Source organism: Rattus norvegicus, chromosome 13 (assembly GCF_036323735.1).
Source record: "Rattus norvegicus strain BN/NHsdMcwi chromosome 13, GRCr8, whole genome shotgun sequence".
NCBI lineage: Eukaryota > Metazoa > Chordata > Mammalia > Rodentia > Muridae > Rattus > Rattus norvegicus.
In genome coordinates, this window is record NC_086031.1 from 105,916,727 (window position 1) to 105,988,324 (window position 71,598).

Genomic DNA, 71,598 nt, shown 5'->3' on the forward strand with positions numbered 1-71,598 from the left:
GGAAGGGTCAGAGTCTGTCTAGGCAAGTGCCCTGGGGATGCACATAATCCCAGGCCCTAGGGAAGATCTCTAGGTCCCTTCCTGCCCAGGGCCTCATCCTAGAATGCAAGGTCTCCATAACTATCCTCTGTTCCTCCCTTGTGGGAGAGCTTGGGTCTGACACTGGCCAGTGACTCAGCCATCTTTGCCCCAGGGAATTCTTGGAAGGAGGTGAGGAAACTCTGCTTTCTGTGAAGGTTGTGCCTGGGCCTGCTGTAGGAGACTGGAGGCTGCAGAATGATGGTGCAGTCACCCCCTAGAGACCTTAATGGCAAGGGAGGTTCCTGCAGTATCATCCCTTAGAAGTTACTGGCAGGGGAGTTGGTTAGGAAAGACACCCAAGTTCTGGAAGTGAGTTCAGTGGTTTGCAAATCTCCCTTGGCCTGTCTAACCTGCTAGGGCAGCTGTCCCCAGCAATGGCAGAAGCTTCATTCAGGTCTCGGGCTTCATCGTGGTTGAAAACAATCTTTTAACTGGATGACAAATTGAAGTGCTTAAAGGGACATTCCGTGAGGTAACAGGAAGTACTCAGGTTACATTCATGATATTCCACCAAGGAAGGCCTTGGTGGGTATGGAGCAAACTCTGCTTTGGAAAACCATGGGTCCTCTCTGCCACAGACACCTTTTTATCATTTCACCCTCAGAGTCCCTCCTCTCCGACCTTGCCTACCCACACCCTTCCTGTTCAGATCACTCCAGAACAAAGTACTTCCTGGTGCCTGATGACTGATAGCCCCTGCAACTTGACTTACAGGCTGCTGCTCCTAGACTAAATTGAAGTCCAGATTCCTGACAACCTTTGTCCCATAAACCCTCACATCCAATAGGCCAAGAGTCAGGTAGCAATATGACCTCGCCATTTATCCAAAAGATTGATCTCTAAGTGTCCGATGCTGTAGATGGGGAAGGTCACTGTTGTAATAAAACTGTAACTGGCCGGTGTTTGTGGTTCTTGTCCAGGGCCCCAGCACTTGACGTGCACTACCAAATGTCATCTCCACAATTCTTAGAAGTCAGTGCTGAGATTGGGGTTATTTTTACTCCTTTAGTAAAGAAAACCAAGCCTCTGTAAGCTAATTCTCAAATATGTCTGCTTGTCCCCAACCTGTGCTTCTGTCTGATAGTGTTATCAGTCTGCAGGGTCATCCTCATCCCCAGGAGGGCATATAGAAACTGACCACTCTGCCAGGCAAAAGAGTCCCTGGTTCAGTAGGTCTGGATGCAGTCAGAGCCCGAAATTCTTGAAAGTTCCCTAACATGGCTGCTGCTCCAGGACTCTGCTCCTGAGGATGCTACCCTATAGTACAGGGGGCTCCAGACCTCAGGCAGACAGCCTGGGTCCCTCATACTCCTCTGCTATGTTGGTTTCTCCGTCCTAATCTGGGAAATCAAGCCCCTGCAGCTCTCCAGAGGAACAGACATCAGCACCAACAGTCACACTCAATAAACAGCTTCCAGGACAACACATGCTTAATAGCACATAAGGTCACTCTAGGCCTAACGTAAGCCAAGCTGGCCCCATTGGGACACAGCCTTCAAGCACACTGGGGTCAGGGCTAAGCAGGAAATAAGATCCACAGACAGCTCAGATCACCTCATGGTTCTTACTCTGGTTTCAGCTGTGTTCAGTGGCCGGCTTTTCTTCTCACCCCAGAAGACAAGACTCTCTTATTTCAGTCCCCAACATCTAGAACATTGACAGACACCTGCGACGAGAACAGGGAAGCAAATGGGTATAGAGGAGACGATGCTGTGCATGATAACAGGCAGCTTTTATCCCAGCATTCAAAAGGCCGAGGCAGTGGCATCTGTGAGTTAACAGCCTGGTCTACAGAGTGAGTTCTAGGACAGCCAGGGCTACACAGAGAAGTAAAATAGGAGGAGGAGCAAGAGGAGGAGGACCAGGAGAGATAGAGGAGAGTTGAGTGAGACAAGATGAAGGAGGTTGGTTGACTGTAGCTTGGTGGTGGCTCCTGGGAAGCCCTGCCTCCCTTCCCTGCATTCTAAAACCCAGCTCCCCCGAGCAGGTGAAAGGCGTGGCCTGTGGGTCCCAACCTCAGTTTATCTGGACTGAGGAGCCTTCCACCGTTTGCTAGGTTTACTGTAACAGCTGCAGATGTGGGTGGGTGGCTATGTGACAGAAGTGTGTGGCTTTGAAGGCTCAGGGCCAGCAGAGCTGACAAGGGCAGTGAGGGAGAATCCTAGACCTCTCCCGAGACTGTGGACATGTCTGGCGTGATGATAAATATTGACTGTCCACTAGGCAGAATCTTGAATTACCCAGAAGACAGACTTCCAGGCATGCCCGAGAGTGTTTCTAGACCTGGTTAATTGGGAAGACTCAGCCTGAATGTGGGCGGCAGCATTTCATGGTCAGAGGTCCTGGGCTGAGCAAACAGGAGAAGGAAGGCAAGCCAAGTACCAGCAAGCTTGTCTCTGTGGTTCCTGACTGCAGACGCACTGTCACAGCTGCTCACCCCTACTGTCCTGCCCCACCCCCACCGTGATGGACTGTACTCTCAATCGTGAGCCAGATAAACCCCGCCATACGTAACGTCACTTTTGTTGGGTACCTTCTGACAGTACAGAAATAACTACCACCACGCCTGGCCTGTGGCTGCACCATGGTCTGTCTTCCTGTGTGTTCTTCCTTCTCCCTGTGTGTGGCCATTTCTGAAAGGCAGCAGCATCGGATGAGAGCCCACCAATGGCCTTATCTGACTAAATACGCTAAATGTGGGCATCCTGCTCTGAGTCAGGCTACACACTGAGGTCCTGGGGTCAGGGCTCCAATGCATCTTTTTCTGTTGATAAGACTTACATCTAGGAGGAAGACATGTTGGAAGCCAGAAATGGGGGAGGATCTGGGGAGATCTTCCAAGGAGGTGGTCCCTCAGGCTGGGGAAGAAAGAGGTCAGGTGCTGGGGGCAGTAGGCTTCCACACCCTGGAATCCCTGAGTCTAGAAGAGGAAAGCTGAGGGCCCAGAGGGCTAAACTGAAGCCCCCACACCCCCTAGGCAGATGGAGGGCTGCATAGATGGGCCCTGAATACTGCACCCTGACAAGAGCAAGAGCTTAAGCTTCCCTTTCTGGAAGTTTCCATCATGGGTAAGAATACAACACTCTTCACCTCCTTTCTGAAACACAGGAAGAAAAGAAGGTCACTCCGGGGGCACAGGTCTCACTGGGCCAAACGCCATCACTCAAGCACCAGGTCAGCTCCCCTCTTTTCATTTTTTCTTTCATCTTTATTTCTTTTCCCTTAACAAAATGATTTACTTTTAATGGATGGATGAGTTGTCCAACCTAAGTAAGTGTATGTGCACCATGTGCCTGCAGTACCCGCGGAGGCCAGAAGAGGGCGGTGGAACTGGAGTTGCGGATGGCAGGTGCAGTCTGTGTCTGGACCAGAGCCTGGGTCATCTACAGGCTCAGCAGTGTTGATGACTGCTGGGCTGTTTCTCCAGCGCTCTTTCTGCTTTTTAAGAATGTTTGTGGGTTTTTATTTGCCTGTTTGTTCTGAGACAAGGTTGAATAGCCCAGCTGACCTCCTACTGACTCCATAACTTTGAATTCCTCATCCTCCCGCCCCCTAAGTGCTGGAGTTACAGGTCTGATTCACCACGCCTAGTTAGTGCGATACTGAGGATTAGACGCTGAGCTCCCTCCTGCGTGCTAGGCACGTACTCTGTCAACTGGGCCAGGTACTTTCATTTGAAGTTCTTTCTTTTTTTTTTTTTTTTTTTTTTGGTTCTTTTTTTCGGAGCTGGGGACCGAACCCAGGGCCTTGCGCTTGCTAGGCAAGCGCTCTACCACTGAGCTAAATCTCCAACCCTTGAAGTTCTTTCTTGACCCATTCTTCCTTCCCAGGCTGTCTCTGAAAGTGGGCTGCCTCTGATCTCCACAGGGGGAGGAAAAGGGGCCTTTCCCAGTTTTGGTCTGGCTCGGGTCCTTGGTAAGAGCGGCCGGTGGAGTTCTCTGTCAGGGCATGTGTGTGCAGTGACCTCAGGCACACACCCCTCAGAAAACTGGCTTTGTGAAACCAGGGAGCATCACAGAGGCCAACTCACAGCACAGGGAAAAAACTACAGTTGGAGAGGGGCAGAGGTTCCAGTCTGCTGGGAAGCCTGGGCTGGGAGAGGGCCTCCTGACTTGTCCCCACTCTCTCAGCTTGTGACCTCCCTGAACTGTCTGTCCTCTTTGGGTCACCTCTTCAGTCTGATTGCTGCTAGCCCCTCTTTAAGCTCTGGAAATCCCTCAGGGCAGATTAAGGAGAGCTCTGTTTGGAATGTGTCTGTGAAGAACCTTCGAGCACTAGCACCCCACACCCGGGACTCCGTCTTCATCTTTAGGGGCTCACTTCAAAGTCATGGTGGGTGAGGGGGAAGAAAAGACACAAATAACCCCCCAGGTTATCCAGCCCATGGGTTCCACAGCCCCTTCTGGAACATCTGCACCACGAAGAACACTGTTCACCGACGTCCCAGAAACGGGGTCAGCCTTTCTATATTCAGACACCAAGCAATCTCAGAGCCTCCTGAGGGCTTTTCCTTCTGCAGACTTTCATAATGTGCATGTCCCTACACACACACACACACACACACACACACACACACACCTCGACAGCCCACCGTTTCTTTTTTTTTTTTTTTTCTTTTTTTCGGAGCTGGGGACCAAACCCAGGGCCTTGTGCTTGCTAGGCAAGCACTCTACCACTGAGCTAAATCCCCAACCCCCAGCCCACCATTTCTAATCTCCTCCTTCAGTGCCTGGAAGGTGCAAGTGTCCCACGTGACCACAAAGCCAGTTGGGCTGAGGAGGGGCTTAAGGTCCTCTAATGGTCTTGTCCCTGGATGCTCATCAGACCCATCCAAGGGACCCTCCCCCCAAATTACAGAATCCCAGACATCATCATTGCCCACCAGTGAGGAGGTGGCTGCCATAGCCCAGGCTTTCTCTTTCCTTTTCTTTCTTTCTTTTCTTTCTTTCTTTTTTTTTTTTTTAAGATTTATTATATATAAGTACACTGTAGCTATCTTCAACTGCACCAGGAGAGGGGATCTGATCTCACTTCAGATGGTTGTGAGCCACCATGTGGTTGCTGGGATTTGAACTCGAAACCTATGGAAGAGCAGTCAGTGCTCTTAACTGCTGAGCCATCTCTCCAGCCCTCTCTTTTCTTTCCTTTCATTTTCCCTAAACTTTAGGCTTTAGGGTATCACTGGAGTGAAGGTGAGTTGTTGAAAATAACTTCTCCTCTCTCTCTCTCTCTCTCTCTCTCTCTCTCTCTCTCTCTCTCTCTCTCTCTCATTTGTTTTTTTATGTTTTGTTTTGATTCTAGACGGGGTTTCTCTGTGTAGCCCCGGCAGTCCTGGATCTCACTCTGTAGAGAGTTCAGGATGACCTTGAATGCAAAGATTTGCCTGACTCTGCCTCCCGGTCTGCGCTGTGCTGGTGTCAAAGGTGTGTGTCACCACCCTTGGGCTGAAAAGACTTCTTGGTAATAGTGCTCCAGCTGCCAACTCTGTCTCTGTAACGTGCAGGTTGGAGCAGGCTTATCCAACACCGGTTCCTGGTGCTCTCAGAGAGGAAGGGCTATGTGGCAGCTTCGCCTGGTGCTCTTCAAATCTGCTGCCCAGAACCAAGGCTGGCATCTGCTCACACCGGGACAGCTTCCAACTGGCCTCCCCAAACAACAAATGTTAAAGTGGGGTGAGCTTTAAAGAAAAGAGATTTGTTTTGGCTCCCAGTCTTGAGCCATGCTGAAGGCGTTGCATCTGATGACAGCCTTCTTGCTGGCGGAGCCCCAAGGCAGGCAGGGCGTCAAGAGGCCAAGCTGAAAGGGGGACTCCCTCAGAAGTGTGTCTCAAGAGAAGATGGAGTCCACATTGGGTACCTTGGCAGGAAGCCACCTCCCCTGAGTGAGGCAGGGGAATCCTCAGCACCACACTGAGGACCAGACTTTGATGGAGGAGAGCCAGAGCAGGCCCGGGCTGCTTTTCTGACAGGAGCCCAGTAACACGCGCACTGCTGACAGAAACACCAACTGCCTGCAGACCTGCCAGCATGGGGTGTTGGCCCAGTATGGGGTGTTGGCCATCTCTTGCTGACCCACTTGGGCAAGTGTACGCACAGAAAGCAGGGCTGGTTTTTTTTTTCTTCCCTACATAGTAGCAAGTCATGGCTGCCCCCTGCGGGGAGCGCACTGCCAGAGCCACAGAGCATAGCTCCCCTTCCGCCCATTCATACTGTCACAGCTCACAGGACTCCGCTGGAAGTGCTGTCCCTAGCTCGGACTCATGTCCTGTCATTTCTTCTTCTCCTTAAGATTTATTTTTATTTCTACGTATGTGCATGTATGAATGCACACCACATGTGTATCTGCAGAGGCTAGAAGACAATGCCAGATCCCTTGGAACTGGAGTTACAGGCAGTTGTGAACTGCCTGAGGTGGATGCTGGAAAGAGAGCATTGTGTGCTCGTGTTCACTGAGCCATTTCTCCAGCGCTCGGTGTCACTTAACGCAATTCCCTACCTCTGGCAGAACCAACCAAAGCCTTCTGTTTGGCCATTCCTTCTGGTTTGCACTCACTTTCAAGGTTCTCCATGCATTTAAAATCATTTTATGTATATAAACATTTTGTATGCATCCAAACTGGAGTTATGGATGGTTGTAAGACACCATGCAGGTTCTGGGAGCCAAATCCAGGTCCTCTGCAAGAGCAGCTAGTGCTCTTAACTACTGAGCCATCTCTCCAGCCCCCTCCCATGTACTAATACATACATTTTTCCTGCTAATCTTTCTTGTATCAATTTGGCTCTTTGGTCTAGCCCAAGATCCTAAGAACAACAGTGCTACCAGTTCCTAGAGGTTGAGGCAGAGGAGTCTGAGTTCAAGGCCAACCTGGACAGTATAGCAAGACTCTATGTGGAAACGAAGACCTGTGCCATCTGTTTTCTGTGGAGAATAGTGCGTTGCTACCTGAGGTGGAAACTTACATTGCTTCGGAAAGTCGCTTGGATGGTGGTTTGCTGGGGCAAACACGTAAAAGAACATTTAGTGGAAGTGGACACAGGTGAAAGACTAAGGCAGACTCCTGAAGGAATGTTTTGCAGAAGCGGACACAGGAGATGGTCTGCTAAAGCAAGCACGTGAAAGGACACATGATGAAGGATTCTTCACTAACAACACACATGTATTGGTCTGTCTTACATTGCTTAGTTGTGCTCTATTTGTCAGGACTCCATAGAGTGAAACACACCAAAAAACTTCTGGCGGTGTGCTGCAGTTTCTTGCTGCTTCCTTGGGCTTGGGCTGATTGGCAGAGTGATGTCAGCTGAGAGACTCGTGTGCTGAGGCAAGGCTGTGGAGGATGTGTGGTGTTTGGAGGGTATAAATAGGACTTGGAGGACAATGACAGGGGCTGAGCTAGGCTTGCTTATAGAGCTAGCTGCGCAAGCTTGTGGGTCTTGTGTCTTTGCTGATCTTTGCTTCGCTGAGAGAGGCAAAGCCAAGAACTTCTCCTGGCATTCCTCCAGGTTCCTCCTGCTGACTTGTGCTGAGGCTGAGGCCTGGCCGTCTCTGCAAGGCTGTGTCACTGCTGCTGCTAACCTGACTCTTCTGAATGGACTGCTGGTATGTATATCCATGAAGTGTTTCTGAGTGGATCGAGCTCCTTCTGCCTGCTGACCTGTGAACTGAACAGCCAATTCCAGGCAACACAGATGGGAGTCGCTCCAAAGAACCTTTCTAGACAGGTCCACCTCCCCCATATCCTTTCTTTTCCACCACCTCTGGTGGGAGGTAGGGTAAAAGAAAGTAGGCTTAAAGCGTCTAAGAACCATCATTAAAAATAAGGTTTAAAGGAATTAAAGTTACAGCTACCACTGGGTGAATTTTAAAGAAAAGTTTTATTTTGACTCACAGTTCTAAGGTTAAAGATCATCAGCCAATGAATGGCTGCCTTACTTCTAGAGACCTAAGGCAAGGAAGGGTATCATGGTGGGCGGGGAGAGATTGTTTGTATGCATTCACATGAACATGTGTCCTCTGGTCTGTCTCTTCTCCTTGGTGTCCTCTTGGTCATCACCTAATCCGTCTCTGTGCCATCAAACACTGGATTAAATTCCCACCCTCTGAATATACTTTGTACCTCAGAGGGGACAAAATATATTCGAGTCCCAGAAAGGGCAGAGGCAGGCAGGTGTGATTGTAAGTCTCTGCCCACCCAGGACTACATGGGAGGGCTGACCAAGTCACTGACCAGCACTGCTTCCCTATGACAGGGTCAGGAGTTGATACAGCAGAGCATCTCTTTTGTCTGGACCTCAGGGCTTTCCCGGAATGCAAACTTCTAGTGTGTCGATGTGGGACAGTCCCAGGGGAAGCATGCTGCTTGGTCACTGTGAGTAGCCATGTCCCGGTGAGGTGAAATCTTGAAATAGATGGCTGGAAACGTGTCAAGGGTGCTTGTGAAGGGATGAGCGTTAGGCTCTCTAGAGTCTGGAGAGGCACTCGGGGCGGATACACTAAGATTGTGGACACATGCTCATGGTGCCAGGGCTCTCAGAGTGAGTCCATGGGGATGTGCTTTCAAAGCATTGAGGACCCTGTGGACTAAATTTATGGTTGACTCAAGTAGGGTTTTAAATATTTATTTATTATGTATATATCACACAGCCTTCTGCCTGCATGTACGCCTACAGGCCAGAGGAGGGCATCAGACCTCACTACAGATGGTTGTGAGCCACCATGTGGTTGCTGGGAATTGAACTCAGGTCCTCTGGAAGAGCAGTCAGTGCTCTTAACCACTGAGCCATCTCTCCAGCCCTCAAGTGGGGTTTTAATTGGTGAGCTGTGAATTGGATGGGAAGGAAGGGAATCAGAGAATGGTTTGAAGATTGCGTGTGGGGAAGGGTTTCCCACTCGAGCAGGCTTCGGTAGTCAGACCATTACAGTCAGACTCTGTGTGCACCGTGTGCTTAGATGTCTACATTACAGACGTACATCTGTCGGCTGTAGGCTCCTTCTCCCTTCTGCTCCTCTTCACTTTCCTTCCTCTCAAGCCTGGTAATGGAAGCCAGACCTCACCCAAGCCAGGCAGGTGCTCTGTCACTGAGAGCCACTGTATTTCCTTGGCAATTGTTCAGAGCCAGCACTTAGGTTTCCATGGCCTTCCTGCCCAGGTGGCCTGCAGGGGATGTTACTTGGTGCTGTGACCCAAGTACCTCACCAGGGATCGTTGTCCTGTCTCCACCCTGCATGCGCTATGAGCATGAGCCCAGCCGCGCCGCAAGGACACATCACATCAGAAATGTCACATGTTCCCTGGAGTGCAGCCACACTCTGGCCAGCTATGGTTTGATTCTGAGAACTTGAAGTGCATGGGTTTCCCAGGTACATAGAATCCCAAGGTGCTGTAATGAATCGTATCCCTGTGGGTGGAGTCCAGGGGCGCTTCTGACCCATAAACCAGATGGAAATACAGGTGACTTTGGTTTTTGGTTTTTGTTGTTTTGTTTTTTTCCGTAGAGATTTGATTACTGTGGCCTGGGCAGGCTGGGTGCTGCCCCAGCTCTTCCGTTTCTGAGCAGTCTGGTCTCACCTGCTTGGTATCCTCATTGGAGATGCAGAATCTGGGCCAGGGAGCAGAACAGCATTCTGTTCTAGCTCAGCCAGAGGAGGAAAGTGGCCTGTCAGGAGCCCCGCAGGCCTTCCTGTGTGGGAACTAGCTGTCACAAACATGCTGTCAGCCATCGGAGGCTCCCAGGATGACAACACCTACTTTAAAAGATACTCACAAAGTTCGCATGGAGGTGGTGGATAGATTCCCTCCACTGCCCCGCTCCATTCACAGGTTTGTCTGTTGTTTAACTTGGGTACTCAGCATTGAAGTCAGGGCCCCATGCGTGCCAGTGTCCACGTGGAGCTTAGAGGATAATTCTGTGGAGTTCTGTTCTCTTTCTCTACCTTTGCATCTGTCCCAGGCTTTGGGCGAGCACCCTGCATGCTTCGTGTTTGAAGAGTTTTACATTTATAGGAAAGTTGTGAGGAGGGCACAGAGTTTCCATTTCTCAAGGTGTGTCCTGAGGGGCTTCTCCTGATGGGCGGGACCCACTACGCTCCATCAGTTTGGGTCTTGTCTGACTTCCCTTTTCAGTGGTAAACAGTCATGCTGAAAGCAGGCTGAGGTTATAGCTTCTCCAAACGCCCCTGGTCCTCACCTGTATCCCTTCCCCAGTGCACACACAGGCCCATCTGCAGCCTCTGTGAGGAACACACCCAGTGAGCCAGGTTCAGGCCCTTGCTTTGTCTCCTTGCAGACCTCATGGCTTGGATGTAGGGGTGGGGACAGGTCTTCCTCAGAGATGAAGAAGCCAAACCTGGGAAATCCTGGCATTTGTGTCACATCTGTGCTTCCTCAGCGCTTCATATGAGAGCTAATATGGGGCCTGGTGGGTGAGAGCTAACCACTTCTAGCCTTGTTTTTCTTTCCTAGAAAATGGGAATATGCAGTATTCCAACCATGGCCATGGTAAGTTGTGGGGCATGTGAGCTACTGATGTGAGCTGCTCTTACAGCCAGCTCCGCAGACCACCAGGTCGCAAGTGCTTGTGGGCTCAGCTCTCTGGGTTCCTCTGCCCTCTGGCTGCCCAGGGTGGTGAGAAGAATCTCCTTGGTTCCACAGTCTAGAGAGGCCTGAATAGTTGTGTCTGACAGTCATCTTCTCAAACTTCTGGATACACTAAAATACCCATCAAAACCAGAGTATTTTTTAACTAAAAACATGGTTTTTATATATTTATTACTTTGTAGAATTTATTTTATGTTTGTATGCATTTGTGTCTATGTGTGCATCTGTGTGTGTTTGTGTGTGCATCTCTCTCTCATTTGTGTGTGCGTGCTTGCACATGTGCCTGTGCCATGTGCACGTGGGTGCCACAGAGTTCAGAAGAGGTTAACAGATCCCTTGGAGCTGGAATTACAGGGCATTTTGAGCCTCCTGATATAGGTTCTTGGAACCAAACTTGGATCCTCTTGAAGAACAGCAAGCTCTTCTAACTGCTGACGACCTCTCCTGCCTCTAACTATGTGTTTCTAGCCTGCTGTGCTTTTACACATTTGTAGTCCCACACTTGGAAGACTGAAGCAGGAGGAACGAGAAGCCAGCTTGGACTACATCATGGGTTCGAGGCCAGCCTGGGCTCCATAAGAAGACTGTATGGAAGTTCTGCCAGTTACTCAGTGTCATCACCTCTGCCGTCTTTGTGCTTTGGGTTTGCGCTCTGAGTTCAAGAGAGAGAGAGATCCGGCCACTTTTCTTTTTTTTTCTTTTTTTTTTTGGTTCTTTTTTTCGGAGCTGGGGACCGAACCCAGGGCCTTGCGCTTCCTTGGTAAGTGCTCTACCACTGAGCTAAATCCCCAGCCCCCCGGCCACTTTTCTTACAAACAAGCAAGCAGAGGCAGGAGTCCACGTTCACTGGAGGTTTTTAGGCAGATCTCCTCCAAGGACTTTCTACATCTTTCCTGGCAGCGAGGAAAGGGCCTACTCTTTTTGCTTGAGGCCAGTGAGTCCTGTTGACAGTAAAGGTGACAGGCTGATAGAGAAGTCTCCTTGCTCTCTAGCGCCCAACAGCCTCTGACCTACACAGACAGCTGAGAGTGGCAGGTGGGAGATAAGAGAGCAGTGGAGAGAGAAGAGGAAGTGAAAGGGTAGAGAGGAGAGAATGCCCGCATGACACTGGCAGTGGGGAGGTACTGACACCTGTCTCAGTGGGTAAATAGAGCTGTGCCTGTTCTCCCTCTTCAGGTTTTGTTGAGCTGAGCCTGATAGTCCAGGCTCAAGAGTCCACCAAGCTCAAGCCAAGCAGAAGCCAGAGGAAACGCCAGAGCATCTGGGGATGCTTTCCCTAAGAGATGCTTGCAGGGCAACCAAGCCTCACAGAGCCTCCGAGTGAGAGGGACACCCAGGTGGTGTTTTCTGTCTCTCCCAGCTGTGGAGCAGAGGTAGGCTGCAGCCTGAGGGTTGGAGGAGGAGCTCGGAACCCCAGGGCCCCACTCTGCCTAGCAGGGACAGTGAATCCCTCTCAGAGCACACATCAGTCCTCTGGCATCACTGATAACAGGGACATTGGTCAGTTTGGTGCTGGATTTGGTTCAGATTCCCTCAAAAGCTCACACACAGAAAGCAGCTTTCTTCCTTCTGGCCCTCACTCAGGGTAGCTTGCCTCTGCTGTTTGTCACCAGGTCAGTGGAACACCCATCTGGTACCTGGCCTCAGAGCTGGGGAATCAGCCTGGGACTTAGCACCACAGGCAGCAGCTTCAGGCTCTCTCTGGTCTTTGCCCTGGGATGCTCTGTCTAAAGGCAACTGAGGTTGTCCTGTGAGGCTGCATCAAAAGTGTCACCCTGTCCAGCCCAGCTGGTTAAGAATGCTTCCAGAGGACCCAGGTTATGCTAACAGCCCCGCATGGCGGTTCACAGCCATCCTTGACTCCAGGTCCAGAGGATCTGATGTGAACACATGCATATATGCAGACAAAATATTCATACATATTCAATAAAGATACATCTTTAAAAAAGCTCCACCCTGAGAAGGAACACAGGAGCGTGCCACTCCAGAAGGACTCTAAGTGCAACTCACCTACACTGGGAGCTTGGTTCCACTCACTGATGTCTAAACAAGTTCCCTGTTCAACTCTCTTGGCCCCTCTTTGCTCTCAGCTGTGTTTTCTACACCACCATCACCACCACCCCACTCCTGCTTTCTCAGTCACTTGGACCCTGTTCAGGTCAGCAGTCAGCAGAGATATGGAGGTGTGTGCAGCCTCATGGTGTGCATATACAAGTGTGTGACATGAAATTATTTGAGGGTTAATGTCATGGGAGGGTGGCAGTGAGGGGAGGAGGTCTCTGGAGCAGGATGGAGGGCCAACAGGTGACCAGGTGGATCCTGGTGACCTAGGGTGTATACACACACACACACACACACACACACACACACACACACACACACACTCCATCAGCTCTCCCTCGCTATCTGACCTTGCTGTGACTCCTGCTTCTAGCTGCTGCCACTTCCCACTTGCTCTGGGAAAGGTCTATGTGCTCTCAGAATGAGACCCAGTGTTTTGTGTCAGCTCTGATTTGCTCTGGCTTCCACATTGGCCACTCCCATGCACGCGCGCGCACACACACACACACACACACACACACACACACACCTTCCTTTAGTCTCACTCACTGACTTTTCTTCTTCCCCCTGTCCACAGCAGCCTCTGGCTGGCCTTCCTCCCTCCCCCCCTCTGCTCCTCTGTCACTGGCCAGCTTCCCACATGCCCTTAAGCTCAGGCTTGCTCTTCACCTCTCCCTGTGCCACCAGTCTGGTCCCCTAAGCCAGTACTTGTCTTCCTTGCTTACCCATCTCACAGATGGTTACCACGTCATATCTGACCCCCACTTCGAGGCTGCTGTGTGGTGTTGCTGCACTGCTAACTCCTCTCCGAGGGTGGTCTAGGCTCCTGTACCTTCCACACATGGTTCCTTCTCTTCCCCAGTCTTTAAGAGTTAAGTCTCGGGCTGGAGAGATGGCTCAGTGGTTAAGAGTGTTGACTGCTCTTCCAGGGGTCCTGCGTTCAGTTCCCAGCAACCGCATGGTGGCTCACAACCATCTGTAATAGGATCCAATGCCCTCTTCTGGTGTGTCTGAAGACAGCTATAGTGTACTCATATACATGAAATAAATAAATCTTTAAAAAAAGAGTTAAGTGTCACCTTCCAGAGACATCTGCCATTCTCAGAGTCTGTTTCTGCTCTGGGTCTGGGCAGAGCGGCTGCCACACTGCATAGAGGAAATGGCTTAGTGGCATGTTCTCCTCCCACTGGAGCCCCTTCTAGGTCAACACTGCCTTCTCCCTTTCCTTCTGCAGCACCTGTAGCACTTAGGGGCTACAGGCCTCTGTCCTGAAGGTTACAGTCAAGCATGAAGAAGATAGGGGCTGTTTTCCCAGAGTGCCCAGGTTCAATTCCCAGCATCCACTTGGTATCTCACAGCTTGTTTCAAAGGAGCCAAGCACAGACACACATGCAGACAAAACACCTTCACACAAAACAACAAAGACAATTTTTGTTTGTTTTTGGGACAGGGTCTCTTGAAACTCAATATGTAGACCAGGCTGGCTTCAAACCCACAGATCCAATTGCCTCTGCTAGGATCAAAGGTGTGTGCCACCATGCCAGCTAAACAACACACACACACACACACACACACACACACACACACACACACAGACACACACACAGACACACACACAGACACACAGACACACAGACACGCACACACACATACACACACACACACACACACACACACACACACACACACACACGGGGTGGCGGGGGTGGGGGATGGCTGTGGAGGGAGCTAGTACAGACCCAGGGGCATGGCTGCCCTGTGCTCTGACCCTGTAGCAGCTGTGGACATGTTTGCATAGAAGCACATAGCATTTAAAGCTGGAAGGGTCATTTAAGGTCTTCCAGATTAAAGCCTTTATTTTTGCAGAGCCCAGAGATGGGTTGGGCCACACAGCTCCTAATTCCTAGAATTGCAGTTCCCGTGCCTGCGATTTCACAGTGCCTCCTCCTGAAAGCTCTGGACATTCCGGCAAACACATTAGTCGCTACCTGCGGTCTGGGCTGCTATAAGAACACGCTTGGTACTGGGTGATTCATACATTTATTCCTCAGTTACAGGGCTGAGAAATCTGATGCTGGCAGAACCACTCGAGGATTGCCCTCCTTGATGACCTTAACGTGACCTCACAGGGTGCAAGAAGCCAAGCTCTTCATGCCCTAGGGGAACCAACCCAACCACAGGGTACAGCCCTTGAGACCTAATTCTCCTAAGGGCCCAGCCCTGCACATTGGGGACCAGGTTACAGCATGTGAACTTGGGGTGTTGAGACCCATACTCAGACCATAGCAGCCCTTACCCTCTGTGATTAGCCTTATGTTCTTATCCAATTGATAGGATTAATACTTAGGGACAGGGACTGGAGAAGTGGCTTAGTAGCTAAGAGTGCTGCTCTTGCAGAGAGCATCAGGGTGTGGTTCCTAGCACCCAAGATGAGTGGTCACAGATGCCTGTAACTCTAGCTCCAGGGGATGTGTCACCCTCTTCTGGCCTCAAAGGGCACCCCCCATACATGAGCATGCACACACAAGTTGTGAAACCATTTTTAAAGTTATAGTATTACAAATAACATAAAATCATGTATGATTAATGAAGTCTAAGTTTATCCATGTGTTAAACAGAAATTTGACTTTCCTTGACTTGTATTCTTGTGTACAAGTCTGAAATTCTGCCTGTTTAAAACACTGCGGTGCTCTGACCACACATAGGGTTCCCAGCCCAGATCTCAGCACGTTTTTTCCATAGCTGCCTGTCATCTACCCCAGGCTGTGATCTGTCCTGTTGGCAGCGTCTGCAGGGTCCCTGCTGCTATCCACGTCCCCTCCAGCACTCCTCCCCTCGAGTTATTACTGAGCTTACACAGCTTTACAGTTCTAATGTTTTCAATTGAAACAAAATCTCATTGCTTCCCCCTTACCTGTACCCCTCCCATCCTCCCCACCCCCCTTCAATCGGTGGACCTTTTTCTTTATTACTGTTACACACATACATGTGTATGTGCATGCAGACACATATAAACACACGTGCTGAGTCTGTTCCTGTTGTCTGTGTGTGTAAGCAGCTATGTGTCTGTGTGTGCCAAGGATGACAAACATTCCTGGGAGAGGCTACCTCTCCTCCCCACACTTGTTAGCTGCTTTCCTTCTTTGTCTAGAGGAAGGACAGAGACCTTTCCCGATTCCATGTGAGCGTGTCCACAGATACTGGCATTGTTCTGGCCTTTTCCTCCTTCTGCAGCCATTTCTGGAGAGGCTGTTCACAGCAGGTGTCTTGGTCCTCTGGCTCCTCAGATCTCTCTGCTCTCTGCTCGCTCTGCGTTTGTTTTTCCTTAACCATAAACGAAGGTGCTGTGTACACATGTGCACTGGGGCTGGACTCCCCCTGACCTGTTGATGTCTGCATTGTGTCCAGTTGTGGGTTTCTGTGACCGGCTCCATTTGCTGTGAAGAGAGGAGGCCTCTTTGATGAGCGGTGGGGGCTGCGCTGATGCGGGAAAGGTAGGCTGAGTACCTACTTTCAGTTTTTGAGACAGTCATGATGTTGTCCGATTGTTACAAAGAACCCCCCCCCTTTATTTTTCTTTGTAGAAATCCTTAGTAATAACTTTTAAACACTGCTATAAGCCCAGATTTCAAACTGCCCCAAGTAATCCCCAAGATGAGACTCACTCACAAAATGTCTGACCTGACATCCTCCAAGGCCGGCTTGGAGTCTGCTGGTGGGGCAGAGCTGCTCCTTATCACGCAGTGGTGTACAGCCCCCTAGCGGGCATTCTGCGTCAGCACACAGAGGCTCCCAGAGGAGGACAGCCTGCGGTGTCTTAGGGACGGGGATCCTTCAGGGTACAAAACTAATGGATGCTACCTTTAGCTAAGAGAAGGAAGACAAGAAAGTAGCAAATTCAGGACAAAAATCAGGAGCTTGACTCAGATGTGATACAGGTAAGCAGCCCAGAGCCTGCCTAGGAAGTGCACTGTGGGCCCAGGGCACAGTGTGAAAGATCCTTCACTTGCAATGACACCATGAGAACTGACAGCAGAAGCAGATTGGGCAGGAATAGTGTGAGCCAAGCCCTGACGGAGCAGGAGGGCTGACCAGAACAGGGTAGACTCTTCTGTCTGTTCTCTGGTGATTCCTGTCTCCCACCCCCATCCCCTGACCCCATACTGAGGACTCAACTCAGGGTCTGTGTTTGTTGGATAAACTCTATACCGCTGAGAGGAATCCCCAAACCCTACCCTTTCCCATGTCAGTAGTTACGATTTGTCCTACGAATCCACCCTGCCCTTTTTTATTATGGTTATCACTGTGGCTGGACATTCTCACCTAGGGCCTCTCTCCATACTCCCAGGACAGCTCCCCCAAGATGTGTAGGCTCAGCCTCAGAGCTGAGATGTCTGATGGCTGAATACCTCAATGTTCACGACAACTCTCTGCATAAGTCCTAAAACAGGCCTTACTGCGTCTTCATTTAACACAGCTGTTTTTTGTATGTCCCCTCTATTCCAGGACTTATACTGGCCGCAAGTCATTTGAGGTTCAGCTAGGACACAATCACAGATATCATGAGAGAATTGATTTACACTGGTCTCCAAACATCTTGGATGAGGCTTCTCAAAGCAGAGGTGACAAGGTTGGAATTCCACCTTGCAGGACAAGTTGTGCCCTCTGGATAAACGTAATGGAGGGAGCATCCTGTTGCCTTGAGTAAACCCCCTGGGCAGAAACGGCTCAGGGAAAGGTGGGTATAACTGGTTCACAGTTCAAGTCTGCTTGAAAAGCAGAAACTTTACAGCCAGGCATGGTGCTGCCTGCCATAGGCAGGCAAATCTTTTGTTCAAGGTCAACCTGGTCTACAGAGAGAGTTCCAGGGCAGCCAGGGCTACACAAGAGAAACCCTGTCACGAAAACAAACAAACAAAAAACAAAAAAGGAAGGAGGAAGAGATAAACAAATGTGGCGCTTAGCTGGGTTTTTCTTTTTTCTGCAGTCCAAGACTGTGGTGGTTTGAATGAGAATGGTCCCCAGAGGCTCATATACTTGAATGCTTGGTCCCTACTTGGTAGAACCATTTGGGAAGTATTGGGAAGTGTAGCCTTGTTGGAGGTGTGCCACTAACTAAGGGTGGGCTTTGAGGTTTTAAAAGTCCATGCTAGACGCAGTCTCCCTCTCCCCCTCTCTCTCTCTCTCTGTGTGTCCTATGGTTGACATCTCAACCTGTAAGCTCTCAGCTACTGCCCCAGTGCTAAGCATGCCTGCTGGCCACCATGTTCCCTGACATGATGACAATGGACTCCATCTCTGACACTGTAAGGCCCCAATTTCAATGCTTTCTTTTGTAAGTTGGCTTGGTCATAGCGTTTCTTCACAGCAACAGAAAAGAAACCAAGCAAGGACCTAAGAATGTTGTTGCCCACATTTAGAATATGTCTTCTCCATTCAATTAATTTAACATAAACCCTCACATACATGCTCAGAGGCTAACCTAACCTACACCGTCTCTACAGGTGTGTCCAAAGGCTTGACCCCTAGGTGATGCTACAGCCTGTCAAGTTGACAATCAACAGTAACCGTGATGGGGTAAGGCGTGAAGTAGGGATCCAAGTGGAATTTCTGACAAATGGAATAGCAGTTATCAAGTTAGTTTTGAGAAGCTCAGAAAGTGTGTTGGGTTTGGAGCAAAGAGTTCTTTGTCCAGAAAGGAAATGAAGGGTTGGGTATGAAGCAGGCTAGCCAACGACCTCAACAGGAGTGTCAGTGCACACGTACACACACGTACACCACACATCACAGACAACACGCAACACACACACACACAACATACCACAACATATCTCACTCTACACAGCATAAACATCACATACCACATACACATATATACATACAACATACCACATATATTACATATAACACATACCACATATAAACACATCACATACATCATATACAACACACACCACATACAACATACCACACATACAAACATAACACACATATCACATACAGCACTCTACATATCATAAACACCATCACACCACATACCACACATAATGTATACCGCACGCACCATATAAATGACCTCAGCCATTTGTAGCTCCTTATATAATTTCTGAGATCTAAATTAATCCTACTCCTTTGAGGTGAGACAATGTCCTTGAATGTTAATTTAAAAGTTCTCCTGGCTGGCAATCCAATTAGCTTATACTAAATTCAGTACACGAAATAAATTCTTTATTTTTAACATAAGGAAGTTTCTAATTCTTATTAATAGGACATTGGGTTCTTTTTCAATCACACCATGAACAGATATTTTAAGAACAATGACCCAATTATGCAACAGATTATTAGCTTTCTGGTAATGCACGCTATCCTCTAGCTGCCCCGGATGGAGACCTTTAGCTCCCCTTTCCCAAGTCAAAGCAGGGCTGGCTGTGTGAGCTGAAGTCAGTAAACTGCATTCAGCTCCCCTGATAGGCTATTTGGGAACACTTCTTTTCCTAACACACTTTTTTTGGTAGATGTCTTAGAAGTAAAATTTGACAGTGTGGTGACCACTGTGTTCTGGATGCTTCCATACTTGATCCCTGAGCTTTGGATACGTTTCTATGTGACAGGTCTCTCAGTTCAATGTTCAGAGATATAGACTGTGCTAACTGTGCCCAGAAAACACATGCCAACTCTCTGTCTCTGTGGGTCTCTGTCTCTCTGTCTGTCTCTCTGTCTCTGTCTCTGTCTCTGTCTCTCTCTCTCTCTCGGCCGGGGGTGTCTTTCTCGCGGGTGGGGGTAAGGCAGGGCCCATCTACAAAGCTCTAGCTTCCTTCAAGTTACTAAGTAGACCAGGCTGGCCTCCAGCTCACAGAAATCTGCCTGCCCGCACCACCATGCCGGGCTGGAACAAGGATTCCTGCTCTCTAAGTGTGAGGAATGTAAAGTGCTCGGTGCACTCACTGTGTCCCTCACAGTACCACAACACGTACCGGTTTACGTTCAGGGGCTGCGGGCACATGAGTCGGAAAAGGCTGGGGGGTCAAAGTGGAAAGGTCAAAAGGCCAGCGTCTCCAGTCTGAGATCTTTGGACCTCCGTTACCACAGCGACCTCAGCGGAGGAATGGAATTACCGAAGCCCCAACAGGCTTTGCGCGGTCCCAGGTCCCTGGGGTTTTCGACGCCGCGCGAACTCCGTAGAGCAGCTCACTAACGCAGACACCAACGCCGACGCGGTTGCCTAGCGACACGCATTTTCCCAAGATGCCTAGCAGTGTTGTGTTTTCTCAGCCAATCAGAGCTGAGATGCACCTTCACTGTGGACCAATAGGAGGCGAGGCCGCAGCCCGCGACGGTTGACCGGGCGGCCGGTTGCTCCGCTCCGACAAGCAGACTAGGGTCCCCGGGGTCGGCGCTGTTGGCGTGCGGCGGGCGAGCCTGGACTCCGAGCGGCGCGGTAGTGTGGTTGCCGGGGTGGCCGCTCGTCATGCCGTCCCGGGTGGAGGACTACGAGGTGCTGCACAGCATCGGCACCGGCTCCTACGGCCGCTGTCAGAAGATTCGGAGGAAGAGCGACGGCAAGGTGAGGCGCCGGGCAGCCCTTCCATGGCGGGCTTAGGGAGGGACAAGCGTCGCCTACGCTGGGAAGGGGCAGGGCGGCCACCTGAACTCTTCGTGGAGGATCGGATTGTAGCCTCCAGGGAAGGGAAGGGTAGGGTTCGTGGGCTGGCCGCCACGGCTGGGAACCCCTGGAGGCGCGAATCCGCGGCGGGCCGAGAGCCGAGCTCACGTGCTCTGCATTCCCGCTGCGCCCTAGGCCTTCCAGGACTCTAGCGTAGGGGATGGTGCCGCCCACATTTAGGGTGGGTCTTCCCAGTAAATTAACCCGGTCTGGACTCCCTCGCTGACACACCTGCATGGAGTTTCCGGAGACCCGGGAACGTGCCACATAGTGTTAAGTTTTTCAGCTTGGAAATTTCATCCTTTGTCTCCGAGGACAATAGAGCCTCACACCTTGAGAATGTTGTGTTTCAGATCCTGGTGTGGAAAGAACTTGACTATGGCTCCATGACAGAGGTGGAGAAACAAATGCTTGTGTCTGAAGTGAACTTGCTTCGTGAGCTGAAACATCCAAACATCGTCCGTTACTACGATCGTATTATCGACAGAACCAACACAACCCTATACATTGTCATGGAGTACTGTGAGGGCGGGGACCTGGCTAGTGTCATTACAAAGGGGACCAAGGATAGGTAAGCTGAACGGGTCTAGTTTGGTGGTCGTTAAGTACAGTCTGTCGAGAACAGGGGCAGAATCCTTAATAATGTGGTAGAATGTTTCTGTGCTTGTTTGGTGGCTGCATGATAGGTTGGAAAGTCCTTAGCAAATCAGTTCCCACAGTTCATGCCAAAGATAATTTACTTCTGTGTTTGTACACTTTAAATGATTTGTCCGGTATTGAAGATGATTTCATTCAGGATTGTGAACTGTGTGATTGCTTTTGCTCCAGACAATACTTAGAGGAAGAGTTTGTCCTTCGAGTGATGACTCAGTTGACACTGGCCCTGAAAGAGTGTCACAGAAGGAGCGATGGTGGCCACACTGTACTTCACCGGGACCTAAAGCCAGCCAATGTCTTCCTGGACAGCAAGCACAATGTCAAGCTTGGGGACTTTGGGCTAGCTAGAATATTGAATCACGACACAAGTTTTGCAAAGACGTTTGTTGGCACACCCTATTACATGTCTCCTGTGAGTATTTTAGAATTTAACTTTTTTTTTTCCCCTTGAGACAGGGTTTCTTTCTCTGTGTAGCCCTGGCTATCCTGGAACTCACTTTGTAGATCAGACTGGCCTTGAACTCAAAGTGATCCTCCTGCCTCTGCCACCCAAGTGCTGGAATTAAAGGTGTGAACTACCACATCTGAATTTAACTTTTTAGTATCTTAAGTGGAGCATTTAGATGTAAAGAAACGAGGCTTGGGTTGCTAAATAGCCCAGGATTCACAGTACAGTTTAAGTTTTGAGTTTTTACTTTATTCCCCTGATATTGGGGACTGAACCTAGGCCTTCAGACATTTGAGGCGAGCGCTATGCCATTGAGTTATAGTCCAAGTTCTTTTTATATATAATACATATTTGTTAAATGTTATTATTTATGTATACATAATATGTGTGTCTTGTGAGTGAATGGTGTGTGTGTGTGTGTGTGTGTGTGTGTGTGTGTGTGTGTGTGTACGATGGAGGCCGGAGGAGGGACTGGACTCACCCATTCCACACATTCAGACCAGAGTTTCAGGCAACTGTGCTGACCAGATACTAGAAATTGAACTCCAGTCTTATGGAAGAGCATCAAGTGCTTAACCACTGAGCTCTCTAACCCCACTTAGATTTTTCTCCAAAGAGACTTCCTGCCAAACAGTTCCTCTGTATTCAACTAGAGCTTTAAAAAGGAAAAGAAAACTAAAGACTTATCTATGTGTATGGGTGTTATGTCTACATGTATGTAAGTGTACCTGTCTGTGCCAAATGCCCAAGAGGGTCAGAAGACATTGGATTCTTTGGAACAAGAGTTGTGGATGGATTGAGCTGTCATGTCAGGGCTGCAAACTAAACCCAGGCCTCTGTAAGAGTAGCAGGTGCTTTAAACCACCGAGCGGTCTTGCAGTGTCCCTCATGACCCAGGTTAGCTAGACAGTTCTGCTAGCCTAGAACTCGGAGATCTGCCTATACCACATTGCTTAGCTTTTGTTTTTAAATGCCAGGGTTACAAATAGTGTTTAACACAAAGATGTTTCCCAAGGAGTCAGTGAAACAGTGTTTAAAGGCAACAGTGTTTCCCAAGATGTCAGTCCTGAAGTGGTGACCTCAGACTCCCTGGGAGTACTTTTTCTTAACATACAGAATCCTGGACCCCAGGTAAAATGCCGCTGGTCACACTTCCTGTATCAGCAGAAAGCTGAGATGAACTTAGATGCTCAGGTGCTTACTGCTTATGAGTTTAGAACCCAGGCCCAGGGAATGATGTCTTCCCATTTAGGGTGCGTCTTCCCAGCTGAGCTAAGCCAGTGTAGACTCCCCTGATCTATACATAGAGACTTGTGTCCTAGGCGGTGTTAGATGCTGTTAGGTGGGCAGTATTTACTGTTACAGTAACCTTGTTTGGTGAGGCTCAGGCCTTCTCACATAGGCATCTAGTTTATATTGGATTCTGCCTGTCCTGTTCTCGTTACCACTCTGCGTTTACAGAGCGTTTCCAAATGTCTCGTCATCACGAGGCACCTTTTGGTGCCTATTCTTGTATGAAGTATTCCTGATTATTAGATTGTAGAACAGTTGTTGGGGCAAGGGCATGGCAGTCTTATCTGTCATTAGATGTCAAGGTCAGGGCATGCCTTTAATCCTAGCCTGGTCTATACAGTGAAACCCTGTCTCAAAACAAAAGCAAAGCAAACAAAATACCAACCAACCTCAAGTCTATAAGGGACAACATTGCTGTGTTAATGTATAAAATTGTAGCAGATAGAGTATTCTTCAGTAGTTCACAGAGAATTCCAGAATTTTCCCGAGAAAAAAACACACTAGTAGAACTAGTGACAGTCTAAAACTTTGTGAGTTTGTGATTATCTTCAGAGCAGGGCTGTTTTCCCATGGAGTCGTGTTTCATACTGAAAGCTTGATTACGATGGGAAATCACCCAGAGGTTAACACCTGCACGGTCTTTGTGCCTCCTTTTCCTACCTGCCTTTGTGACCAAACGAGCTCAGTTTCCCTGAGACATAAGCCAGGAGAAGTAAGGAGAGGCTTAGTTACGGCTGCTGCGCTTTATGACAGCGGAATGAGGGCGTGCGTGCGTGCGTGCGTGCGTGCGTGCGTCTGTCTGTCTACACCAGAAGAGGCCATCGGTTCCCCCTGGAGCTGGTAAGCTAATAGGCTCTCAGCCTAAACCATCTCTCTAGCCCCTTTCTTTGATTTTGTGTGCATTGGTGTTTTGCCTGTGTGTATGTCTGAGGCTGTCGGATCCCCTGGAATTGGAGTTACAGACAGTTGTGAACAGTTATGTGAGTACTGGGTCACCTGTAAGCCAGTGCTTTTAATTGCTGAGCCGCCTCTCTAGCCCTAGCCCTTATTTATTTATTTATTTATTTATTTATTTATTTATTTATTTATTTTTGAGATGAGTCTCAAGTAGCCCAGGCTGGCTGTGATGAAGGATGACCACGAACTCCTGAACCCCCCTCTCAGGAGCAGGGTTAAAGATGTGTTCTAACAGCCAGTCCTCTGATTTTTAAAATGGAGTTTCTAGTCAGTGCCTACTACTGTGTGTAGTCCCAGCTTTTGGAGGCTGAGGCAGGTGTCTGAGACCCTTGTCTCTAAACAGAACAAAATGGTGTTTGCTTCCCTTGAGGATAGCAAGGAGAGCTCTCTCATGGTTGCCTTTGAATTGTAAATATCAAACATTTTATTTGTGAGAGTGAGTGAATGAATTGTGCGTTAAGTTGCCAGGACAAGACCTTTGCCCTCTCTCAGTGTAAATGTGAGGATAAAGTGGATACCACCATCTTGGCTGCTGTAGTCTAAGCTACATCAGCCTTTTGGATGTGAAATTTTGAAAATTTTTGTTACAGATAGAAAATTTAACATTTTTTCTTCTCTCTCTTTTAAATTTTACTTTATATATTTCATGGACACCAGAAGAGGGAATCAAATCCTATCGGAGGTGGTTGTGAGCCACCATGGTGGTGCTGGGAATTGAACTCAGGACCTCTGGAAGAGCAGCCAGTGCTCTTCACTCTGAGCCATCTCAGCCCCATGTTTTCCTCTAAACTGAATATTACCAAATGTTGAGGTTCTGTCTTGTTTTCAGTTTAGTGATTTATTTATTGTGGGGTTCATTTTGGTTGTCGTAGTTTGTTTTTGATAGTAAATCCTACACCCAGGGCTCCCTAGAATTTGAATAGCGGAGAATTACTTTTGAGTTTTTAAAGATTTTATTTATAAAATGTTTTTATTTATAAAATGTATAAATTTTATTTATAAAATGTATAAATGTTTTTCTGGAATGATCTACAACGTGTGTATTCGGTGCCTGGGATGACACAGGGCATCAGATCCTGGAATTGGAATTAGAGATTGTTATGAGCTGCTATGTGGGTGCTGGGAAAGAAACCTGGGCCCTTTGCAGGAGCGCCGTGTCTTGGCTGCTGAGATGTGTCTGTAGCCCATCATTTTCTCATGCCTCTACCTTCCAAGTGCTGAGGTTACAAGTGTGGGCCACCACACCATGGTTATTGTGCTTGGAATCCAGCAAAGGGCTCTGTGCCTGCTAGGCAAGCACCCTACCAGCCAAGCTGGCTCAGCCCTCGGGTTGGAAATTTTAAACTTTGAAACAAAACAAGCTCTCACTTCCTTGTTACTTTTCTTGTTATCCTCTCCTTCAGGAGCAAATAAGCCGCTTGTCTTACAATGAGAAGTCGGACATCTGGTCGCTGGGCTGCCTGCTGTATGAGCTGTGTGCACTAATGTGAGTGTGCATGGTTCGGGCTCACACTCTGGTTACACTCACCGGGCCCTGTCACAATAGCAACAGCAAAATACCTGACTTCTACACATTTAGAATGGAACCTGTCGGGCCGAGTCCTGCTGTGTTCAGGAAAATGGGTGCTGGAGGGCAGTTTATAGATCAGGCTAACAAAGAAGATACAGCAGGGGCGGGCAAGGTCTGGGGTTGGGAGAACAGGAAGGACTGAGTCTTGACACTTTCCTCCAGCACTGCCAAGCTGGTCCCCAGGACCACAGTTGTACAGGGATGGAGGAAAGACTTTCCATCACACTGGAGACAGTTTGGGCTGTCCTTGGGTCTAGTAGTTGGAAGCCACAGTGCTGCAGAATGTTCAGAACATGGACATAGCCCAAGTCAGAGAGCTGTTCATCCCTAAAATATGGCAGCCCGGCCTTGTCACACGCACAGCGGCGACACTAACTGTAGCCAGGGAGAGTCCCAGATGAGGGAGTGGAGTGCAGAGCGGACTCCAGTCGCCCATTTGTTCCTGTCCTTTGTGTTCATTGAACATTTTTATAACTTCTGTTCTCCCTTGCCCTCTTCTCTCCCTTCTATCTCTTCCCTCCTTTCTCTTTTAATTTTTTTTTTAAAATCCCAGGCCTCCATTTACAGCTTTCAACCAGAAAGAGTTAGCGGGGAAAATCAGGGAAGGGAGGTTCCGGCGCATCCCCTACCGCTACTCTGATGGCTTGAATGACCTCATCACTCGGATGCTGAATTTAAAGGTAATGGTTGCAAGGCCTTGTGTGCTCTGTCTCAGACTCTGAACTTTGGAGATGTATTCTTGTGTAAAGATGGATGATAACTAAAGAAGCCGTCAGTCTCTCTGGCTAAAATCGTGTTCGCGCAGGCGGACGCTCACAGGTGTGGAGACACGTCTCCTCAACATCCACAGCCTCACATCTTCTGCCACAGTGACCAGTGGGTCGTGGCATGGAAGGACTGAGGAAAGGCCGATCTCAGAGCAGCAGTGAGAGTAAGGAAGGAACCAGAATGGGCTGTTACTCTCCCTTCTCTGTAAGGGATGACAGAGTATGAGAGGAAGGTCAACAGGGTGAAAATATCCTGCAAAGGTTCTCTAGCTGGCTGGTGGGACAGGAGGCAGGTGGTCTTTGTCAGCTGATGAGAGAGAGTGAAGTGGGGAGCTGGGGCTTTGTGGAGGATGCAGGAGGGGTGTGGTGGGGCATGCGGGGGACAGACTGGTAAGACTAAAGGTTGTGAGGATGTCCTTGGTATTTAGAGAAGCAGGTCCCACTTCTGCAGAGCAGCCCAATGATTTCCAGTGTGTGTATAGGTGTGAGTAGTTCTGCAGGCCTGAGCCAGCTCCTTAAAATCAAACAGGAAGATAAACCTGTGTCTTGGTGCAGACCTAGCACTTTGTGACCAGTGAACTTGTGTTTCCAGGTGTTTAACCAGATATCTCTCGATGCAGGAACTGTCTTTTGTTTACCCTGCTAACGTAGCTGCTTTTCTTAAGATGACTCTGATCTGCCTGCCACACTTTCTTCAGGACTACCATCGACCTTCAGTGGAGGAAATTCTGGAGAGCCCTTTGATAGCAGACTTGGTTGCAGAAGAGCAAAGGAGAAATCTGGAGAGGAGGGGACGGCGCTCAGGCGAGCCTTCGAAGCTGCAGGACTCCAGCCCTGTGCTGAGTGAGCTCAAGTTGAAGGAAAGGCAGCTGCAGGATCGAGAGCGAGCACTGAGAGCTCGGGAGGACAGCCTGGAGCGTGAGTAGTGCCCAGAGCCAGGGAGCCAGGGAGCCAGGGAGCCAGCAACTGACTGCAGTGGAAAGGTGGGGCTGGGGACTGAACAGAAGAACTTATATGCACAGGCCATTGGAACCTTCTTTTTCTTTTTAGTTGCAGGTCCTGGGGATTGTATATATATATATATATATACACACACATACATACATACATACATACATACATACATACATACATATATATATATGATTTCATTAGAAATTCTATTAGAAAACCATCCCATGACAATGGTCATGGAGAGAATATAGAGAGAATTTTCTACAGTGTGGTTTTACCTCAGTAATTACAGTAAGAGTTGGGGCCACAGTGTGTTATTTGTTGTGAATTTCTATCAGCCAAATCTAGGAAGCTGAGCAAAATAAAGTACCATTTTGGTAGCAGGTGTGTGTCTGTGCTCTCCTGTTTGGTAGCGGGCATGCGTCAGTGCCCTCCTGGCAAGCATATGGATTGTTTAGAAACAAAGCTGATGAGCTCAGACTTGAAAGCCACCCAGAGGTGGCCTCTACCATGCAGCAGAGGACACACAGAAGACACCCAAGATGCCCAGAGACAGGCCTAACACATCTGCTGATGTTCTTAATTAGACAATCTAGCAAAGTAAATTTGCTCCACTTCAGTATTTGGTATCCAGTTCTGTGAGTCCACAGATGCAGGCTTTTCCTTTACTGGTTTACATGAGGTACATTAATGATGGAACTTTAGAGACCAGTTTCCTTTTTCGCAAGGCTCTTGAAACGACTGCAGGGCACAATTGGTTCATTTCTGAAGGAGCATAGGAGCTCTTGGGAAGGTCTGGTATTTGCACAGATGGTGCTCTGGCTATGCAAAGAGGTAGATCTGGATTTCAATGTTTGGAGCTGAGTGAGTCACCAGAAATCATCAGAACTCACTGTATGATTCATTGGCAAATATTAGCCATGAAGACACTGCCACAGAGTTATGAGAAGTAGTGAAAAGGGCTGGGCATGGTGGCACGTGCCTTTAACCCCAGCACCCAGGAAGCAGAGGCAGGTGGGTCTCAGAGGGCACCAGAGCTGCATAGAGAATCCCTGTCTCAAAACAAAACAACAACAATGAAAGGTAATGAAAAGCATTCTGAGTCAGCTTTGTAAAGGTGAGCCCTTAAAATAGTCGGACGCATGGATGGACGCTGCAAATAAGCTCTGCTTACTCACACTGAGATGATGAAACGGTTGTCAAGAGGAAAAGCGTTCTCAGGCAGAAAGCTCAGTGCAGGGCTGAGCACTTGGCAGTAATATAGAAGTGACTGCAGACAGTAACTTTCTAGGTTCCATATTTGTCACTGCAAGGACCAAATAGAACATGCCTCCATTTGTCTGGAGGATCTGATTGTTCCAAGTAGTAGAACTTCAGCTTTGGCAAATAAATAAATGGATAAAAGGATAAAAATAAAATGTACATGCTGCCTACCTTACCTGCTTTTTTTTTTTTTTTTTTTTTTTTTGGGAGGAACATGACATTGATTCAGACAAATAGATTACAGAGATAATTTCTGTGTGAGAACACTTGCACATGCTTACAGACAAGACATTTCATTGTCTTTTCCAAGTCTGCATGATGCTCATTTGCACTTGCTAAAGTCGAAGCTGTTACAGCACAAGAGGAGTTTGTCCACTGAACTTAGAGTGGCACAGTGAGGGCCGATTCCTTCACAATGCCCAGCTACAGAACTCTGGAGCAAGTGTTTGTGGCTATACCCTGTAGTCTTTTTTGTTTGTTTTTTTCGAAGCTGAGGCCCGAACCCAGGGCCTTGTGCTTGATAGGCAAGTGCTCTACCACTGAGCTAAATCCCCAACCCCAGTCTTTTAATTTTTTTAAACCCTGTTTTTAAAGATGGTTCTTAAATGCTTTGCCCTTCCTTCTAGCCCACCAGAGATAGTGGAAAAGAAAGGCTGTTAGGATACAGGGGCAGTGGACCTGTTTAGCAATTGTTTTTTTGGAGCAGCTCTCACCTGCTTTGTCAAGAAATCAGCAGTTGAGTTCACAAGAATCATCAGCGGTGCTCAAGCTACTCACAAACACTTTATGAACATAGCAGCAGTCTGGTTTGGTGGTGTTGGGATAGCAAACACAGCAGCAGCAGTGGCACGCCAGAGCAGAGACTTGTGCTCTTGCAAAGACGGCCTAAGAGCTCTGATCGGGTGAGGAGCAGCAATCCCAACCTTTGCAGTGAGGTTTCTTTCTACTGGAGCTGCTGCAAAGTGTGGCAAAGTATAGTTTACTGTTGTGTTAAGATCGTTACCAATGCCACCCCATGCTTCAAGACAAAATTACATTTATTTGTAATTAGGAGTAAATATTTCACAATATGTAATTACATATATTTTTGTGATTAATCACTGCTTTAATTATGTTCGATTTGTAACAATGAAAATAGACCCTGCATGTCATATTTATATTGTGATTTATAACAATAGCAAAGTTATAGTTATGAAGTAGCAACAGAAATCCTGTTGTGGTTGGGGTCACCACAACATGGGGAAGTGTATTAAAGGGTCCCAGCATTAGGAAGGTTGAGAACTTTCCCAGCCTGCAAGTGGGGTGAGGAGAGGAGGAGATAGGACCGCCAGGCTGCAGGAGATGTTTGTGGCCAGAGCTCCTTAGTCATTGGTGTTGCTTTTCCATTCCTTTTTTCAAGAGAAAGAACGTGAACTTTGTATTCGAGAGAGACTTGCCGAGGACAAACTGGCCAGAGCCGAGAGTCTGCTGAAGAACTACAGCCTGCTGAAGGAGCACAGGCTCCTGTGTCTGGCTGGCGGCTCAGGTATGCCTGTGAGCTGCACACACACATACACACACACACACACACACACACACACACCCCACCTCACACACACCACCTCACACACACCACCTCACACACACCACCTCACATGGGACGTGCACCTCAGTGTGGCCCCCAGAGTGGGTTGTAGGCCTTGGGCCTTACAGTTCCCAGATCTCAGGGTGACATCATTGAGTTTCCACTCCTGAGTGGAATGGGCTTTGCTGCTGCAGCAGCTGAGTCCCTGGGCGAGAGACCTGACAGGAGTTGTAATTTCATTTCAACTTCACTCACCAAACCGAAAGGCATAGGTGATAGGTAAAATTTAAATTTTTGAAATGGGAACACTTTCAAAATTATACATTTCGAGTTTTTTCAGGTATGGTGCTATTGTGGTTTGAATAGGTATGGCCCCCACAGACTTGGGTGTTTGAATCTTTGGCCGTGAGGAGTGGCACTGTTAGCCTTGTTGGAGAAGTGTGTTACTGTGGGGGCAGATTTTGAGGTCTCCTATGCCCAGTGTGGCACACAGACAGTCCCTCCTTGCTCTCAGCTCCTTCCCCAGCACCATGCCTGTCTGCGTGCTGCCATGAAGATAATGGACTAGTAAATCTCTGAACCTGTAAGGCAGCCCCAGATTAAATGTCCTTTAGAAGAGTCGCCTTTGTCATAGTGTCTCTTCCCAGCCATGAAACCCCAAGACAGTTATGTTACCAAAACTGTTTCTACGTTTTCAAGCAAACATCCTGGTATTTTAAAACTACCACACACCTCAATCATAGTATGGCTTAACAGGCATGGTGACAGAAGCCTGTGATCCTGGGCTGGAGAGGTGGCTCAGTGGTTAAGAGCACGGACTGCTCTTGCAGAGGTCCTGAGTAAAGTATGATCCCAGCACTTGGAGGACTGAGGCAGAATTGCTGTGAGTTTGAGACCAGCTACTGTGCATAGCGAATTCCAGACTCCAAAAGAAAAGGGCCGGCCAGCCGTTGGCTCATTGGTTAACAGCACACACTGCTTGCAGTTCTCACCAGAGAACGCATTTACCTGGCTTAAGTTTCAGAGATTCAGTCCATGACCATCATGGTGGCATGTGTGGTGCTGGTCAAGTAGCTAAGCTATGTTTTCATCTGCTGGGAGTTCCTCCAAGGTCAAACCTCCTAATCTTTTTAGTTAGTGCCGATCCCTGATTACTAAGCATTCAGATATATGCACCTATGAAGCCGTTATTTAAACCACCACACTGCTCTTCCCAAGGACAAGCAACAGCATTGGAGTTAGAACTTCATGAATTTTTATTACTGCGTAAATGTAAAGTCATGTACTATAAAATCACTTACTGCAAAAAAAAATGTGTACCATGGGAACTTAAATCTGGACGCTGGTCATCTTTTTCTCTTCAGCTGTGGCTGGTGTCAATACTTGTGATAGTAACAGCAGGTGTGAATTTGGTTCCTAGCACACACAAACAGCCCTCCTGCCTGCAACTCCAGCTCCAGGGGAGTCCTTGACCACCTGTTCCAGAGACCGTCTCACAGGTATCAGCTGATCTGTGTGATACAGTTGACCTCAGGTAACTCAGAACCTTTTCTTTTTCTTTCTAAAGAACTTGATCTCCCATCTTCAGCACTGAAGAAGAAGGTTCATTTCCATGGGGAGAGCAAGGAGAACACCACAAGGAGTGAGAATTCCGAGAGCCAGCTCGCCAAGTCCAAGTGCAGGGACCTGAAGAAGAGGCTTCATGCTGCCCAGCTGCGTGCTCAAGCCCTGTCTGATATTGAGAAGAACTACCAGCTAAAGAGCAGGCAGATCCTGGGCATGCGTTAGGCCAGCAAGGCATGGAGCCGGGTCAGCACTGGTGCTGACAACGCACGAGAGATTGGACTCAGCTGCTGTAGTGTGTGTGTGTGGTGAGCATGGCCCTGGGATTGTTTGTGGTCTCCGAGATGGACATGTCCTCTTCCTAATCCCCCTGTGTAGAAAGCATGCTGTCTTTGCTGAGTGCTTGGGCTTTTGATCCTGTGTGCGATTACTACTTGAAATATGAGATGGGACACTATAGATACCATAGATCTTAGGAGAAACAATGTTAGGGAAAGAACATTTAACCTGGAGGAGTTGGAGAGGTTTGCTCAACTGAGAGATGCGGCCTTCATGGCAGTTTGCAGGTGAGGCTTCAGCAGGTATGTGATCTTGCTGCTAACGGAATAGGGCAGGGCCCACAGGGTTCCGTCCATGTCAGAGGTGCGGTGAGCTTATCAGTGTGTGATGCTACAGGGAGAGACCCAGCCTCTGGCCTGAGCCTGAGGAGAAGCCACTCACCAGCATTCCAGTTCCAAGATGCTCCTGGTGCTAGTTAAAATGCAGATTAGACTTGGGAGGGAAGAACAAGGGCTGAAGCCTTTACTCACCTTGGGGAAACTCGTTCTAGCACAGCACCCAGTGAGACTGACAAGGCTTGCACTAGAGACAGGCTGCTGGGAGCCCTGAGAGCTTCCTCCCCACTGTGTGCATGGCCTGTCCCCTTCTGTCTGTATCTGACCTCAATGTCAGTTGATAACATTATTAAGTGCTGTCTGTGCCCTCAAGTATGAGCTGAATGGTCGGAAATGCCACAGAGTCTATATATTTTAAATCACACATGTGGTCCCCAAACATTGAATGTTGGAGAACTGTCTTCAGAAAGTTGGTCTATTTAAGGCTACTGGGGAAAAGGGCGGGTCTCCTTTGCTATCTGTCCACAGCCCCTTTGCTTCAGCAAAGAACAGTGTGCATGCATGCAGTCTGTGTTTGAGAGCCATGCGAGCCTTCACCTCTGTGAGGGCCAGATGGCTGTTTGTCTACAGTTTCCTGAAGGCCTCAGCAGAAAGGGATTCCTTTTTCCTAGTAAGTGCTGCTGGCTGAGAGGAGGTCAGAAGTATTTTAATGCCATCTGTTTCATGGCTAAACACGCAGACTCCTTGCATTTTAAAATTCTGTGTCCTTTACTTTTTGGAGCTATACTAGCTTGCTTGGGTGTGTAACTTGCCAGAGTTGACTTTTCTAGTGCTTTATGTAAACTCTGCTGTTGGCACTTGCAGCTGAAGCAGCTGAAAGAGGGGCTGCTCACTGTTGCAGCACTGGGATCCCTGGCAGCTGCAGCGGCAATGCTTAAGGAGCTTTTGCAACTTTGACTTCAGTAGCAGCTTGGGATGATAAAATATGGTGAGTGTCTTGTCTGCTGTGGAGGGCCTGACAATCTGCCAGGTGGGAAGTCTTGTTAGAAACCAGAAACTCAGTGTGGTGGTTATCCCACCTTTTCTTTCTTTCTCCTTTGGTCTATAATGATATTGACATAGCTATTCAGAGTAAAATCTATGTATACAAAAAAATTCTAAGTATGAGGTTTTAAATGTTCTTGAACTTCAGAAAAACTTGATTGGATACAATTGTTTATAATTAACAAGTCATCTTATTTATAAATTTTCCAATATAATATAAATCTATTTTGTGGAACTTAATCACTGTGACATTTGTATTCTGTGTGTGCATCTGTGTATGTGTGTACGTACTTGTGTGCAGGTGCACATAGCCCCTAGAGGGTAAACTCCAGTGTCATTGTTCAGGCACTGTCCACTATGGTTTTTGATGAGGAGTCTCCCTGGTATGGGTAGGACACAGCAATTTTGCCAAGCTGGCTACCTTCAAATCCCAAGGTTCTCCCCCTCTGTCTTGCCTCCCTAGTGCTGAGATTACAAGCACATTTTACTGCATCTAACTTTTTATGTGGTTCTGGACCCTGAGTTGAGTTCCTCCCACTTGCACAGCAAGTACCTTTCTGACCGAGTCGTGTCCTTAGCACACGATGTCTGTGATTTGTTTTTATTCTGGACGTCATCTGTCCCATTTTTCCATGCTATAAAACTGACTTTCCTACAGCTATGTCTTCCTCTGCTGCAGGCTGTGGTGGGACTTACTCTCTTGTATCTGCTCAGCCAGCCCTGCTGAGCAGACTGAGTCGCTGCACAGGGAACTCTGGACAGTGTTTAGAAACATTCCTGTTTTTGTTTTGTTTTCAAGGCAGGGTTTCCCTATGTAGTCCTGCTGTCCTAGTTCTCAATCTGTAGACCAGGCTGACCTCGAAGTCAGAGATCTGCCTGCCTCTGCCTCCCGAGTGCTGGGATTAAGGTGTGAGCTATCAGCACCCTGTTGTTCGGAGATGTTCTTGAAAGTCACATGGTTAGTCCATGACTGAGTGTGACCACTCTGGGGGGTTGTCTGGGGGCTGGCCTGTACACCACCTACACAGACAACTTACTTTGCATTTTGCTGTTTAGTGTGTGTGTGGGCAGACGCATGCCTGTGTGGGTCACAGTTGTGTTGTCTTTCTCATCTCCATTTTACTCAGGCAGAATCCTCCCTGAACCAGAGCTCACTGAGTCCGGCTGGCATCTGAGTCACTTGCCACAGTGATCCTGTGGTCGTGGGCAGCTGTCATGCCTTCCCGGCTTTTACATGCATTCTGGGGAATCTCAGCTCTGGCCCTCAGCCACCTCCTAGTCCAGAATTTTAAAAAACGTCTTATTTGAGCATGAAAAACTTTACCCACCATATTTTTATGTAACATTTCCCTGGTATTGCTAATTGTATGAGCATAATAGAGACCAAGTTATGGAAGGCTCAGTAATAAATAACTCCCTTAAGTATACAGACAGCACACTGGTGGAATGCAGCTCTCATACTGGAAATGATGCTTGGCCAAGCACAGAGATTCCCCATAGGCTGGTCTGTGTAGTGTTGAGTCTGCCTCCTTGCCACAGCAGCATCTGCAAGACTCAGTCCAGAAGGACTGTGCAGGACCCTGGTCCACGCCTCCCTGGCTCTGACACGTGTTGTTGAGTGTCCTAAGAAACTGGGGAACTTAGTCTTCATCCTGGGCAATGTCAGCTTTAAGTGGAAGTGCTTTGAGCCTGACCCTGTGTTAGTCCAGTGGCTCCTACTGGCTCGTTCCTGGAGAGTGCTGCTGCAAGCCAGGCAGACTACGCACTCAACCTCCAGCAGAGTGTGTGTGTGTGTCCGTCCCTGTCCATCCATCTGTCTGTCTCAACAGCTGGAGACCTGTGACTTGCTCTCCCTTCACCAGCCCTGTGCAATGTCTGCTGCCCCTACCAAGGCCTCCCCAGGAGCTTTAGCCCTAGGCTAGGTGCATCCACCCACCTCCTGTCTCTCACCTGGCAAAGGGCAGAGCAAGTGACAGGTGGATTGTGACTCACCCTGGTCAGAGCTGCCTAACACTAACACCTGTACCCAGGCCCCAGCCGAGAATCCTGTCGAGTTAGAGACTAACTGAAGGCACAAGACCTTCCAGGAGAGCAGTCAGCAGTCTCAACCACACGTTAAAACCAGCCCTTAAGAAATAACCTTTCCCACTTCATTTTAAAGCTAGAGGAGGCTGTCTTGGACTCTTAACTTTCATTCATTTACTCAATGGACAGTTATTGAGTTACCATGTTGAAAGGCTGACGTTTAACCCATTACTGTGGAGAGAGCCTGATCCCGCACTAGATCTGTGGTGGTAGGCAACTGGGAGAGTCAGCCATAAGTGCTAGGGAATGGAATAAAGCTGGTCAAAAGAGGTGTGTGCACACTTTTGGGGAAAAGGGACATTGGCATTCGACAGGCAGAGCAGGGGTTGGGGACCCCAGTAGGGCAGGGACTGTGGAGGCCGTGCAGGAGGAAGGGGGCTTGCAGGGCAGCGAAAAGAGGGTCCTTGAAGGCTTGGAAATACACAGCCAACTTTTACGTCCTGCCACTGAGAAACCAACGCAAGCCAGGACCATCTCCTGGACCAGAGAGGAAGCTCTTAGAAGGAAAGGGCTGCTCCCCTCACCTGTCTTAAAGTTTCCCCAGGTTCACCAGCGCCTCAGCAATGGCAGAGGCGGCCACACGGTGGCGCCAAAGCGCTGCGAGCCCAGCAGCCGGGAGGCGCTGGCTCCACTGAGCACCAGCCCCAGTTACTTTGCGTCCTAATACTCCTGCGCAGAGGTCCCAGGGAAACTGAGGCACACGGGTCACAGGTAAGCGGCACAGCTGGTGACTGACCGACTCCCAAGTCACCCTGTTTTGGTGAAGGATCAGACTCGAGCAGGAAGAAGACCCTGCCCTCTCTGGCCTCACAGGGCAACAGCAGTTTGTTTCCCACAGTGGGTGTTAAAGCTAAAACAGCTTTCCATTCAGAAAGTCAAGAGATGTTTATTCTGGAGCCAAAAATGAGTGACTGTGGCCCAGATACACAGATTCAGGTTACCCCAAATGCCATGTTCCATTGGTAAGAATTTCATGGAGTTTCTATAGAAACAGATAGTCAGGTGGACGGGTCACAACAGGGGAATCCCTGATGTCACCCTCAAATGCCTTCTGAGGGTCTTAGTGTTGGGGCTGGAAGAAGCTAGTGCTGTTCACACTAATAGGTCCCACACCTATTGGGCAACATGTGACTGTTTATTGGGTTAAAATGACCCAAGATAATTTTGCTCTGGACCTGCAACATTCCAACTCTCCACAGTCCCTGCTGTTCTGATCATAACCATCCTGATAGCAGGTTATCACAGTGTGACTTCTTTCCAGAGTTTAGCATGGGTTAAGGTGAACACCTACCCTGGGTGATATCCCATGCTTGTGGTTCCAACACTGGAGGCCGAGGCATTTAAGGTTATCTGCAGCTACATAGCCAGTTTGAAGCCAGCCTGGGCTACATGAAACCCTACCTCAGAAAAACAACACAAAATACAATTTTAAAAATAACAACAACCCCCCGACCCGAGACAACTGGGTGGATTAGGTGGTTTAGCAAGATGGGCCAGGGTGGCGTGATCGAGCCAGGTGGCCTTTAGACCTGGCGCTGAAAGAAGTGATTGGGCAGCTTTAGGTGGGGCAGAGTTAGCTGCTGGTTTTAAAGCAAACCTCTGGGAGGATGGGTCTAGGATGATTTCTCTCTCTCCTGCTTTCCTTGCTATTGTCTGCCATGTGGAATCTCACTCCCTCCAAAGCCCAGGCCAGAGGCCTAAGACACCCAGGCTGTCCAGGCTCCTTCCCCTGAAATATGCCCCACTTACAGACAGGTCTTGTTGTGGGACCAGAGGCAAGGCTCCCAACTGGAATGGGTTTAAAGGAATGAAGAGAATGCATGCTGTACCGGGAATGCTCAGTAATGTGGAAAATGAGGACCCGCATTGTTGGGTGGATTTCTCAGAAAGATGTTGAAACCAGCCTCACCCAGGGAGGCGCATGCTGGCTGACCGAGTGGCTGACAGCGTGTGGCTGAGACCTAGGGATTCTTTACCCTTAGCCCAGCCAGCACATCTCTTTCCCATGTGCCAGGGCTCTCCCACCACCCACTGAACGTACTGCCAGACCCACGGGCATCTATGCAAAGTCTCAGGCCCGGACACCTCTGACCCATGCGCCCCTCCTCCCCTCTCAGCAGCCAAGTGTCCTTCTGTTTGAAGACAATGTCCAGGTGGCTGCTGGGCTGACTCAGCAAATGGAGCTGCCAGGGAGGGGTGGGGAGGACGGACACCCAGCAGCCACCCGGGCTGCTTACATTGTCTAACCCTGAGCTTCAACCCCTCAGCTGTAAACAGAACATCAGTCCTAGAAAAGGTGAACTGTATTCAAGGGTCTGGAATATTCCTGAGCAACTGTGTTCCACTCTGCCCTGGGAAGCATCCAAAAGGGCTTGGGTTATAATAGATGGGTTATAATAAAATGCAAATATTTAAACTAAGGGGGAAAAGAGTGAGTGAAACCAGGAATGCATCCAACATGATAATTGCAGTAATTACACCCAGAGCCAAACCTTGAGGGAGCAGACCGCTCTCTGAGGTAAGGCAGGAGAGACAGAGCTCAGGGAGTAGCATAAGCCTTTGCTGCATCTCCAGCTGCAACAGACCTGGCAGTATCATCTGGACATCTCGCTAAAATATGGGCTCAATTCAACAGGTCCAGGGTGGGCCAGATAATCTGTCCTAAGTGCTCTAGGGTAGACAGCTCACTGGTAATTTCCCAACTGTGAAGGAGGGGCCGAAAGTCCGCTGGGCTCGAGGAGCTGTGCAAAGCAGGTGGGTTGAGCTGGGGACAAAGTAGACCCCTACTGAATGCCTCTGTCTCTGCCCCAGACTGAAGTCCCATGTGGGTATGAGCTGAATTAATGGAGGAGAAAGGCTTTGGAAGGCTTTCAATGCCCCGATCCATTGAGCACTCTGGTCTATGGGAGGGATGAGAGGGTTTGGTTTGATACCCCAGAGCCCTTGGCATCATGTATGCAGAGGAACTAGAGGACTCTCCTGCTCTCTATCTGCCAGGTAGGAGTTTCTGGGGCAAAACTGGGCAGGAGAGGGCCATCAGGGGCCGAATGGACCCCAACCATGTTTCCAGGGTCAGAGGAAGTGGCCAGTAGGTTGTCTAAAGCAAAGTTACACTCAACCCTCCACGCCAGCAACAGAGGTCCTCAGGGTGTCTAGTGACAGCCTGGTCTAGGCCAGTCCATGGACAGGACAGACTCAGAGCATGGAGCTGTGAAGCAGCCGGGGCCATGGCTCCCCTGTGACAGCACTCCTGATGACCCCTTCTAGAGGGACCTGGGAGGGAAAACAGCTTGTTAAAGTTGAACTTTGCAGTTTACTGAATGCTTCTCTTAACCCAGTTAATTAACCAGCACTGACGTTTCCCTCATGAACCATGTAGAGACAGTGGGAACAGAAGCTGCCATTGCTCCCTGGGTGGAACATCCGCGTTTCAGCAGGAACAGTCCCTAATACAGAAGCTGCCCTCGTCAGCCCTGCACAGAGCTCAGCCCCACACTGCCTCTTGATGCATCGACAAAGTCGCATGAAGAGGAGGCCGGACCTACCAATGCGGGGAACACTGGGGGTTCCCTTGAAGCATCCTGGAAGGAGGAAATCGAGCAGTATGGGGGCTGCAGAAGGAAGGGCTTTGAGACGGGTTAAGTGGGGCTGGAGATTTGGCTCAGTGGTAGAGTGCTTGAGTAGCGTACTGGAATCCCTGAGTTTGATCCTAAACAACACACACACACACACACACACACACACACACACACACACACACACACTTCAAGTCCTCAGTGACCTGACTTCCACTTCTTTTTGTTTATTTTTTTGAGACAGGCTTTCTGGCTGTGCTGGAACTCGCTCTGTAGACCAGGCTGGCCTGAAATTCACAGAGATCCACTTGTCTCTGACTTCCCCGTGCCGGGATTAAAGGCATCTGTCAGTCTAATCTTCATCTCTTGAAGGTCCCACCCACCACCCTTCAATGAGCTTTAAGGGAATCACTCAGATGCAAACTGAAGCAACGGTCTGAGAATGTTCGAAGCACTTGTAGTGATTTCTCAGTGCGCTGTTCTGTTCTCGGCCCTGGAATGGAACATGTCCGTGTGCGGACTACAGAGCATCCTGGGGAAGGGTAGTTGCCCTGTGTATTGGGAATGCTGTTTTCAGGGATGTGTATTATTTTGTTCTCTTCACCCAGCCCCTTCCCCAACACAAATGTGTGAACGGCACACGCACATGCATGCTGATACATGTCTGCCCTTGACACGCTGTACGAAAGGACAGGAGGTATCAGGTGCTGGAAACAACTTGGAATGTTCTGGAGTCTCTTGTGAAGGGTGTGGCTTAGTTAGGATGACCTTCGGTTGTCCTGGTGCAGATTTGCTGCTATGGTGGTTAGTTCTTGGCAGCAGGGAGGGCTACAAAAGTCCCACAGAGCCAGGGACCCCGGCACCTGAGAGCCAGTCACTCTGAGGCTCTTGGCTGTTCTCCTCCATCACATCGGGCAAGATTAATTATTAATGTTTATGATCCCACAGAGGCTGGTCTCTGTGAACCACAAGCCCAGCACTTCTTTTCCAACCTCCAGCCACTTAATCATGGTTTGGGCTGGGTCAGCGTAAGAGCCCCGTAACCTCAGAAACCGAGCACGGTGAAGACCTTTATCTGCTGCTCCTGGGGGCGAAGGCCAAGTTCACAGGGTGCAGCTGGTGGCATAGGAGCTGATAATGCTCTCGAAGAAACCCAGATGTCTTTGCTGCCTTTCAGGGCTGGGCCTCATCACGCCCCTCTCCTGGTGTGAGTCTTAGCTCAGCTGCAGTGGGCAGAGCCTTTCACACGCACGGTCTCAGTAGCTCCCTAGCAAGGCGGCAACCGGCCTGGATGGGTTCTGTTCTCATTCAGAAAAATAAAAAAACAGAGAGCCACGATCACTGAGACTCAAGGACCCCAGCTTCACCCCTCAGCTCTGCTGCAAGCATTCCTGCTTAGCCCACAGTGTTAGAGCTGCTTTACAGACCCTAGTGTGCTGGGGGCTGTCCAGGACTTCTTTGAAAGTGAACAGCATTTTTCTGATAGCCTACAGAATTTATCATAGACTCTTCAGATCTGGGTCAGCAGAAGTGATTGCATTCAAATCAGCCCAAGGACTTGCCATGCCTGCCGATGGTGCCACCTGCTGGGTTCTTAGGTTGGTGTGGCCAAGGGTGTGGCCAGCCTGGGGACCTTGCTGCCCTTGACCATGGAAGACTTCAGGCAGCAAGCAGCAAGCCAAGAGACCTGAAGCTGACCCCACACTGTCTTTGGGGAGCACAGGTGGCTTCCATGGCAGGGACACACATATGACACTATCATACCTTTATTAGCTTGCAAAGAACCAACCACACTGAAATGAGAAGCAGCCAGACACATGTTTATAGCCCTCCTGTACCATGCTAACCAATCAGAAAGTGGGTTGCAAAAGACTCCCCTTACAGTGACAACACAGAGGACGATGTAAGGAGTGTGAAACACTCACAAAACCCACTTGCACCTGCCTCTAGAGCACATCATGGCATGTTCACTAATACTGGAACATCCTGTTTGAGTGCATGTGTGTGTGTGTGTGTGTGTTTGTGTGTGTGTGCATGTGTCTATGTGTATATCTGTGTGTGCATGTATGTGTGCATGTGTCTGAGTGTGTGTGTGCATGTATGTGTGCATGTGTCTGAGTGTGTGTGCATGTATGTGTGCATGTGTCTGAGTGTGTGTGCATGTATGTGTGCATGTGTCTGAGTGTGCATGTGTGTGTACCTGTGTGTATGTGTCTGTGTGTATGTCACTTGTCTGTGTGTGCATATGTGTACATGAGTGTGTGTGTCTGTGTGTGCATGTGTGAGTGTGTATACATGTGTGTCTCTGTGTGTGCGAGTGTGTGTGTGTGCATGTGTCTGTGTATGCATGTGTCTGTGTGTATCTGTGTGTGTATGTGTGCATTTGCCTGTGTGCATGTGTGTGCATGAGTGTGTGTGCATGAGTGTGTGTCTGCGTGTGCATGTATATGTGTACATGTGTGTCTCTGTGTGTTTGAGTGTGTGTGCACACAAATGTGTGTCTGTGTGTACATGTGTGTATCTTTGTGTGTGCATGTGTCTGTGTGTATCTGTGTGTATGTGTGCATGCATGTGTGTGCAAGTGTGTGTACATGAGTGTGTGTCTGCATGTGCATATATGTATACACATGTGTCTGTGTGTGTGAGTGTGTGCATGTGTCTGTGTATCTGTGTGTGTGTGTGTGTGTGTGTGTGTGTCTGTGTGTCTGTGTAACTAGGGCTGGGAGAGTACAGTTCAGTGGTAGAGTGCTCTCCTAGCACACATACAGACTTGGGTTCCGTTCCCCAAACTGGGCAGCATGGCTTATAGACGGTGGCAGCTTTGGGCAGACTTGGAGACAGGTGAGGATGGCTTGCTGCAAACCAGCTCAGTAAAGTGACAGTGCCTGAGGAAACTGTGAGAGTCCAAAGTCTCTGGCATCATGAGTCCTGATGTCAAAGATTCCCTCAGCTGGAGTCCAGCTTCCCAGAACCCTCCCAAACAACCAGTGATAGGCAAATGAGCTACAAGAAGCTGGCTGGCAGTCAGCTTGGGGCTGGATGCCAGGCCTGGGTGGACCCAGGAGACTTCTTCCCCAGGTGGCCTATGAGGGCAGCTTCTCTCCTCAGCAGATGCTATGTGAAGTGTGGACACAGGTAGCAGGAGTACTTGAGGCTGGCCAAGGCTGTTAAGGGGTAAGCTAGGCTGAATGAACTATGCCTCGACCTGGAGCAGGTTCCCAGCACCTTGGCCACTGAGGACGCCCAGTAGAAGCTTAGTATATCCTCTGACATGTAGACAACAGGAACCATGCAAGGCACCTTATATAGCTGTATGGGGCAGCGAATGACCTTTCTACATGCCGCCCTGCTTTCACTCTGGGCTGTGGCCTCCACCTTGGTTTAATGAAGGAGCATGTGAGGGCAGCCTCCCAGGTGGGAAGAGAGTGGAGGAAGCCACAGGGCACCCAGTGGACTTTGAGCTGAGGCTCTGCCTCAGGTCTAGGTGCCTAGTCTCTCATAGTGGCTGGGGTTTCCTCTAGTCTGTAGTTGAGGAAACAGGCGAAACAGGAAGAAACAGGTTTCACTGGAAATCAACCAGTGAAACCCTGGCTGGGACATTTCAAGCTGGAGGTAGTAGGACTCTTGGCCACATCTATAAGTCTCCTGAGTTAGGGTACTTGCCAAGCCCTTTGTCATTATGAGACAGCTGTCACGGATCTGCCACTGAAAGCCCAGGCCACGTCTTGAGCTCGGTGGCCCTATCACCCCTGTCTTTCATTTTTAAGCATGTTCCTAGAGCCTCCGCACTCTCAGAAGTCAGTCTTTGGGAACATGGTCATAGCTCTCTTGGGCAGGGGTGGCATAGGACTTGTCCCCTTCTGCCTGCAGCACAGGCTCATGGAAGCCACCCCCACCTAGAAAGCCGGGTGGATTTGGAAGTCTGCGTTTAAGAGGAGAGCATGTGAGGCTAGAACTCAGTTGGTAGAGTGTTGCTTAACATACACAAAGCTCTCCTGCATGTAAATCAGGTGTCCATGTGTAACCCATGTCTGTAATCCCAGCAGGAGGCTGAGGCAGGAGGATTGGAATCATGTAGGAGTGATGCTTACCAAAGACTCCTCAACATCTTTCTTTTCTTCCCTGGGGTACCACCTAAGCTGGAGGGAGGACAGGCTTAGCTGTTCATCTTGGCTGTTCATCTCTTTGTGATTTTATGAGCCAGCTGTCCAAGCCACTCTCACCACAGAAACCCAAACTGGGGCACAGTCTCTCTGACTTAAAGAAAATGGAAAGAAAATGATCATTGGGACATTTTAGAATTCCTCAATGGGTTGTCACAGGAAAATGCCTCGCCACAGACTTGGTGTGGGACTGGATGCTGAGCGTCTGCAGGGATCAGATACTCTGTGCTTCATCAGCAGGGCGGGGTAGTGAAGTCTTCGCAGCCCCAGCTGTCCAGACCACAGGACCTCTTCCTCCCACAATTCATTGCGTGCAGCTGGTCTTTCGGAGAAGGAAGTCTCACCCAGTTGGCTCCACTGCATCGGCGCCATGTTGGGGCATGCATGACCACGTGCTGACTCTCCTCACCTCTGGAGATGGGAACAGCCTGGGAACAGCCTGTATGGCCAATCCTGGAAAACGCTGGGGACTGGGATCTATCGGTTCTGCTTTCTATGCTGAGTCAGTTTTGGAACCTTCTGCCTTGGTTACTTTTCTATTACTGTGATAAAACGCCACTTGGGGTAAAAGCAACTTGGGGTAGAAACAGTTGGTTCCACTTACAACTCTCAGGCCACATTCGACCACGAAAGAAGTCAGGGCAGGAACTCAAGGCAGAGACTGAAGCAGAGGCCATGGACAGTGTCCCTCCATGGCCTTGCTTAGCGGCTTGTTTGCCCACTTTATTACACTCCCTAGGCCACCAGCCCAGTGGCGTACCCTCTCACAGTGATCTGGACCCTCCCATATCAATCATCAATCAAGAAACTGCCCCACGGGCCAATCTTGTGGGGGCATTTTCTCAATTGATGTTCCCTCTCCCCAAGTGACTCTAGCTTTCTGTCAACTTGGGGAAAAAATGGAAACAAAACAAAATAAAACAAGCCCTCCTTCGCACCTTCTATTTTTCTCCTCTCGGCAAGGGCTGTGTTGTGGCAGTTCCCTTATGCCCCAGCTACAGAGACTCCCATCTGCGTCAAGCCCCAAGAAGGCAGCAGTTCAGCTGTGATGAGGGGTAGGGAGAGCATCCTCTTCGGGGCTGCAGATCACTTACTGTTGTGGCAGAGGACATGCGGTTCATTTCCTAACACTGGGTGGCTCACAGTCCGTAACTCCAGTTCCGGGGGAATCCAACACCTCTTGATGGCCTTTGAGGGCATGCGTGCACATATAGTATCCACTTACACAGATACAAATATACACATAAACGACAAACAAACAAGTGTTTTTAAATTAAAACAAGGAAGTACACTCCACAGAGTCATTGAACGGGGTTAATAAAATGAAAAGAACACCACGATCGACCTTTAGATTCCTGACTCCTTGAGGCCTGGCCATTCACTGACAGTGTGGCAATATTCACTGGGCAGAGAAGCACTCTGGGGCAGATGGGCCAGGGTGCTAGGGACCTGACCTGACTTAGTCCACTCAGAAGACACATAAACACGGACATTCCGTAAAGATACTGCTTTGCTGAACAGATCACAAAAGCAGGTGTGCGGTGAGTTTATAACTCCAATATTCAAGGTGTCTGGGAGTCAGAGCCTCGGTCTGACTCAGCCCAGCCCTGTTGGGGAGGGGTGGCCGAGGCTGACGCAGAAGCTGGAGGCAAGGAAGATTTAGCACATTTGAGTATGTGGGACTTGAAAGCAGAGGGGACTATTTGAGGGCTAAAAAAAAAACCTGCAAGAGGGGAGAAAAGTTTATAGAGAGGACATCAGGGGGTGACTAAAAACAAAGTATGCATGTATGTATGTATCATGTATGTAGTATGTAGTATGTATATATTGATGTGTATGCATGTATTCTTCTGAGGGCAAAATTCCACCTATCAAAGGCTCCAGAGTGTAAAAATTCACACACACACACACACACATGCATGCACACGCATGCACACACACATGCACTCAGAACACAAATGGATGTTATGCTGTGAGGCAGACACTAGGTGGTCCTCTACACATGGGCTTTACCCATGGAAGTCACGGAAATGGCCACATGGTAATCCCCAAGGTCTAGAGAGAAGGAAGAAATACCTTTAAAAAATCCCTTTTTAATTAAAAGATAATTATTTTAAATTATTATTATTTAATTATTTTAAACTTATTTGGGGGAGTTGTTTGCATGCATTTTGAGGTAAGGTCTTCCTATGTAGCCCTGGCTGACCTGGAACTTGCTGTGTAGACCAGGTTGACCCTGGATTCACAGAGATCAGCCTGTTTCTGCCTCCTGTGCTGAGGTAAAAACATTTGTTACATTTTGTTTATTTATTTGTGGATGTGGATGGTGGGGAGTGGTGTTGGGTCCTGTCCCCTATGCGCAGGTCAGAGGACAACTTTTGGGAATCAGTTCTCTCCTTCTACCAGTGAGATTCAGAGAGCAAACCCAGGTCATCGGCTTGGCAGCCGGAGCCTCTCTCTATGGAGTCATCTTTCCAGCCCCCAAACCTTTTACTTTAAGTTTTTTATTTCAAGTTTCTCGTTTTAGGATTTCATACACACACTGCATTTACACTTTTTCTACACCCCCTGCACAAACACCAAGACTCTAGTTTCTGTGTTCTAGGGTCAACCATAGTGAGGGTCGGGGAGGTAGAAAGCAGGCCAAGATGTGCATTAAAAGTGTGTTCTTTAAACTGGCCGTAGTGGTACATGCACCCTCAGCACTGAGGAAGCAGAACGAGGAGGAGCTCTGTGAGTTCGAGGCCAGCCTAATCTGTAGAGTGAGTTCCAGGACAGCCAGGGCTATACTGGGAGACTATCTCAGAAAACAAACATGTCTCCTTTATCTCCCAGAGAGTTAATTTCTGTTTCCATGTCATATACTTGATTTATTCATCTCTCTAAAATCCAGGAACCCTGTAGAAAAGAAAACATAACTAACTCAATTCATTTAATATTCATTCTTCTTTAGGACTGAGAAAAAAAATCCCATTGTGTGTACACCACATTTCCCTTACGCATCTTTCTGTCACTGAATGCTGGCCCCATATCTCAGTCTAGTAAAGATTCCACCACCTCCTAATGCTGCTACAACCTGGGGCCAGTCTTCCCCAGAATTGCCCCAGTAGTCATAAAAGAAAGAGACCAGCGATCTGGACATGCAGCTTAGGATGACCTTGAAACTCTGACCCTCTTATCTCTGCATACCCTGTGCTGGGATTAGTGAACCTTGGCTGAGTTCAGTGACATGAAGCCATTCATGATGTCACATGACCTCAGACCTTATTCACCAGCCCAAACTGAACTTGTATCAACCAAGCCCTGACAAACTCCACCTCATTTCCCATCTCTGTGAAGTGGACTTTGGATCACTCACAGCAGTGGATTCAGACTGTGTTTGTTCACACAGCGTAAGGTCCTTAGCATTCAACATGTATTTTCATGAGGGGCAATAATAGCAACACAGCAGGTAAAGACATAGGCTTCCAAGACCAGGGACTTGAGTGCAATCTCTGGACCTGCATAGTAGAAGAAATCTCATCCTCTGACATGTGATTCTCTGACTTCCACAGTTGTGCTGTGGCAGTGGCAGGCATGCAATGCACGGACACACACACACACACACACACACAATATATATATATATACACACACACATGTGCACACACACATGTACACACATACAGAAATACATACCACATATGCAAACACAAACATGCACACACACCTGTACACACACCACATATTCAAACATACATGCACACACATACACACACATACACACAAACACACAAACACACACACACCACATCTGAGAACACACTCTCACACTCACACACACAATCACACATACTTATGCACAGTCACACACATACATACTCGCATACACATTCACACAAACACATGTATACATACAGATATGTAGACACACACCACATATGTGCTCTCTCGATCTCTCTCTTTCACACACACACACACACACACACACACACACACAGAAAGAGAGATATTTATGGGAAGCATACAGAGCAAAGACTTCCATCATATGTACTGTGGAAGTTACAACAGAAGCAAAATGAAGTTGCTAATGTCAAGTCCTTTCAAAAGTACATGCGTTAAAAAAATAAAGGCAGGAGGCATGAAGAAGTGCTTGAGGAGATGAACTATCGCTGAAGACGGTTTGTCAGCACAGCAACCAGACAGGGATGTCTACTGTGACATCTGTGCCCACAGTGGTCTGCGGCCACCTTTGTCACAGGTCCTTGGACACCTTGGTATTCTTTTTTGGGGCTAAGGATTATTGCTTCAGAGTAACTTCCACAGCTTCAGTTTGCTCTTACCTGGTCCCCTTGGAGACACTAATGGGTTATGCCTACAAGTTCCACATAGCTATGTTCTATGTCTATGCACAAGTAAGCATCGCTACTTGTTACTCTAAGATTGATTGATCCTGGCTGGGCAAGGTGGTACAAGGTGGTCAAGGCAGAGGCAGGAGGATTATCAATGCTAGGCCAGTGCAGGCTACATAGTGAGGTCTTGTCTTAAAATATAAAACAAAGGGGCTGGGGATTTAGCTCAGTGGTAGAGCGCTTGCCTAGCAAACGCAAGGCCCTGGGTTCGGTCCCCAGCTCCGAAAAAAAGAAAAAGAAAAAAAAATATAAAACAAACAAAAACTGCTATGGTGGTGCATGCTTTTAATCCTATCCCAGAGATAGAAGGAGGAGGACAAGGCATTCAGATATACTGAAGTGGAAACTTAAGGGTTCTTTGGAAAGTCAGTTGTGTTGGATGGTGTTTTTCTGTGGCAAACGTGTGAAGGAACGTTTTGTTATTAAAGTGACACAGGTGTAAGGCAGACTCCTGAAGGAAGGTTTCACCGAAGCAGACATAGGAGAAAGGACATGCTAGAGCAAGCATGTGAAAGGGCACGTGACAATGGATTCTTTGATAACGAGTGCATGCATTGGTCCACCTTACATTTCGTAGTTGAGCTCCATCTGTTGGGATTCCAGACAAAGAAATGTGCCGAAAAACTTCTGGTGGTGTCCTGCAGTTTCTTGCTGCTTCCTTGGGCTGAGCTGATTGGCAGAGTGATGTCAGCCGAGACAGACCCCTATGCTGAGGCAAGACTGTGGAGGACGTGTGATGTTTGGAGGGTATAAATAGGACTCGGAGGACAGTGACAGGGGCTGAGCTAGACTTGCTTAGAGCGCCGGCTGTGCAAGCTTGTTGGTCCTTCATCTTTGCTGATCTTCACTTTGCTTTGCTGAGAGAGGCACAGCTGAGAACTTCTCCTGGCGTCCCTCTGGTTCTCTCCTGCTGACGTGTGCCAAGGCTGAGGCCTGGCTGTCTCTGTTAGGTCATGTCACTGCTGTTGCAAACCAGACTGCTGGTGTATCCGTGAAGTGTTTGCAAGTGAATCGAGCTGCCACTGCTGACCTGTGAGCTGAACTGCCCATTTCCAGACCACACAGATGGGAGTTGTTTCAAAGAACCTTTCTAAACAGGGCCCCTTTTCCTGTATCCTTTCTTTTCCACTACCCCTGGTGGGTGGTGGGCAAACAGAAAGGTTAAAGCCTTTAAGAACCATCATTAAAAGTAGGCTTTGAAAAAAAATTAAGTTACAAGCTATCATTGGCTACACAGTGAATCTGAGGTCAGCCTGAGGTACATGAGACTGTCTCTGAACAGAAGCTATATTACGTGTTATATGTCGCTTATCATTGATCCTAGTTGGGGACACGTGTCAGTGCCTAACATGCACAGAGCCTTTGATTTGGCCTTTAACAGCTACCCATTAGCTCATGGATGGAGGATGAGTTCCTGAAACCCTTTGGCTTTTCACTGTGGCCTTCCTCTGCTCCTGAGGAGTGGGGCTGCCTGTGAAGGAAGCCAGGGAGTGAAGGGGAACAGCTGAACAGACTTTCAGACTCAAGCTGAGCCTCGGCCTGAAATGGGGTCCTTGTCAAAGAGTTTTCTTTCGGTTTAGTGTGAGCCTGCTAGTGGATACCTTTCCCAGGAAGCCTCTGGTTTTGTTAGGAAAACAAAACTGAGGAGAACCACATGAGAAGAAGAAGAAGAAAAGAAGAAGAAGAAGAAGAAGAAGAAGAAGAAGAAGAAGAAGAAGAAGAAGAAGAAGAAGAAGAAGAAGAAGAAGAAGAAAGAAGGAAGTAAAACATGTTGAACGAGATTTAGTAAGTGTATGAACGTGAATGGCTTCTGTCCAGCGCTCGAGTGACTAACACCGTGATCGGTGAGGAAAGAGAGCAGGAGGCTGGGTCACATGACAAAGTCCTCTTCCTCACACAGCACCAATACTGACCGTCAAGGTCTGACTGAAAGGAAAATTAGGGTTTTCCGTTACATTTGTTGTGTAAGTTCTGTGTGGAAATTTAGGGAAAAAAACCAACCACATTATGACACTATAAAGATGGTGTAGTGGTTAAGAGCACTGGCTGCTCTGCCAGAGGACCTGAGTTCAATTCCCAGCACCCACACACACTCAGAATCTGAGCTTGATTTGTGTAAATAGCATGGTGTCACATGCTTATAAATCTAGAGCTGGAGAGGCAGAGATGGGCAGACTCCTGGGGTTTTGAGGAGTGGCACCTGAGGCTAACCTTTCTCCTCTATGCACAGAGAGAGGGGGGGGGAGAGAGAGAAGAGAAGAGAAGAGAAGAGAAGAGAAGAGAAGAGAAGAGAAGAGAAGAGAAGAGAAGGAAAAGGGAAAAGAAAGAGAAAAAAGTCACAAACTGAATTGTGTAGCCCTGGGATATTTCCCAGCTGAGTCACCCTGGGAAAATCTAATGGTCCCTAGGCCCCTGTTTCTTCATCTGTAGAATGGGTCAAAGTAAATATTGTCAGAATGGACTTGCTGTGTCAATTCTAACCAGACCCAAAGGAAAGAGAGTGGAGCCTTGCGGTCACCTGGAAGGACTGCTCCAGCATGATTGCTTCTGTCTCAGGCCAACTGTGAACTTGCACAGAGGCCACTGCACCTCAGGGATGCCTACTGAGCAAGACTGTTCAGCCTCTGACTGACATCACTCCCATTATTAATCATCGTGGCAGACACTTATTGCTTCAAAATATCTGATGCAATCTTCCTCAGTTTTATCTTTAAAAGCTCTCCCGTAGGCATGAAGATGGCTCGGGGAGTAAGGGTGCTTGCCACAAACCCTGACCTCCATCTGTCATCCCAGTAGCTCACACGAGAGGCAGCAACCACAATACTGAGTTCATACTCAGGAGCTGCCTACCACATGTGAGACACCATGAGCCGGTTTATGGGTGAGTCGGTGTTAGCCCCATTCACTGACATCAGGAATGGGATCTGGTGAAGACCGTGCTGCTCTCCAAAGGTCACACCAGGGTGGTAGAGCTGAGACTCCAGCTCCAACTGGTTGAGCTCTGTGACTCCTGAACTAAGCCCTACTTTCCCCAATGAGAGAGGGAGGAGGGAGCCTGGGGGGAGAGGGAAGGGAGAGCCTCGGGGGAAGTGAATAGCCTGGGGTTGGGAGAGCTTGGGTTAGTAAGCATACTGCTGGTACTAAGCTCTTCAGACAGATGGCTGGAGATCTGTCTATCGGAGTCTTAGCTACATGAGTCAAGAGGCTGGGGCTGCTGGAGCTGAGGCAGCCGCAAGCCAGCCTGTTCGCTGGCCTCAGTTAGGGACCCAATGCTATGGAGTCACCAATCTCTGACTGTCTTCTTTAGGGACCCAGGACCTCTGGATCCTTCTGGCTATGGGTGAAGAGAGAACTTCAGGGGACTCTAGCCCAAGATAAAGAGTGTGGCCAGGGGTGTCTATAAGATACAAAACACAGGGCATGTCAGTACCTGCACTGGTACAAGGCATTCATTGCTCTTGTCCCTGCAGGACAGCCATGTTGCAGAGTCCTGGAGGTAAGGGAGGGAAGGTTGTCAGCTCATCCCTGGTGAGCTTCCTGCCTTATCCTGACAGGCTGGGCCATAGCGCTGGCTAGCTGAGGTTACTCTCAGCCTGGTCCACCCCTGACCTTGGCTCCCAGGTCCCCCGCCATTGGTTAGCAGACTCCACAGGTTGCAGCAAGGGAGCTGGGCGGAATGCAAGGGCACACGGGGACATCTGGTTGGGTTTGCAGAGGAAGGGAGTGTTGGGTAGCTTGCTCTACCTCCTATTGTCCAGTGAAGAAGCCAAGCAGGGAGCTGCTGGCAGCTTTGCCATGCGTGGGACTGTGGGAAGGACTCTTGATTCTCCTCCAGCTTTGTTTCCCAACGCTTCTCTCTGCTGCCTTGCTGCCCAGCCTGGTGGAATCGGCCCCTGACAGGCCTTGGTGCAGCTGATGGACACATTTCTGAGCCTTGGAGGAACGCAGAGCTTAGTTGTTGCTTGGCAGTGGCTCTCCTTCCAAAGTTGAGAGGCACTTGGAGTGGGTTTGGCTTCAGAGCTGCTCTTCAAGCCCGTCCATGTGTTTCTGTGGCAGACTCTCCCAGAAGCCTCTGCAGTGCTTTCTCTGACGCCACAGATGCTCCGGGGGGTCTGTTCTTCAACCTTAGGGATACTCTCTAGGCAGTACTCTGGGTCACTGTGGTACCTCCTCCCACAGCGGTGGGCTGCTGCTTCTGTCTTCTTTGACTGGAGACCTCAAAGTCCACAGCCTCCCATGGTTCATGTTGAGACCTCTGAGTACAGGAGCCCCACGACAGGCTTCTGTGTCCTTCCCCACCCCAACACCAGGAAGGATGAGGTAAAAGGTAAGGGGATCAAAGGTATTGGAAACCACTCTCATTTTTAAAGGGGGGAAACTGAGGCAATGTGGGTCTTCGTTTCACCTCATTGCTATGGTACGTGAACACAGCTCAAGGAGAGGAAGCACAGAGATGCTAGGCTATGTTCCTTCCTTTCCGCCATCAGGGTGTGAGGCACGCTGACACCTGTTCAGGGGAGGCAGAAAGCAACCTAAGATGGGGACCCCAGACTGTGCTTCTCCCCATGAGAAACATCTTGAACTGGGGCTGAGGCTGTGTTCCCAAACTCCTGAGTACCCAGATGCCTCTGGGAACCTCAAGGAGTTGGGAAGGGGAGGGAAGTGATGGGGGCGAGGGGTGGGGGTGGGGAGGGCGGAGTTCGGGAGAATTGCCAGGCTTCCTTAATCTGCTTGACCTTGCCAGTTTTTCTATCTGGTGACACTTGACCCACAACTCCTCCTACTCCTCCTTTTTTTTCTTTTTCTTAAAGGGGAGGTGTCATTGGAGTGACTGTCTTTTTTTTTTTTTTTTACTTTTTTTCAGAGCTGGGGACCAAACCCAGGGCCTTGCACTTGCTAGGCAAGCGCTCTAACACTGAGCTAAATCCCCAACCCCAGAGTGACTGTCTCTTATTTATTTGTAGTACACATTTTGGGAGGAGTGGGGTGTAAGCATTAAAAGAAAACACAATAAAAGCCAGAGGGGTAGTGAGGGGTGGGGGCTGGGAAGACAGGGAATTATTGAACCAATTAATTGCTCAGTGGATCAAACTTGAGAGTGAGTTTGTACAGAGTTTGTAAGGGCATTAACACTGGGCTAAAACAACATTTAATTGATTGACATAATGCTTTCCTTACTCCCAAGTAAGTTTCTCCGAGCTCGGTAGCCATTAGGCTCTGGCAAAAGAGTTTATCTGTCATCGGAAGGACTCAAGGCTGTCATCGGTGGAGCTCAGCGTCTGTTTGTCTTGAAAGTCTTCATCTAGTCAGACGATGTGTCTGGACAAAGTTTTATGGCCCCAGGCCCAAGGAGATGGTGGATTCCTTAATCTGTTCGACTTTGCCAGTTTTTCTGTCTGGAGACATGGTTCCATGTGCCCCATGAGGCAAGGCAGGGAGTGCCTTGAACTAGGCATGGTGGGAAGATTCTTCCCTGCTTTCCCCAGGGTCTGACTCTCAGCAGATACACTGGTCATTTTACAGGATTAGAAGGCATGAAGTTTGACGGTCACATTGCAGAAGGGTGCCATGACTCCTTCTGTGGCCAGCGACCCCTCTCATTCCACCCAAGGGGCGCAACATGTAAGTGTTTTAAGAGAGCCTGAATCTGATCATGGAGTCCGGGGTGGAGGGTGGAGTCCTGCTGTGCCCCAAGGGTAGACCCATCCAGTTACTCTAGGCCTCTATCCTTTGTGGCAGGTTATCTACTGCCCTGACCCTCACTTCCTCATTACTGCGGTGGTTCTCAGGGAAAGACTTCCAGGACTGCTGAAGAGACTGAGGGGACTCTAAGGAAGGTCTCAAGGCCTGGGAAGGGTGGTGTGCACTCAGTCCAAGAGGAAGCAGACCTGTTTAGAAATGGTTCTTTGCAGCGATTCCCATCTGCTTTGTGAGAAAATCAGTCGTTCAGTTCACAGGTCAGCAGCAGCAGCTTGGTCCACTCACAAACACTTCACGGATATATATATATATACACCAGCAGTCCAGTTCAATAGTGTCGGGGTATCAGCAGCAGTGACACAACCTAGCAGAGACAGCCAGGCCTCAGCCGAATGGGCACGAGTCAATGGGAGGAATTAGGACCACCAGGGACTCCAGGAGAAGCTCTCCGCCGTGCCTCTCTCAACAAATAGATCAGACCCTCGAAGACTCGAGACCAAGAAGCATTGCTAAGCAAGCTATGCAAGCGGCCTGTTGAGCCCTATTTCTATTCTCTCCAAACATCATGTGTCCTCCACAGGTCTGGCCTCAGCATGTCTTGTCTCCTCACATGAGTCTGTCTTAGCAAAACTCCATGTGAGGCTGCCTCAGCTGACACCACTGTGCCAATCAGCCCAAGTCCTCAGAAGCAGCAAGAAACTGCAGCACACCCCCAGAAGGTTTTTGGTGCCTTTCTCTCTGTGGAGTCCCAACAAATGGAGCTCCACTATGCAATGTAAGGCGAATCAGTACATCGTGTTGTTAGCGAAGGCAATGACTCATGCGTGGTGGAGTGGGAGGGTGCTGCACCTTGCCTATCGGTCAGAACACATCTGATGCATGTATCATGAGTCCTTTCACCTGCTTGCTTTAACAGAACATCCTTTCACCTGTGTCCAGTTCAGAAAATGTTCCTTCACATGCCTGCCCCAGAAAAACACCATCTGACACAACTGACTTTCCAAAGAACCCAGAAGTCTCCCTTCACACATTCACCGACCTCCCTGGGGCTCTGTGACTGAGACTTTCTAACCTATATTTTGACTTCCTGCCAAGGAAGAAGAATGTCCCTAATGTGTCTGCACAGGGTCTGCTTCACTCCTGGGTCACCTCTGCTTCTCTTCGGGGCTAGCCAGGAGTCAGGCTGGGGACAGGGGTGTGAAAGGTAAGACTCATGGTCAAGGCTCAGCAGCAAGAGTTCCTAGTTCTGATTTGGAGCTGCTGACCATATCTGGGCACAACCTGTTCTCATCCCAAGGAGGATTGGAGAGAGTATGGAGAGCTCCCTTACAGTCCACGTTCCTCACAGGGGCCATCTGTGAGCACTTAGGTACAGTACAGACCCATGCATGGTTAAGTCACTTCTCTTGCGTACCCTCAAAGACTCCTTGGTTTGGGCGAGGGAAGCAACATGAGATGCTGTCCCTGTCTGGGCCCTGGAATACCCATCTGGGAATGTGGCAAGCCCATCTGGAGAATGTGTTCTTCTTTCCCTCTTCCCACTCTCTCAGCAGCTCTGCTCGAGTGGCAACATGTATCTAGGAATTATTATTATCATTATTATTATTATCTCCACTAATTATAGCAGCTTCAGCAGCTAGGCCTCGCGGCCTTGGCACTGCTGGGGAAATTAGGCATGTAATTACATCATGGAGTCACCTTATCCGCCTCCCTTAGACCTCGTCCACTCCCCCCTTCCAGCATAGCTGGCAGACTAGACACCCCCACAGTCCTTTATGAGGGTTCTCGGCACTTGACCAACAAGATCATTCCCACCCTCTCCCAACTCCCCTCCACTTAGCGTCTTCCCGGCAATCCCTGCAGTTGGAGGATGCCTCCCCCTCCCCCGTAGCTGAGGTGTCTGCTCTGGAAGGCATTCCTTTGAATCCTCAACCTGGGAGTGCAGCAGGCTTAGTGGGCCCTGCCTGCCTGGGCCTTACTTCTGGAGACTTCTAGTTCTGAAGCCTTCCAGCAGTATGAGAACAATCTCAAAATTTGTCCCAGAAGCAGCAGGCCAAGGGAAGGTGACTTGGTTACAAGTTGGCTTCTTGGCTGTTTGTTGTCATGGGATGAGCAGCCAGGCTGTGGAGATAAGACAGCAGCTTCCCTACCCAGCAGCCCCACAGAGCTGATACCACGGCCTTACTCCTTCAGAGCCGATGACTCATGCGTGGTGGAGGGGGGAGGGTGCTGCAGCCTTGCCTATCTGTCGGAACACATCCGACACATGCCGCATGCCACCTACAGCTTCAGAAGGATCTGTGAGAGGGGTTTCGTGAGGCCAGACCCCAGAGAGCCATAGGCCTCCACCAAGACTCTGAAAATGTAAAGACGGAGACGGCCTGTCGACCTAGCTTCTAGGCGCCTTGTCTGCTCAAGTTCCCTCATAACAAAATCTTTGCAGATCTACGTCCCTGGACTGGCTAGTTTTGCACCAAAGACATTTTTCGAGGGGAAACCTCAACTGGGAAAATGCCCCACAAGATTGTCCTGTAGGCATTTTCTTGATTAATGTGTGAGGGTCCAGCTCTCTGTGGCCAGTGCCACCTCTGTGGTGGAGGTCCTGGGTGCTATAAAGGCTGACTGAGCAAGCCAGTATTCAGGCTCCTCCATGGCCTCCACTTCAGTTTCTGCCCCCCAGATTCCTGCCCTGCTTGAATTTCTGCAGTGTGGCTTCAGAGGCTTAGGTTGAAGTAAAGCCTTTCCTAGCCAAGTTGCTTTTGGTCGGTGTTTTATCACAGAGATAGAAACCACACCCAGTGTCCTCTTTTGTCTCTCCATTGAGAATCTGAAGGTACAGGGCCACCAGAGCGTGCTGTGGAACACTCTGGGAGAGAGATGACCAGCCTTAAGCCGCGACTTGGTACCTGACGGGTCCCAGGTTCAAAGTGGGATGGTCTGGACAGAGAGAATCATAGAGAAGTTTCCGGAAAGGTTTCCCTTCTGTGCTGCTAAAGCAGAATGCCAGAGGCTGAGATGCTTATATAGATGAACATATGAACCAGTGAGTGAGAGGCTTGCCCAGTATGCACAAGCCCTGGACTCCATTCCCGGAAGTACCGAAAATGAGGCATGGTGGTATATACCCGTCATCCAGCAGTCTTAGGAAACAGTCAGGGACAGTAGAAGTTTAGAGTTAATATGGCTACAGAGTGAGTTTAGGTCAGGATGGCTATGTGGGACTCTGTTGAGAGAAAGATGTCTAGGAGAAGCAGAGGGAGGGAGGGAGAGAAAAAGGGAGGAAGAAAGAAGAGATCCTGGGCAGGGGTCGTGCACTACTTTAATCTCAGCGCTTGGAAGGCAGAGGCAGGTGGATCTCTCAGACCAGGCTGGTCTATAGCGTGAGTTCCAGGACAGCCAGGACTACATAGAGAAGCCCTATTTCAGGCGTGTGTGTGTGTGTGTGTGTGTGTGTGTGTGTGTGCGCGCGCGCGCGCGCGCGCGAGTGCATGTGACAGGGCCCGGAAAGGAAACAGACATTTGTTTGGTTCATATCTGGAAGCTGGGAAGTCCATCCTTACTGGGTTAGCTCACCGCAAAGGCAACCTTGAGCATAACCCTGACAATATCCTAACCCTTTGATCCTAATCCCCAACTCTGAATCTTTAACCTTAATGCAATCCCCTACCTAGCCCAACCCTACCTAATCCTAACCCCTAGCCCGAACCCTCTAATTATCTAACCATTAGCCTCACACTTCAACCCTAACAACCCTTAACCCTAACAACAAAACACAGGACTTGGGAAACAGCAGGGAAGTTTAACTTTGTAACAAGACCACATTCTTATCCATGACCTCTCAAGACAGCAGCCATGTCATATCCACAAGGGCAGAATCTTCCCGGTCTGCTTGCCTGGTAAAGGGTCCCACCCTTCACCACAACTGCGCTGTGTTTTCACACCTGGCTTGTGTGTGTGTTTTGGGGTGGGGAGCATGCGAGCAGCAGCAATGACATTTGGACAAGAATTTGTCCATTGGATGATCTGGAGAGGGCACTGCCTGCTCAGGTAAAACAAAACAAAACACCCAGAACACCCAGTTAAATACAAACGTGTACATGAGTAAGTTTCACTATATGTCAACCCCGTGAGACCTGCCTGCCCTGAAAGGTATTCATTAGCCTGGACAGACAGACAGACATCACATTGAAGGTTAGCATGGATATATACACACACATCTGGCAATTCCAGGAAAGAACAGACACAAAGAGCAAACTGGGGCTCAGGTACACGAGGCAAAGGATGATTGTGGACAGTGAGGAGCAGCCAGAAGTCAAATCGGCTCTCACTGGCAGGCCCTGGCTTGGCTGGGGTCACAGTCTACCAGCCAGCCAGCCAGGCTTTTGGCTATGGTGACTTCTCTTTCTTCCAGGATCACTTTATTGTCAGCTGGGGAAATCTAGACAAGTATTTGGGTTCTCCTTTCCTTTCCAAGTCCCTGCACCCACCCTTCCCTCTGGCCAGTACCCATTCAGGAGGTATAGCATATTTCCTGAATGGTTCTCATGGACTAGACTCTGGGGTGGCCCAGGGCATGTGGTGGCCCCTGGGATAAACATAATCTTTGACATAACTGCACCTTTCAAAACACCTTTTGCAGGGGTTCAAGAGCAGTGGCTGCTCTTACAGGGGACCCAGGTTCAGTTCCCAACACATATGTGGCAGATAGCAGCTACAACTCCAGTTCTAGGGGGATCCAACGCCCCCTTCTGACCTTCTTGGGTACTGCATGCTCATAGTGCACTGAGACCCATGCTGGCAAAACACCCGCATGCATAACAATTTAAAAGTATGTAAGTCTTAAAAACAAAACTTTGACAGAATATGTGCTGTAGGTAGCAGTAGGAACATGAAGTGCATGGAAAGACAGACAGACAAAATTTCTCCTTTAAGTAAAAAGCTATGCTGAGTGGTACACACCTTAATCTCACTGGGGCGGTAGGGGCAGGCTCTGTGAGTATACAAAATAAGTTCCAGGATAGACAGAGTTCTGTAGAAAAACCTTGTCTAAAAAAAACAATAAATAAACAAATAAATAGCAATTTCAGACACTCAACAACCCAAGTTCAGTTCCTAAGACGCATTAATACTCATACCAGGCCACTTACAACTGCCTATACTCCAGCTCCAGGGGATTTGATGACTCCTCTGGCTTCCAAGAGTAAAGCGTACATGAGACACACACACACACACACACACACACACACACACACACACACACACACACACAGATGCACGCAAGCACACATGCATGCATACTAACACACATGAATGTGTACACATGTATGCACACACATGTGCACACAATTACTAATATATACATGCACCTGCACATAGTTACACATGCACACATGCGTGCATGGACACATGTACTCACTCATATGCACACACACACACACACAATTTTAAATTTAAATTTAAAAACAGCACACTGTTACAGAGAAGGGAAATTCCAGGCCAGAGCCTCTGAGGAATCTTCTTGGACAAAGTCCACAGGGAAGGGAAGGTGACCGTTCCAGCCTCAATTGTTCATCTGGTGAGGAAAACAGGACCTACTCCTGATATAAAACTACCTTCAACACAAACATACCATTGCTTCTTTTCAAGCTGCGTGCGGGTGGCCTCCAGGTTATAGAGGAATTTTAATCCAGCAACATGTCTGTTCTGGCAAGGATATGATCCAGCCAGAATGCAGACACATCTTGGATTACAGTATGATCTGACTGGACATTAACAGAAGTGCCCTTAGTATACATCTTTAATCCCTAACGATGAATGAAGGCAAGGTTAGTTTGTAGAAAGAAGCAGCCATGTTTGAAAGTGACATCTAATTGGGGAGCAGACAGGGTGATTAATCAGAGAAAGATGTGACAGAATGAGAGATAGGATTTGCCCAACTCACATGAGGACAGGAAGAGTAGTGCAGGGAGAGAAAGGTGTGTGTGTGTGTGTGTGTGTATGTGTATGTGTGTGTGTGTGTGTGTGTGTGTGTGTGTGTGTGTGTGTGTGTGTTAGCGGGATGGTTTTACAATGACAAGTGGCAGAGAAAACAAGCTAGACACAGGTGAAGACAGAACGAGCTAGAGAATGAGAGAGAACCAGAAGATTAGAACATATTGCCAAAGTTAGTATGAGATCAAGCAGAGAAATTCAGTGAGAGGCCAAGAGAAGCCAGATCTATCAGTTGACTTGGAAAATTAGATTATACTGAGACCAGAAGTTTTCAGGCCTAAGCTGGAGACAGAACAGAGAAAGAAATGCTCTGGGCTCAGCCTAAACTGTGTATTGACACAGTTTTGGTATGACTCTCATCTTATCCGATCATCTGAGGAAATAAATGTGACATTTACACAAGGTGTTAGGGAAGCTCTGTGTCCTGAACGCATCATACCATCCTCCTGTTTATCAAATGCCCCAGAACAGTCCTGTGAGGTCAGTGTATCACTGCACCACCTGACAGATGGCAAGACAAGGCTCACTGTGTAGAGTGATCTGCCAGAGTCTAACCAGTAGCTGGCTAGAAGGAGGGCCAGCATGAAGGCAAGACTTTGAGGCTACAGATCTTACACTTGATGACCTACCCATGATGCTGACAACATGGGACTTGTGTCTGTGCCACCAGGCCTGGGGTTGCTAGAGGGTAAGTGAAGATGTGGATCCATTTTCAAGTGTCCTAGTTCACCAGGGCTACCTCAATCACAGGCTAAAGTCAGTCACAGATGCAGGAGAGCAGTGGAGGGCATGGGGAACCAAGCTGGCTTTGAATTTACAGAGCTCTGCCATCTTCACTGTCTGAGTGCTGAGATTAAAGGCACGCCACATCCAACTTCCTTGTTTTTCCTGGACAGGGTCTTTTTAAATTTTTTTTCAATTTTTTTCAAGATTTATTTATTTTATTTATGTGGGTACACCGTCGCTGTCCTCAGACACACCAGAAGAGGGCATCAGATCAGATTACAGATGGTTGTGAACCCCCATGTGGTTGCTGGGAATTGAACTCAGGATCTCTGGGAGAGTAGTCAGTGCTCTTAACCGTTGAGCCATCTCTCCGGAACCAACAGCATCTTTTATTGGGACCTGGTGCTCAGTGGTCAACCAGTCCCTTACCTTCCCTGCACTATATCACAAGCTCCTGTCACCTGAGGTGGTTTGAGCCCCTGAGGACTCCTGGATCTGAACGCTTAGTAATCAGGGAGTGCCACTGTTTGATGTCACTGGAGGAGAAAAGCCGTGCCATGCCCAGTCTCTCTCCCTCTGTCTGCAGATCAGGATGTAAAACTGATCTAGCCCCTGTTCTGAATACTGCCATGTTTCCTGACCCGGACCATGCCTCTGAAACTGTATGTAAGCCCCCAGCCAAATGCTTCCTTTTCTAAGAGTTGCCTCGGTCATGGTGTCTCTTCACGGTGATAGAACAGTGACTAAGACACTATGGGCAGATTACTTTTTTGTTTTTTGTTTGTTTGTTTGTTGTTGTTTTAACATGGGTGACAGGAAGGAGCTCAGGTTCTTACACTTGCCTGGCAAGCCCTCTTTACTGAGCTCTCTCCCCAGCCTGCTAGGAGACTTTAAACAAGTTTGTTCCAGAGTGAGAGAAGAGATAACAGACCACCCACCGAGTGTCTCTACAGCCTCTATGTGGAGAACCACAGACAGCCCAGGAACCCTTGATCTCACCCTTCATGTGGTCCACAGTTTGCCAGCATCTGAATCACTGCGTTAGAGACAGATTTTCTGGGCTTACTTGAAAATCTCTACTGAATCAGGACCCCAGCATGTGGGATACAGCTGTGGGGTTAACAAGCCCCCCAGGCAGCCCCACCTGTACAGCTGCTGCTAAGTTTCCAGGATCTTGACTTTATCAAAGAGGCAGGAGGCTGCCTGCTGCTGAGACCAGAACTCACCCTGTATAGTCCCTGGGTTGTATTCAAACACTCAATGCACATATTTTGAACAAAGACATCCATGGCCCCTGAATTCTTCTCAAGTTTCTGTTCTGTCCATAGGGTGACACCTTGACTCAGTCCTTGGGAACTTGGGGAAACCAGAAGCACCACAGGGCAGAGGGATGAATTTAATCTCCTCTTAAGTGAGCACAGACCTGGAGAGCTCACAGCATCCTGGCTCATAGCAGCTGCCCGTTCCTGTGGTGTAAATATTCCCACTGGGACCTATGGATTCACCCCTTGGTTCTCTAGATGCCCCTGGCAAGGCAGCCCTAGCTAGTGGCTTGTGACTCAAAGGGGACTTGTTTTTAGGTGCGGATGTAGTATATCCGTCAAAGGGGACCTGTTTTTAAGGGCATATGTAGTATATCTGTGTGGCGGAACATCAAACAGCAGAGAGGGTCGGAAACAGGAAACCTCCCCACTAGTTCATCCCATCACCAGAGGGAACCCTCTCCAGGGGGTCCAGGTCTCCCTCCCTCCATGAATGCAAGCCGTGGGATGTAACCAAGTACTGACCCAGTCACCAGTGCCCAAAGGTGCCTGGCCGGGGGCACTGGAAAGGTTTCTCCCTTATGGCCGTTCACTAATTGCCCCCATACCCCTTCCACCTCTCTGGTTAATTTGATTTCGCTCTGCAGTTCAGTTGGCTTCTCCTAGGCTTTGAATTGCATCAGTAGCCACCCGTCTACTGTTCATGTTTTGTGGGGTTTTATCGTTGTTATCTTTACCTTTGTTTGCCTGATGAATTACAGCACCAGGATCGGCCAGAACTCGGAGAGACGTTGAGAGCCTCAAAGAAGGGTCGAAATCACAGCCGCAGGAATGCCTTTTGTCGCTGCAGGCCAAAATTTAAAGCCTGGAAGCCTTCAAAAGAAGGGGCAGAGTTCCTCATTTTGTTTGGTAACAAAGGGCCGTCATCTGAGTCTTTTCCATCAAGGAAGGGTCCACTTTGGGAGAAAAGGTTTAGGTGGTAAATTTCCAAGGCGTAGGTCACAATGTACAAACCTTGTGACAGGTAAACTCTAATCATGTAGACAAGACTCAGGCCCACCCACCGGATGGCTGTGTAGGGGGTAGACTTGTCCAGCCAGGACAGATAAATCTGTCCAAGCCTCGAGAAAAATCTGTATACCACTGAGGGCTTCCCATGGACAGAGTCTCCAACAGTGTCCCGTTCAGACATTCTGTAACTCGAAGCTCTGGTGCAGCCAAGCCCAGGTCTCCCTCACGGCTGTGGAAGGAGGATGGCGGGCAGGGTGGCCGCCAGAGCTCGACTCCAGATGTCACCTCCAGCCTCCAAGATGGCCACGGGGCAGGGCCCTACTGTTCATTTTTGAACAGGCACTATTCTAAGCACCTTGGACATATTAAAGGCTGACTCTTCACTGTGGTTGAAGTGGCCCCATTTGGGCTCCCATTTTATGGATGGGGAAGCTGAGGCACAGAGAGGTTGGGTAACTTGTCCAAGCTCATAAAAGGGAGAAATAAGATTCAAACCCAGACGGTGTGGCTCCAGAATCTACATTTTTCTCCTTGGAGAAAAGTTGTCTAAAGATAGTTAATCAGTCCATGCTGGAGGCAGGGAACGGTTGTAGGTACAGGGCAGTCAGAGCATGAGTAGACCAGTAAGCTGTGACCGACCTAGTTGTATCGTCTTTAGAAGAACCATGTTAGGGGAAAGGAAAGTCTACACAGCCTGATTCTGCCTCGTCCCACAACAGAGAAGCTCTACACACCCCAAGGCCATCCACCATTAGGAATGCAGTAGACCAAAGTTGCTAATGAACCCACTTCTGGGTATGTCTGCCTATGGGAGTAGTTGAAGACGTGACTGTGGTGTGAGTTTTTGAATCACCCATTTCATCGTGAGTAGGCCTTTAATGGGAAAGTTGTCTTTTGTTTGTTTTTGTTGTTGGTGGTGTTATTTTGTTTTTTGTTTTTTTTCAGATTTAGAAACCTTTTCCTTTCTTTTTTTTTTTTTTTATTAGAGAAGGACTTCCTCTATAGTCCTGACTGACCTGGAACTAAGTAGACCAGGCTGGCCTTGAACTCATAACGATCTGCTCGCCTCTGCCTTTTGAGTGCTGTAACTAAAGGCGAGGCCACTGCAACCAGCCCTTTGTTATTTCTTTATCGACTTTTCTGCCTTTATGTTCTTGTTTGGAGGCTGGACTTCTCGGATTCACTCTCGGTCTCTGCCTCTGCCCTTCTAGGTGGTTCCTATTCTGGAGATGGACTGACTTTCCCTTCTGGCCCTTCATTGTAGCAGCTTTGGGTTCCAAGAGCCTTCCTTGGCTACTTCCTTTCCTCACTCTCTTGGTTTGGGGCAGCAGGTACAGTCGCCTACCCTTAAATCCCAGGCTAAAGTGATCCCACAGCTCCCCAAATTGCTCTATTTCCCTTGGCCAGTTGTTGTGATTTTTTTTATCTGATTTGTCTGCTTGGTTGGTTCTTGGGAGGCAGTTCTCAATCCACACTTATTTGTCAGGTCACAGCGGCTGGCCGGTCACATCCACAGAGCAGAGAAGAAAGAGTACACACGCTTAGCCCTCAACCAGCTTTCTCTGCATACACAGCCCAGGGCCCCAAGCCAAGGAAAGGGCTGCTCACTTTCAGGCTGGGTCTCCCCACAACAATTAAAGCCATCAAGGCCATCCCCCACCGGGCATGCCCGTGGGCAACCTGATACCCACCAGATGATTCCAGGTTGTATCAAGTTGACGATTAAAACTATTCATTTCATGACCCCTTCTCTCTAGCCAATAGATAAAAGGTCAAAGGTCAAAGGGGAAATTGCTGGAGTTGGTTCTCCTCTACCATGTGGGCACTGGAGTTTGATCATCAGGCTTGGCGGTAAGCACCTTTACCTACTGAGCCATTTTGCCAGCCTCCCCTCCCCCACTGTCACTTTCCCCTGCATTTCCTGTACATGAGACTTCTTGCTTCTAACAGTCTGCCAACCCACAGCTGATGCCTTCCCCCCTCCTCCCTCCCCCTCCCCTCCCTCCCTCCCTCCTTCCCAATGGACAAGAGCCACGGTCCAGAGCCTCCTTCACCTGTGTGTGCTATCGTCCCTTTGGTCTGCCTTTCTTCGTGTGGAAGCCTTATCTACTAGAAGTGAGATAAGCTCTGGAAACTAAAAAGAGAATTAGACATGGTATCCACCCTCTGGCCTCCAGCATGGGACTGTAAATAACTACTTGTCATGTTTCCAGGAATAAGCAGAGTGACTGACACTTCGCTCAGTCCTGAGCTTCCCCTGAATTTCAGCCTGTGGTCCCCAGAGCCAGTCTCTGCATTAGAAGACTGCCTGCTCCCAGAGGGACTCGATAGATTCATGCTGGGTGAATGGATTGTGAATGGATGGCTGAGCCGTGCTGCACAGCATGGTGGGGCGATGCCCAGCTTCAGTACCCGCAGGGGGCCCGTTGCCTGCCACCTCCCGAGAACAGCAGTCTCTCCTTGTCCTCAATGTTGTTTTCTCATTTTCATTCCCCGAGCTCGACTGAAGTCCAGAAACATTAGTCGGAAAATTCCACAAATAAATAATCCCAAAGTTTTCAGCGACTTTATTCCGTTAGGATTGTTCTGTTTCTGTCTTTCTGTTATAGTTAATGTTCTACCCTTCCTCATTTAAAACTTCAGCATAGATGTGTGGGTCTAGGGTTCATGCTGCCTGTGCTTTCAATCTTCTATGGAGCTGTTAGGATATATGCCCGTGGACTAGAGGGCTACTGTGTCATGGGGTCGCAGAGAGCTTGAGGCCCAGAAGAAGCAGACCACAGTCCTCTGTGCTCCTTCTCTGCTTCCTCAGCAGCCTAGCTCCAGGACAGCAGAGATTCTGGGCCAGAAGACCTTCCTGGGAGGGCTGGGTTCAGCGACTTCAAGATCAAAGAGAACCAGCCCAAGGAATGTAGTTTCCTCAAAGGCCAGGTGGGGTTAGGGAAAGCCCTGAGCATTGAAAGTAAAAGCTTTGCTGTTAATGCATTTCAGGGCCAAAGAAAGGAAATGCTTAACTGTGGGGCCTGGGCCTGGGCTCAGATGCCAATTCTAAAGCCCTGGGTGGGTGAAAGTTAGTTAGGGTTTTACTGCTGTGAACAGACACCATGACCAAAGCAAGTCTTATAAAGGACATTTAATTGGTGCTGGCTTAGAGATTCAGAGGTCCAGTCCATCACCATCAAGGTGGGAGCAGGGCAGCATACAGGCAGGCATGGTGCATCTTTATCTGCAGGCTGCTAGTGGAAGACTGACTTCCAGGCAGCTAGGGCGAGGGTCTTAAGCTCATGCCCACAGTGACACACCTATTCCAACAAGGCCACACCTACTCCAACAAGGTCACACCTACTTCAACAAGGCCACACCTACTCCAACATGGCCACACCTTTTAACGGTGCCACTCCCTGGGCCAAGCAGATACAAACCATCACACAGGTAAAGAGTTAAAATGATCTGCAAAGCCATCGGCTGGCTTTGGAAAGCCCACTTTTCCTGGACTGGGAGCTAGGCCCTGGCGTGGGTTCTCCAGGCAGAGAAGAGAGGCTCTGGCTAGGGGTGCTGCCAGCTGTCCCTGATCCTTCGTCTTTTGCAGTGGGATTGGCTTCGGGTGTAGACTTGGGGTTCAGTCAGGTGTTCATAACAGGAACCAGGGCTGGCACCTTCTTTTTTTTTTTTTTTTTTTGGTTCTTTTTTTCGGAGCTGGGGACCAAACCCAGGGCCTTGTGCTTCCTAGGTAAGCGCTCTACCACTGAGCTAAATCCCCAGCCCCAAAGATTCTTTTTTTTTTTTTTTTCTATTCTTTTTTTTTTTTTTTTGGAGCTGGGGACCGAACCCAGGGCCTTGCGCTTGCTAGGCAAGCGCTCTACCACTGAGCCAAATCCCCAGGCTGGCGCCTTCTTGAAGCAGGACTTAGAAAGCCGCTGTAGGAAGCCTCAGTTGCTCCAGGTGCAGGCAGAACCTGAGAGCCAGGGAGTCCTGATGGGCTGAAGCCACCTCAGCCCCGCTGGTGGCTCTTGGCAAGAAGTCAGCTGGAGCATTGAGAGCATGAGAGGATGAGAGAGCCCAGATGGCTAGGTGTCCGAGGCTAGGACTCTGGGCTTGTACCATCCAGGAGAAGCTTAAGATATGGGTCCTAGTGTAGAACGGCTGCTGCTGGGCCTGAGTGCATTATGGCCTGGCCCAGGGAGGAGGCCCGATTGTGGGAGCAGAGTGAGACCCAGGGAAACAGTTTGGGTCAGGGAGTTTAGAGAGTGGATGCCAGGACCCGGAGGGCATTGCTGTCTTATGGGAGTCTATGACTCTTATTTAGGACAAGACCCGAGTCTCATGGAAGTTTTCCAAGCTGTGTGCCTAGAGGGCCCACAGGAGACCACAGAAGTGTGGGTGGCTACGCAGGCAGCAGAGGGAGTTTGGCATTTCCTGAGATCTTTCTGGGCATGAGACAGGTCAGCACACCAAGGCCAGATATCTCCTTTTCCCTGCAAGGAACTCTGGGGGACACCACTGCAGCTCCTCGTCCTCAAGGGCAAGAGTGGGCAGAGCCTATCTCTCCCACACTCTCGGAAACAACAAAGTGACAAGGTCCTGCCTGGACTCTAGCCCTGACTCAGACGCCATGCTGACTCTGTGTGATAGTGCGGGTGAATGGATGCATGGTTATTTGGGGGCGGGGGTGTATGTGTGCATGACTGTGTAGTGTGCATGCATGCATGCACGGGTGTATGAAGTATGAGAGAGCATGTGTAAGCATGGAATGGGAATATTATGCCAGTGTGAGACATGGAATATTTATGCAGCTGAATGTGTGGGCACGGGACTGTGGGTATGAAAGGGATTTTTTTTAAAAAAAGATTTATTTATTATGTACACAGTGTTCTGCCTGTGTATATGCCTGCGTACAGGAAGATTGCACCAGATCTCATTATAGATGGTTGTGAGCCACCATATGGTTTCTGGGAATTGGGCTCAGGACCTCTGGAAGAGTAGTCAGTGCTCTCAACCTCTGAGCCACCTCTCCAGCCCCCATGAAAAGGATTTACAGTGGTGTGTAAGTGTACGTAAGAGGGCGCTGAGGTGTTTCATTCTCCCAGTTGAAGAGCCCACGTGGCTCTTGCAGTGGGTCCTGCTGTGGGCTCCTGGGATGGTTGGCGGGGGTAGAGATCATTTTTTCCACACGGTCCAGCCTTGAGGTTCAAGACTGAGTTCTTTCTGACTAAAAGGACTGATCGATTCCAGGCACTGTCTTCCCTGCTGAGCCATCCCTAGAACATGCATGTGCCCCATTCACTGACTGTGGGGCTATGTGGTACGCAAAGGAGTTGACCTGTCCTCAGCCTTCAGTCTGGACAGTGCACACCCTCATTACAACAACAGCTCAGGAGTTTACTCCAAGAAGTGGTAATCACTTTTGCTTCACACATACAAATTGTAATTAACCAAAATTGTGTAAACACAATTTATCTGTAGGGAGTGGAGGAAGCCTCAATTAACCCTGACCCTAAACAGGGAGAGAAATCCTCACTGAATGTGCATTGTTGACCAATTAGATGGGTGTGGCCATTAGATGACCCCAGAGCCTCAGATCCACAGAGAAAAGGCAAAGTGCACCAACAGGGTGAAGCTCAGAGCAGTGGCAAGGCCTTTCTTAGGGGACCAAATGTGGGTGTTGAGAGTGTGTGCAAAAGATGTCCACTGTGGCTTTCACCCGTGTCCACAGCCTGAAGGCTGCTCTCCCACAGAGCCTGTGTCTGTTGAGTTGAGCTAGACCCATCTCCTCCTTCAACCGTGCATATCCCTGCCTTCTTGTCTGTCTGTATGAAACAGCCCCGCCTCCTTGTCTGTCTATCTGTCTGTCTGTCTGTCTGTCTGTCTATAATAACCCTGCCTCCTGTCTCTATGAAATAACCTCACTTTTTTGTTTAACTGTATGCAATAAACCCAGGTTCTAAGTTACTTTTCTATTGTGATGGTGTGACCAAGGTAGGTTATTTAAAAAAGCATTTAATTTGGCTTACGGTTTCAGAGGGTTAGGATCCATTGTCGTGGAGCAAAGACGTGGTAGCAGGAACAGCTGAGACCTTACATCTTGATCTACAACCATGAGGCAGAGACAGAGGGCACTGGGAATTTTTCTCAATGCCCACCCTCAGTGACATACGTCCTCCGGCAAGACCATGCCTCCTCCAACAAGACCACACCTCCTAATCCTTTCCAAACAGTCCCACCAACTGAGGCCCAAATGTTCTAATATATGAGCCTATATAGACCATTCTCATTCAAACCACCATACCACCACTCTCTGTTCATTTCTATAAACAGGCTGATCTTCTGGAGTGCTGAGGCTTCTCCAACAGAGAGCCCAGTCACCTGGACCCAGGTTTCTGTGTGTCCGTGTGTCCATGTGTCTGTGTATCCATGCGTCTGTGTGTCTATATGTCTGTGTGCTTGGCTTTTCCTCATTTCCTCACCTCCTCAGTCAGATCCAAGTCCCTGGAGGCTGCACAGGACAGACACATGTCTTCTGAGTACATGCATAATCTGTGGAATGAGCAAAGAAAGTTAATTAGCATATCTATTATCTTATATATTTATTTTAATTTGTGAGAATTTGTGTTTTAAAATGCGTTTAGAATTTCAAAAATGAGCATTGTATTTATTTCATTCCTGCCTCTATACCATCCAAGTCCTCCTGTGCCTCCCGCCAGCTACCTCTCAGACCCATGACTTCTTCTGTGCCCCCCAACTCCCTCTCAGACCCATGGCCTCTTCTGTGTCCCCTCCCAACTCCCTCTCAGACCCATGGCCTCTTCTGTGTCCCCTCCCAACTCCCTCTCAGACCCATGACCTCTTCTGTGCCCTCCCCATCTCCCTCTCAGACCCTTGACTTCTTTTTTTGGTATTTTTTTTTAATAATCCCCTTTAAGATCACTCTTAGTATTTGTTTGTTTGCTTTTCTTCAAGATAAGGTTCTTGGCATAGACCTGGCTTTCCTGGAACTCACTGCAAACCAGGCTAGCTTTAAACTCTGAGATCTGCCTGCCTCTGCTTCCCAAATGCTGGGATTAAAGGTGTGGACTTCTATTGCTTGGCTTACTCTTACTGTGTTCAGATCTCTAACGATGCTGTTTAAGAGATCTCTGAAGGTTACTGCTACTGCCTACTAAAATTCGTACCTTTCAAACAACACTTCTCGATCCAGTCCTCAGCACCTCAACCTTCCTAGACTTCTTGAGGGCTGAGTCACAGGGGAGTCATATTTCTGCACATGCCACACTGTGGTGGGTGGTTCTGCTTCTGGAGATGAAGGACATTTTTACCAGGAAGATGTTGCAGCAGCCTTTGAGGTTGTCTGCATTTTGAACAGCCCATCAGGGCACCCTTATGCAGATAAGGTCTTGTGACGAAGCAGGGGACACTGTAGCACGGCCTCCTCAGAAACCACATGCACTTTCCAAGCCTTCGTTCCTCTAGGCTCCATGTGGGATACGTACAGGGCTAGGGCTGTGGGAGACCACTTGTGGCGAACCCCCGTCTCTCTTCCCTCTTTACTTTTCTGCCAGGATTTCTAAGCACACCACATTCTTTTACATTATTGTTATTGTTATTATTATTATAGTTATTATTATTACACTTAAAAATTATATGTACACATTTTTGTGGCTGTGTGTGGTTGATATACCCAGTGAGATTCCATTGGGTTTTTTATCTCCCAGCAAGTATGAATCTCAAGTAGCTTCTCGGTTAGAAGTGAGACTTGGCACCCACTTCCCCTTCTTTGCGCTGTGACTTTTGTCTGGTTTGAACCTGTGCAGGTCTTGTGCACGCTGTTACAGTCTCTGCGAGCTCATATAAGTATCAGTCCTGTTGTGTCAGGAGGACACGGTTCCTTTGGAGACATCCACCATCTCTGGCTCCTACAATCTTCCCCCCTGCTCTTCCACAGATTCCTGGTATTTGGAGGGGGTTCATAAAGACATCTCATTCAGGGAGTCCCTCACTCCGCACACTGTCCAGCTGTGCTGTGCTAACTCACCAGGGAGTAGCATCTCTGAAGGTGGTTGAGAACATGTGAAATCTAGGGCCCAGCCAAGCTCTTGGGCCTGGATGGGCAGGGCTGGGCCTGGATGTGCAGGGCTGGGCCTGGGCAGGAGTGCCAAGCCTCTGTGAGGTTCAGGCAGGTAGAAAGATCTGGATCTTATTTCTGAAAGAGATATTGAACTAGAAGGATCCCCAGGGTCTTGGTTTAACACCCCTTCACTCCCTTACAGACCACACAAAGCCAGTGTGGCAGAGTCAGCTCTTGGAGCCACACAAATCTGGATTTAGCTGCTGGCTCCTCCACTCGCTAGGTGGTGGGACCTTGGACAAGTTACATTGTCACTTGGAACCTCAGTTTCTCCCTCTGTACAATGGGTGCAGTACTGGTTCTCTCATGGCAATGCTGAGAGATGCAGTTTGCCTTCAGGAGAATATGAGACAGTTCTTGGAGGAATCTAGTGACAGATTTGAACCATCGGAAGCACCCAGTGCACAGTAGGCAGTGGGCAGACGCTAATGCTTCTTCCTAGCTGGCATCTGCCACTACATTGGCTGATACAGACCTAGAATATTTTCACCATTCCTGAAAGTTCTATGGGTGAGCATGGCTCAGTTTGGTTCTGAACAGATGTCCCTGGTGCTTCCTTAGGTATCTCTTCCACCCAAGGTTGACCTAAGGACCAAGACATTCCTTGGGCCTTGAGTATGGCTGCTACCTGACAGCCCTATAGCAACACATCCCCTTGAGTCACGCAAGGGTGGGGACAAATTGTCCGAACTCTATACTTTAACAACAAGGAAACTGGGGCCAGAAGTAGGGTGACTCCCTAAAGTCACCTAACAGAAGAGAGGCTGGAATCCTGCTCCCCAACTCCTCCTTCAGAGCTCTGTCTAACCTCCCCCAGCCACAGGGCCCAGAGAGGCTGTGTCTGTCAGGACAGAAGCCAGATTGGGGGCTTTTTGGAAACCCAGATCTTGGGCAGCTCACAACTGCCTGTGACTCGAGCTACAGGGGACTGCATGCTCACAGGCTTCCTTAGACACCCACACACATGTGCTATCACTCATACAGTACACACATACACATGTACACACATAAATAAAAATAAATCTTAAAAAGGAGGAAGGGGGCCAGAGAAACAGCTCAGTGGTTAAGAGCACTGGCTACTCTTCCGGAGGACCTGGGTTCGGTTCCCAGCACCCACAGGAAGGCTCACTGTTATAGTAAAGGCTGAAATCTCAATCCGGGGTATCTGCCCCAACTTTGACCATTGAGTTCCCAGATAAAAGACACACAACCTTTATGTTTATAATAAACCTTTAAAGCACTAGAGCTGGGCAGATACCTACTCTCTATGCTATTATGTCTACTTCCGTGCCAAAAACCCTAAAATAACTTGCCGTGTTCTCTCTGGGCTGCTTTTAACTCCAATTGGCCAGCCCGCATGGCCAAGTTTTCAAGATTCTTACCCCACGGCAGCAGCTTCTCTCTCCATCTTCTCCCCTTCCTTGTGGTCCCTCCTCAGACCCCAGGCCTGGGAATCTAAGCCGACCTCCCTTCTGCCCA

The 71,598-nt window shown here is 48.9% G+C and overlaps 1 protein-coding gene and 1 long non-coding RNA gene across 2 annotated transcripts; one reads left to right on the forward strand and one right to left on the reverse strand.

Moving 5' to 3' along the window:
• Positions 1-15,316: 15,316 nt before the first annotated feature.
• LOC120096356 (uncharacterized) lies at positions 15,317-19,847 on the reverse strand. The gene is made up of 3 exons (XR_005492767.2): positions 19,711-19,847; positions 16,418-16,603; positions 15,317-16,173 (listed from the first exon to the last, which is right to left on the reverse strand). It is a non-coding gene; the product is annotated as an uncharacterized LOC120096356 (long non-coding RNA).
• A 235-nt stretch (positions 19,848-20,082) lies between these two features.
• Positions 20,083-33,328, forward strand: Nek2 (NIMA-related kinase 2). The gene is given in 8 exon segments (NM_053691.2): positions 20,083-20,300; positions 20,753-20,970; positions 21,228-21,468; positions 25,158-25,240; positions 25,878-26,004; positions 26,790-27,009; positions 29,708-29,833; positions 31,440-33,328. Coding segments are annotated over 8 exon segments (1,332 nt in total). The 5' UTR covers positions 20,083-20,204; the 3' UTR covers positions 31,661-33,328.
• Positions 33,329-71,598: the final 38,270 nt, after the last annotated feature.